This window comes from Gossypium raimondii, chromosome 3, assembly GCF_025698545.1.
Source record: "Gossypium raimondii isolate GPD5lz chromosome 3, ASM2569854v1, whole genome shotgun sequence".
Classification (NCBI taxonomy): domain Eukaryota; kingdom Viridiplantae; phylum Streptophyta; class Magnoliopsida; order Malvales; family Malvaceae; genus Gossypium; species Gossypium raimondii.
The window spans coordinates 33589505-33661593 of NC_068567.1; the positions used below are offsets into that span (position 1 = coordinate 33589505).

General features: G+C 33.3%; 2 protein-coding genes across 2 annotated transcripts; one reads left to right on the forward strand and one right to left on the reverse strand.

Annotated features, from left to right (window-relative positions):
• Positions 1 to 16333: 16333 nt before the first annotated feature.
• On the reverse strand, positions 16334 to 18841 carry LOC105794110 (uncharacterized). Its single transcript, XM_012623104.2, has 4 exons — positions 18535 to 18841; positions 18373 to 18455; positions 16694 to 16749; positions 16334 to 16602 (listed from the first exon to the last, which is right to left on the reverse strand). The coding sequence occupies exons 1-4, from the start codon at positions 18704 to 18706 to the stop codon at positions 16524 to 16526; spliced, it is 390 nt and encodes a 129-aa protein (XP_012478558.1). The 5' UTR covers positions 18707 to 18841; the 3' UTR covers positions 16334 to 16523.
• Positions 18842 to 63506: 44665 nt separating this feature from the next.
• Positions 63507 to 64703, forward strand: LOC128039936 (secreted RxLR effector protein 161-like). Its single transcript, XM_052628876.1, has 2 exons — positions 63507 to 63891; positions 64645 to 64703. The coding sequence occupies exons 1-2, from the start codon at positions 63507 to 63509 to the stop codon at positions 64701 to 64703; spliced, it is 444 nt and encodes a 147-aa protein (XP_052484836.1).
• Positions 64704 to 72089: the final 7386 nt, after the last annotated feature.

A 72089-nucleotide genomic window follows, 5' to 3' on the forward strand; every position in this document is an offset into this window, starting at 1 on the left:
CAAATTTCTCTTTCTTCTTCCACAAACATGTGAAGGGAGTTGCTAACATTGTGAACCCTTTCACAAACCTTCTATAATAGCTTGCTAAACCCAAGAAACTGCAAACTTCAGTAACATTCTTGGGCAGATTCCATTCCAACACTATTTTGACCTTGTCAGGATCCACCATAATACCTTCTACAAAAATAAAATCACCTAGAAAATAAACTTCTCTTAGCCAAAATTCACATTTTTTTGAATTTGGCATGTAATTGATTTTCGGGCAATGTTCTCTACACAGTCTTTAACTGTTCCTCATGATCAGCCACATTTTCTGAATAAACCAAAATATCATCAATAAAAACCACCACAAATTGATCTAAATAGGGTTTGAATATTCTATTCATCATATCCATAAAGATTGTAGGTGCATTCGTTAAACTAAAGGCTATCACCAAAAATTCATAATGACTATACCTTGATCGAAACGTAGTCTATGGTATATCATCACCTCTGATTTTCACTTGATAGTATCCAAAACGCAGATCAATCTTAGAGAAAATTGTAGCTTCACTCAGCTGATCAAAAAAGTCTTCGATTCGTGATAGTGAATACTTATTCTTAACAGTTACCTTATTCAATTGGTGATAAACAATACATAGGGGAAATGTCCCATCTTTCTTTTTTACAAACAGAGTTGGCGCACCCCATGGTGAAACACTTGGGCGTATAAATACTTTGTCTAACAACTCTTGCAACTATGTTTTTAACTCTTTTAGTGCTAATGATGCCATTCTATAAGAAGTACAGGAAATGGGTGAGGTACCAAGTTCTATTTCAATTGAGAACTCCGCTTCTCTATCTGGTGGTATCCCGAGTAGTTCTCTTGGAAGCACATATAAAAAATCTCTCACAATAGGAACTTCACTGATATCCTTTCTCAATTCAAATGAGTCCATACTGTATGCCAAATAAGCATTCGTATCTATAGCTAACAACTTTCTAGCGAATACAACAGTAATTATTCTACTCGTCAAACTAGTTTGTACGTTTGGCATTAATACTTCTTTACCTTCTACATTTAACAAACAAACACCCCTAGCACTACAATCCATAATAGCATTATTTCTCATTAACCAATCTAACCCCAGAATAACATCAAATTCATGAAAACTCAATAGTAACAAATCTGCCAAGAAAGTATATTTCCTAAAAATCAATGGGCAGTCCTTAATTACTCTATCCACCATTGTACTTTGACCCAGAGGATTAGCTACTAAAACATTTGTTTCAGAATACACAACCTCAGGACTCAAACCCTCTACAACTTTAGTGTAGATATAAGAATGAGTTGACCCTAGATCAATTAACGCATAAATTATGTTTCCAAGGAAACAAAATTTATCTGTTATGACTTCTGATAATTCAACATCCTCCTTAGCTTTCATCACGTATGCTCTGGCTGATATTCCAGAGCTGGGCTTAGTGTAACTTTTCCTTAGATTCCCCTAAACTGACCTAGCTTTGGTTGTCACACCAGACCTCGCTTCCTGTTGAAATCTCTAGGGTCTACAAACAGACTGCTCTATACTTACCTCAACTTTGGAGGGACAATCTTTAACCTGATGGTCTAAATACTTTCATCCAAAACATGCTTCAGTATGCCTCCAACAATCACCTCTATGGTTTCTTCCACAATGCCCACAAACAAAATCTCTCACTATTTTGGATCCACCTAAACTTGCCATTGAAATAGTCTATCTACTATTTCCATCACGTCTGAAATTCATAGACTATGAATCTCTTCTTGACGATGAAAAATACTTATATCTTGTCTTCTTAAAGATTGATGGAGGTGGAGGACTAAACATTCCACGTTTCATTTTTTCTCAAAACTTCTACTCATATCTCGAACAATCATTTCCATTTTGTGTGCTTTAGCTGTCATATGGTTGCTAAGTTTTTACACTCTGAGGCAGCCACCAAAGCACGAATCTCATCTCTTAAACCCCCATTCAAATTTGTCAGACATTTCTCTCTCAATCTGGAACATGTTCTTTGCATATTTGCTGAGTCTAGCAAACTCACATTCATACTCTATTACAGACATTCTTCCCTATTTAAGATACATAAACTCTTTTTTCATATGTTCCACATCCATTTGATTCACATATCTTTATTTAAATTTATCCAAAAAGAATTCTCAATCAATAAACTCTTCAGAGGTTACACTGATCAATGTCTCCTACCAATGATATGTTTCTCCTTCCAACAAAAAGATTGCACACAAAAGACTATCTTCTAGCTTGCACTTCAATTCTTTAATCACTCTACAAATTCATGATAACCACTGTTCAGCTACAGTGGGATCATAACCTTTATCACCCAAAAATTCCTTAGCACCTCTCTTTCTAATCTCCTGCACAGGCTTTCCCTTGGATGGAGTTATAATTGGTACTGGTGGTGTAGGTGGAATTTGTCGTACCAGTTTTGGTTGTGGTTGTTGAGGTTGTTGAGGTTGGGGTGCTTGAGTAGTCCCCATGAATTAATCAAACATTTGGGTCATCATTGTAAACAAAACAATCCGAAATGCATTACTAGCTGCTCTTAGGCCAACTATAGGAGCATGTTCTTCAATAGAAGGCACAAGACTTTCTATCTCTTCACCAATTTTTTCTCTCGATCTTTAAAATATTTTCGTTAACACTATAGGAAAACTCAAATTAGTTGCAATTGTAAGGACTAAGTCAGAGATGTATCATGCATGATGGGGCGTAACATAGCCTTCATTTTTTTAGAATTGGCTTAAACCTTCGTTGTGATACCAAATTTGTAACACACCTTACCCGACCCAATAATGGGATCCGGGTATGGTATATCACAGCATAAAATCAAAAGAATTTAAATAAAGAATTTTTAAAACAATTTATTCAGCAGAAGCTCTGTAATACTTTACAGGTTTATAAATATAAAATGTGGGTTAACCTATTACTTTACAAGGGTTTCAATGTACATCATTGCTAGTTAAAAAAATAACCAAACCATTTGACGTATAAATTCAAAGAGGTAATCATAGATACAAATATTATAACTTAAATTCAAGCATTGAAGTGTAAAGATTCTTATAGAACAGTATTTTGAAAAAATACTAGATCATTATTCAAGTTGATCTCAAAATATAAATTTTCATGGAATTCCCATAAAATTATGCATGATACAGAATTAATCAGACGGCTCACAATATCAATAGTGCTCTGGCGTAGTCCCTTAACAGAAATCCTTCCTTTAGTCAACAAGCCTGAGAAGGAAGAAATAACAGAGTATGTTAATATGAACTTAGTGAGTTCCAAAACATAAATGAGTACATATAAGTCTTACTCTTAATTCTAGATTCAGTATCAAACCTTTTGGATAAAGTAAAACCATTGTTTAAATTCCACACATATTTTTCATATGTTACTAAGAGAGATTACTTACTTTCATAATTTATAATAATAGAATTTAAAACACGTGGAAGTAAAAAGAAATTCACTAGAAAACTTAGTACAGTGATCTACACAGCATGTCCTTTGCATTTGTCGTTGGGACCCTCATTAGTTTCTTAAACAGTAAACTGGTACTAACGTGGGTGTTATCTAAACTCTACAAGCTCTCTTCGGAGAAGCTCTCTATACTAAGGTATTCTCAAAAAATTACAAAAAAATTTTAGGAAAGAAAAAGATGAAAAAAATCCTTTATTCTAGCCAACTATAACCTTATATACACATGCACAGAGACAAAGTTTAGTGGAAAATCAGATAATTCTACTAACACCATTGATTCCCGTCATTAAATGCACTTAATTAGTTTTAGGTCAAATTATCTACAGTATTCTAGTTCGATTCAGGTCAAATTATCTATAGTATTCTAGTTCGATTCTAACTAAGTTTCAGTTAAATCCCAACATAATTAACTAAGTCATCAAGCACTAAATAAAACAAACTTATCATAACTGCAAACATAACGAGTTCACCCAAAACATCTTGGACTGGTGGATACTTAATAGAAGAGTCTACCAAACCCTAGTGTTCACCAAAACTAGGAATTTTCCAAATGGTGAATCCCAAATAATACTCTACTTAGCCAAAAAAAATACTTCACTTACACAATTCTACCCTTAACTCTACCATCTATACGCTAAACAGTAACAGAATACTGAGTCACTATCGGGCGGGTTGTTACATGTTCACCAAACCTGGGAATTCACATGTTATATGTAACACTCCTAACCCATATCCGTCACTAAATTAGGGTTACAAGGCATTTCTGAATAAAACACAACTCAAAACAGATGTTTATTTGAATTCAAAAATTTTAACATCTATAAGAAAATTTGTTTAACTCAAATTGTACCTGAACTTATCTACTTATTCTTTATAACCTATTAACACTCAATCTAAATGACATTCTACCTAATGAATATTCGGCTATTTGACTAATTTCAAATCTAAATTAACTATTTTAAAACAAAACATCAACATTGCAACGATCTAAACCATAAGGAAATAAGCCATTTTTGCATGGCTAATATTTACATAAATAGTATCTCAAAATACAACATTCAAAAATAATGTCCAGCTATACATGCCATAAGTTAAGTTCTAATATTTAAATACCGAGATAGTAGATAAAGTGATGAACTTTGCTGACGATCCCTGAGCTTGAAGCTTGAATTTTTAAGTCTATAAAACAGAGAGATGTAAACGAACAAAGTAAGCTTAAATAGATTGGTAAGTCTATAGCATAACTAAAATATATATAAAAGTCATATAATTTCCAAATTAAATTCACTGAAATCATAAATAACACAAATAATTATTATATTAGCATTTGTTGTCCTTAAACCATTTTATTTATAATCAAATATATGTACTGTCGAATGCATACATCGAATATATGTATACATATACATCATGTGCATATAACTGATCATATATACTAAATAAACATTATAACCGAATGCATATAGCCATACATGTATATATATACTAAACATATATTATATCCGATTGTATATATATACCCATCTTAAACTTATAACCCAATACATATCTAATGCATATAACCGAATGCAAACATATTCATCAAATACTTATAAACAAATGTATATACACCTCAAATACATAAATAGATACTTCTGAATACATTTGTCGAATATATATATTTATCAACTGCTTACCAAATGCATATACCTAATGCATATATATTTAATATATGCATATACTGAATGCACATATATATATATTTAACAAATGCTTAGACTGAATATATATATGCTCATCAATTAAATATAACCAAAATCATATAACTAAACATTTGTATACTCATCAAATACATGTAACTGAAATCATATACATATCCAATACATGTAATCACATACTTTAAACAGATTCACCAGCACTTAGCCTGCTAGGCTTAAAGCCTGATTCTATACACCGGCACTTAGCCTACTAGACATATAGTCTGAAATGTTTCACCAGCATCAAGCCTGCTAGACGTAAAGTCTAAATATTTCACTGACAATAAACCTGATAGGCACTGAGCCTGAAAATCTCAATTCACAGAAGTTGTAACTCATATTCGAACTATATTTGTATATAATATCCATACATAAAAATTCAACTCAATAATTTATCAACTATATCTTTAAACCACATAGATATATAAAGATCAAATACCAAATTCAGCTAAATAACTTAATTATACATCCGAACACTCACATATATATAACTTAATAAATTAAATTCTACTACTAAAATCTTATCATTTAACTTATATCATACCTTAAGTAATATACATTTACTAATTGAATCACTTAAATACATATATATTTCATAACATTAAAATCAATTCAAAGAAAATATATCATACATTCGAACACCTTATAGATAATCTAAGCTAACAATTTCATACCTTTAATTCAATACAAAACTTATACATGTATATACATACATATTCAAATTACATATACATACATAACATTCATACCTTTAAATATATTCAAGACTTATTCATGTATATACATATATGTTCCAACTCACATATACATATATATGACATTCATACCTTTAACCAAGTCCAAAGGTTTATACATGTATATACTTATATATATTCGGACCTTATGTATACATATATATCTTATATATATATATATATATATATATATATATATACCTTTTATTAAAAACAAGAATTTATACATATATATATATTCAAACATGATATATATATATATACATATCATTCATACTTAAACCAAATTCAATCTATATACTTTCAATTTCAGCTCATTAGAATACAATAGATATACATGCATATATACTGATTTAATAACATCAAATTGCTAATAGACTTACCTCGGACAGTGTAAAATCAAAACCAGACGATTAGTCGACGACTTTAGCTTTTCCCCGATCCAACTTCGATTTCTTTGGTTCTTGATCTAAATATATTCAAAATAAACTAGTTTAAATATTATTACATTCAATTTAGTCCAAAAACACATAAATGGGTAAATTACCATTTTGCCCCTAACATTTTACACTTTTTGCAATTTAGTCCCTATTGCATAAAACACAAAATACACAAAATTTGCCCAACCTATGCTAGGTACGAATGTTCATAGGCTTCATACAAGTCCACACATTTCATTTATTTCACATTTTAGTCCTTCAAAAATTTAATTTCACAATTTAGCCCTAATTACTCAATTTCATCAAAAATTCAAAGACAAAACATATTAATCTTTCACCCATCTTTCATATTTCATCATCAACTATCAAAAAGCTCGAACATTCATCAATGGCATATCTCAAAATCACCATCAAATTCCAAAATTAAAGCATGGGTCTTGTAGTACACAAAGCAACGATCTCAAAAACGTAAAAATTATCAAAAACTGAAACAAAACTAACCTTAATCAAGCTATGAAAGTTCCAAACTTTAGAAAGCCATAGTTGGGTTCTTCATGCTTAACATTTGGCTAAGAAAAGATGAAAACATTCATCTTTTCATCATTTATGTTTAATTATAATGTTTAATTTAACAATTGACTAAATTAACCTTATTATAATAAATATATATAACATATATATTAAGGTCAATTATGTCATATGCCACCCACTATCTACTTTATGGTCTTATTGCATCATAAATCCTCCCATTTAAAAAGACAACAACAATTAAGTGCTTTTATATTTAACCCCTAAATTTTCATTTTACACGATTAAGCCCTTTTATTAAATCGAACACTTAAACGATGAAATTAAAACACGAAAATTTCACACAATAAAATTCACACATAATAAACACTCAAAATAATATTAGAATATTTTTCTAAATCAGATTTGTGGTCCCGAAACCACTATGTCTGATTAGGGTCAATATTGGGTTGTTACATTATATCGATGCCATATATGATTCGAATGGATGTTCTAAAATAATTCATTGATTGCAATAAGTTCATTGTTTGTATTGAGTTAATGATACATGGTGGCTGGCCTTCTGATAGCTGTCAAAGCCAATCTAAGAATCCATATGTATATCATTCTGAGAAATATATCCAACTTCTATCTTCAAAGAGATTGTGAAAAAACATCCACAATGAGATGTGAAGTCTATGACCCGCCAATCGGAAAAATGTGTATAAGGGGGTCAAGTGCAGAGGTTGGCGTGTAATTATTCGCCAGGAATAAAAAATGTATCTGCCAAGGTCTGAAAGGAAGCTCAAAATCCTTGAGTTGAGGAATTCAACGACATCATTTAAAGGTAATATTGGTTGAGACTCACTAAGTTCCATTGAACTTACAGGCGTCTATTTGTTATACAGATTCTAGGAATTGAACTAGTGCGTCAGGAGGGATCAAGCTAGGAATGTGCCAAGGTGACTGTAACAGCCTGAATTTTTAGTGGTAACAAAAACGGTGATTTGAAGTCACCAATTCCAATGAGTAAGCTTGTAAATTTTATTATTTAGTATTTATGAGTTAAATGTGATTTTAGAAAGATTTGTGAAATAGTGATTTGAGTTTAGAAGGAATTATTAGGTTAATTGGTTTTAAAAATAGGGTATCGAGACCTCGATTTTATAAACCAAGTCGTAAATATTTTTATAAATATTTACGGAGTTTCATTAAGGTAGTATTAAAATTCCGTTAGAAAATTTTATCATTTCGATAGTTAATTAATTAAAAGGACTAAATTAAAAAGGTACAAAACTTGCTAAAGTGATTAAATAGCATAAATGGTAAACAAAGGAGGACTTAAGGAGAAATTATGCCTAAAATAAAGGCATGAGGTGGCATAAGCAGAAAAGAAAACAAAAATCATGGTATAATATATTATTCATATTTTGTTGTTAAAATTAAGATTATTGTAAAAGTATGAAAATTGAATTGAATGTTTAAAACGAGCAGAACACAGGATTGAGTACAATCGTTCCGTGGCAAAGAATGAATTGACGGATAAGACCATGGTTGGACCATGGCAATGTTTAAATGTAAGACCATAGCTGGGCTATGGCATTTTAATGAAAAGACCATAATTGAGTTATGGCACCTTGAATGTAAGACCATGGTTGGACCATGGTAGTATAGATACATGTGTAATACCATAGCTGGGTTATGGCATTCTGATGATAAGACCATCACTGGGTTATGGCACTACAAATGTAAGACCATGGCAGGGCCATGGCAATGCATGTGTAAGACCATAGTTGGACTATGGCACAAAAAAGAACGAAGTACTCATATCTGTAAGTCATTATTCGATTCAGTAAGAAATGGTAAGAGACTTATGTGATTGGATTGAAAGATTTATAAATTATTATTGATATTGATCTGAAGGAAGTGTGTTTATTGATTATATTGTATTTGACAAGGAAAAATGTATGATTTGTTTATAATTTAATTTAATTTATTATATTAAGTTCGGTAAGATCAATGTTTAACCTATTGAACTTACTAAGCTTCATTAAGCTTACTCGTGTTGTTTAATGTTCTTGTAGATTAACGTGTAGTAAGAAGATCGAATCAACACATCAAGCTACACTATCCAGTTTATTCTGGTAGTTTTTGCAATGTAAATTTTGGTTTATATGGCATGTATAGGGTTGGTTTGGCAATGAAATAGTTTGAATTGTGGTTGTGAATATTAAATATTTGTATGCATGTAATTAGTAGTAGAATTTGATAAACCAATGAAATGAGTTAAATAGGTAGGTATAAGTAAATGAAATATTTGTGATGTTATGTCATGTGAGAACATGTTTTAGCTTGTATTGATTGATTGGTTGGGATATATTGGTGTATGTGAATGTTGAGTGCAGGTTAATGTCAAAATAGGTAAGAAAAGTGGCCTTAAAATGGCCTATTTTCGTCCACACGGGTAGAGACACGGGCATGTGTCCCCTGCTTCTAAGAAAATTTTTGAAATTTTGGAAAAAATTTCCTGAATACCCGGTTTAGTCCCGATTCACTGTTAAGGTGAATATTGGGCCTCGAAGGTTCATTTAAGGGACAATATGAGTATTATATGAATGATTCTTAATATGTGTAACAAAAGTTGGTAAATATTCGTATTTAATTTATAAAGTTCGATAATGCTCCGTAACCCTGTTCCTGTAAAGATAAGGGTTAGGGGTGTTACAGTGACAGTTCGAAGAGTGATATTATGCCTAAAGAAGGGGATTTTTTGATATATGGAGACAATACTTTATGCCTGGGTTTTAACAAAGTTTTATGTTATAATATATTAAACTACTTCAAGAATAGGTTGTACTTAGAAAACGCCTCTTTTAAAATCATTTGACTTAGAAGGAATATAAATATATATATATATATATAATATGTATGTTCAGTATGATTTTCGCCATTGTAAAATTTTTGTTACGTATTTTTGTATTGTGACATCCCATAACTGAGTATGATAAATCGGGTTGGGTATAGGGTGTTATAGTAATCATTGTCAGGACTTAGCAAAAAACTTCATTTATCTTATTTAATTTTCGTAAAACTAATCATTTGTACCTCCTTAGCTTTATATTTTATCCAACTATTATTTCTCTCCCCTAATGTTGGGAAATTATCAAATCAAATAGTAATCACAAATCATATTATAATTGAATCTCCAATTTATTCAACACATTCAATAATATAATGAGACTCATAACTAATGTATATTCTCAACTTTCTTTGAATACCCATTTTGTGCATTGTGATGGAGCAACTTAAACATATATTACGCATTCAAAAATTTTAAAATGGGTTATATTTGACTATTGACCAAAAGCTAATTGTAATGGGGAGTATTTATCACAACTTATTAGCATGATGCGTACAAGTGTTGATACATATAAAAGATCATATCCTTATACATATTCAAAAATTGTGTTCTAAAAAATACATAGTTTAGCTACTAATTAGAGACATTTACAACATGTTTGGTTCAATATAATGAACCATACATTCAACCCAAATTTGGGCCCACATCAAAGCAAATGTTTGGTATAGTATAATTGTCTATTGCAAGTGTTGTTGTTTAGCTCTCTATTCCCACTAATCACTGAATAGAGGTTGAATACAATTCTTTGCCCCACCCTCTGAATTGTCCATTCAGAGCATGATAGGAATGTTGAAATATTTTTGTTTCATTTTTACCATCATTTTTTCATCATAATCCTTTTTGTACTTTCAATTATAGCCCTCACATTCACTCCCTTCTTCATTTCCAAAGCCCTAAACACCATTGCTCCTCACCAACTTCTTCAATCTTTCCCAACAACCAAATCCCTAACCCTTCCAACTCTATTTCAATATCATCAGTTTTTTGTTTTATAACTTCCCTTGTAGGCTTCAATTTTCTGTTACTAAAAAATTATAGGTATTTATTCAAAATTTGTTGGTTTTCTTTTTATTTCTTATCTCGATTCCGTTGCTTGTATGTGGCTTTGTCCTGTAGGATCTCTGTATGATTTTTTTTTTCTAATTCTATAGTTTTGTTTCTTTTAAAAAAAAGAGTGAGAAAAATAGGAAAACTATAAAAATTGTAATAGTGAAAAGATAACCGGTTTCTATTTTGCTTCTGATTCAATGCTAGCGATATCAACCGTTTCATAATTTCGGTATATCAAAGCAATATCTTTTTTTCTAAAAAGAAAGAAAAAAAAATCTAACAACGATATGATAAGAGATTACAAAAAATAAAAACCCTAATTTTGTGCCCCAAATCAAGCAGCCTTCACCTAAGAGGGTTTTGAAAATAAATAATTTTAAAATTAAAAAAATATTTGAGCCTTTAAATATGAATACCTAGAGAATTACCCAAATTATGTTGTTGATGTATTGAATTGTTGAGGATATTGAGAATGTTGTTTTTGTTGTATTGGTTGGTTATGTTGATGTGATTTTATTGGTTTTGGGCATTTTGTCTCTATAGCTTGTTTTTCCTTTTTGAAGTCCCTCTTTTAGTATTTGTCTGCTCCTTTGCTCTAGTTGTTTTGATCTTGCTAGTGATGTTTATTATGTTGTTTCCATTGAGGTGATTTGGTTGTTTTTATTGCTTGAATTATATTAGTAATAGCTAATTTGATTGTAGACTATCTCCTTATTAATGAGAATTTTATCTTTAGTGTGAACGGTCCTTTTTCATCTCTTTAAATCATTCCTCATGTTTCATACTTTAGGATTTTTGTCATGACTTTATAGATAACTTTTTACAACATTTTGAACAGAAAAAGCCCATGACCATCTAATGAGATGTCAACAACATATGATTTTGCTTGTATTTTATTTCTTGTGTCTTAATGTCATGGGTTTGAGGGGTTTTTTAATTGCTCTCTCAAAATTGGTATTTATATATTATATATATGTATACAACTTTAACCCACTTAATTGCATAGATGATAGACTCATATATTGAACTAAATATTCTCTAAGTTAATTTAATTGAAAATTTTAAAATACAACTATTATTTTTGAAAAGGTTATAATTAGTTTAAACCATGTTATATAAATTATAAAGTTGTTTAAACAGATGCTTAAAAAGTATTCCTAGTAGATGTACGTTCTCCAAAACTATATATTATAAATTAACTATTTTAATTTTTGGTATGATAATGCTGATTGAAAACAATTTTAATGTTTCAACTATATTTTAATTTCACCTTTCAATGTATTAAATTATTTATGAGTTTAAGATGTTATTCCACTTGTCATCATCTTAAATATGTCACTTAACATTATTTCTAAAACCTTGTAATACTAGTTTCCTAAACACTTTGCATAAATAAAAACTTATATAAGTTCAAATGTATTACATTACAACAATTAGTTGTTATTATTTATTCAATTTATAAGCAACTTTTAGTTAACGACTTTTTTTTATTTTAAATCAAATTTCAGGTTGATACAAAAAAATTATATTTAAAATATAATCATTTACGTTTCATTACCTTTCAATTTTAAATTTTAACAAATTTAGTTAGTGCATTTTTTTTTGGTAAATAGTAAAGTTAGGAAAATTCTAAAAGAAAATAAAAAATAAAAGTATTCTATCTGTGACCAACAAAGACTGTCGAATAGTCTCTCGCATTACTCGGGGGATCTTCAAAGATAATCAATTCATCCATCACGCCACTACCTACCTTACCAATGCAGTCCACAACTTTATTGGCATCCCTCTGAATATGTTTAAACTTAACTTCCTAAGATTTCAAACACCAGTCATATATGCATCTAATTTCATCAACATTACTTACTGATGCCCAACCATTCCGAATGAATTCAATTAACATTGCATTATCACTTTCCAATTCAACTTGCCTGAATCATCGATTCCAAGCCAATTTAATAGAAAATTAATAATTGAATATTTTATTAACATATTTGCATTGCCTAGATTCATTTTCATATTTTATTTTAAATATGCGGAGCTTTGTACTTTTTATCTCCCACAAGCCTATCATTTTCCTAACCGAAGTAATGATTTTCCATGAACATGTATCGTCTTGCACTGCACACTTGGCCTCGAACTTCTTGAATTTGGATTTAACCACGTGGTAGTTAACCCCGTTCATGATGCTATGTTATTTCAATGCACCAAGAAAACTATCCTTACTGGAAAACTCCTTACCAACTTCCAATTCACCCGAATCCAATGACGAACTTGTACGGTCATGCCTTCTGTGTGGTAGATCTGGAAACTCCAAAGCATCATCTGTCAATAGATCGACATTATGCATGTGGGCTGGAGGCAAGTACACCTTGAATCGCGGATCTTATTCTGCTTCATCTGAACCCCCTTCACCGTCTTTAGGTTCTGATGGAACAGGCTCCGGTTCAAAAAATAATGCAACTTCTGCACTATCGGGGTCGGGCTCTCGAGGTGGATCCACATCGGACTCATCATCCAACCCACCATCATCTACAATGTATGAGGTCCCCTCGCCGGTGGACGTTGTGGGGAGTACATCATCCCTTCTTGTGGACGTTTTGTAACGTCCCTAATCAAATATGGATTGCCAGCCACTAGAAGTTGATGTCATTCCCTAGTATGTATTTCCAGCATCGAACATCGACCCACCAAGCTACATGCCCCATCCACTAAGCAAGTGTCGTGCAAGAGTTGTGTATTCCATACTGTCACCAAACACGGGCGCTTCCGTGTTCTGCTCCCAGTAACGGAGTGTCGGGTAGGGGTCATGTATTCCTCTCGAACAACAGTAGATATTGAAGTCACAAATGCTTCATTTGGCGATGAAAATTGTACATATAACTCAAGATAGGGTGATCCACTAACGAGATGAGTCTGCACCATCGCCTCCAAGCTACGACCACCTTTGATATCAAATGAGTCATATGTCACGGGATCAACTGAAACACAAAATCGATACTTAATAGACGAAACTCTCATTAGCGTCGTTCTGAAGATTTTGTGCCTAAGTCTTTTATGAAGTTCTGTCAAATCTATGTTCTAGTTAAAAACCAGTCGTGTTCTTCGATAAAAAAACAACGTCATTCTCAGTGTCATGGACCTCACCATCATAGTAAATAACAGCACTAATACGTTCACTCATCTTCAATTTTTATTCTGCTTAGCCTCTCTAATTTTTCTTGCTGTAACTTATGCAACATGAGAATAAAATTTGACTCATTTATAGCCTAAGGCCAAGCAGGAACTACTGTAGAAAAAGAGCGTCCACGTGGGAGCTTTTTTCAGTAATTTTGCTAACAGCACTTCCTGCTTGACGCGTTTTTGACACTATTTTTTCAGAACCGTCTTCTCAAAATTATTTTTTTAGGAACTACTGTAGAAAAAAAGCGTCCACGTGGAAGCTTTTTTCAGTAATTTTACTGACGGTGAATCCTGCTTGAAGCGTTTTTGACACTATTTTTTCAAAATTGTCTTCTCAAAGTGATTTTTTCAGGAACTCTGTAGAAAAAGAGTCTCCACGTGGGAGCTTTTTTTTTAGTAATTTTGCTAACAGTGCATCCTGCTTGAAGCGTTTTTGACACTAGTTTTTCAGAACTGTCTTCTCAAAATTATTTTTTCAGGAACTACTTTAGAAAAAGATTGTCCACATGGGAGCTTTTTTCAATAATTTTGCTGACAGTGCATCCTGCTTGAAGTGTTTTTGACATTATCTTTTCAAAACCGTCTTCTCAAAATTAATTTTTCTGAAACTACTGTAGAAAAAAAAGTAAAATCCTTCTTGTCAATATAATATTTTCTAAACCCTTAACCTAAACCCTTTTACGAAAACCTAAAAGCTAAACACAAAAATTATTTTAAAAAAATTAAACCCTAATTTAATTAATTTTCTTAAAAACTCTAAACCCTAATTTAATTAATATATTTGAAATCCCTAAAACCTAATTTAATTATTTAAAAAACTCTAAACCCTAATTTATTTTTTAAAATTATTAAACCCTAAATAAATAAAACTCTAAATTATTTTAACAAAACACTAACACTACAACCCTAAAACCTTAAACCCACAAAACCCTAGGCACTAAACATGCAAATAGCCCTAACCCTAAAAAACGGATTAAAACGAGTCCCTGAAGGAGCGATTTTGCTAAAATTTCCCCTAAAACGCTCCTACGTGGACGCGTTTTAGTGTTTTCGGCCTATTCCGATAAATAATAAAAAAGTGACCCATTTCCATAAATAAAGTTAGAAATGGGCCTTTATTGGTAAAATGGTCAAATATTTCACTATAATTATTGTTAACAATCTATCCATACACTGAAATTTATATGCCTATAATTATCTATCATAAAATCATTACTATCAATATTATATTTAATTATTATTTTATAAATTCCATTAAACTTTAAAAAACTAATTTGAACTAATTTAATATATTTGGTTAAAGGAGTATATAAATCCCTATACTTTTTTCACTCAATTGAGCTCCTAAACTTCAAAATTACAATTAATTAAGCCCTTTGATCATTAAAATTAAAGACTAATAATCTAACAACTACCATTTTTGGGGCCGTTTTAGTCATGTGGCACGTCAAGATTGTGCTATGTGGCGAAATATGGTGTTCTATACTTAAAAATCATTAAAATTATAAAAAAATTATAGAAACTCATAGAAAATTATAAAAATATTTAAAAATATATAAAAATATATGAAAGTGAAAAAAAATATTATAAATGACTCAAACATTATAAAAATTATTAAAATAATTTTTTTTTAAAATATATGAATTAGAAAAATAAAAATATGGAAAAAGATTATTAAAATTTTTATAGAAATACAGAAATGTGCAAAAGAAACCATAAAAAAAATATAGAAAACTACATAAAATTACAAAAATGATTACAAATTATTTAAAATAATTCAGAAAATAGAAAAATATTAACACTCCTCTGCAGTTAACGTTGGTCAAAGGGGTGTATGCTATGAGAAAATTCGCATTAGATGTGCACAAAAGCTTTGGAAAAGCGGATGTGATAATTCCTCATCCCATTTTAAAATTTAAAAACTCAAGAGCTGCGAACGCGTTTAGCCAATTTATTTTGCTAAATTAAAACTGAAATTCTAAAATTCAAAAATTAACCCAAGTGCACTTGCGCATTAATAAAAATTAACCTACATGATATACACATATTATAAGATTGAGATCAAAATTTTAAAAAGATCATAAAATATTTGGCCATACTTTTGTTTGTTTAAATTAAAATTGTCATGAAGCTTTTTTATTATAATTATTTAGAGTTGTCGAAAAGCCAGTTGTGTGTTGAATTTTCCTAACCAATGCGTGCGTATGGCCTTGGCACTTGCCACTAACGAGACAACCATAACCGCTCAAGTAAACCAGCTAAAATGCAATTGCTAACAAAAGAACATACATGGTTCAAGGAAAGAATTATAGTTTCCGCTGAGAGAGAGACGTGCAGGAGCTTTAGCTGTAATGAAAACATGCCATGGGGGCATCATGTGTAGGCTGTAGAACATAACGTAGTCTCTACAACTAGATGAGCTTTTGTATAGAAAACTACTCATTCTTGTATCTCTTCTCTACTTCCTCCAAACTCTGAATTTCCTTGTGATACTTGCAAATCCGGTAGATACACCTGCACAAGGATCACATGCAACTCGTTTCAACATTTGCAACTCCTACAATATCTTTCTCAACCAAAACCTGTCAAATTGCTACCCACATACCAGTAAAGGAGGCATGCAGTTGTACACAAAATTACATTCCTTTGAGCTTTGAACACCTGCAAAGCATCCCAATGTGAATTTATTTACCTTCATACCAGTAAAGGAGGCATTCTTCATATGTTAAGGAACTCTACTCAACTTCATAAGAAAAAGTAGAATGCTTAAAAACTTAATTAATCAATCATAAACAAGCTCTAAATTATCTGATTATAAAATGTACCAACGCCAAAAACACAGATATGGTTTTAAACAGCAAGGAAGCAGCTATATGTATCCTTGCTCCAAGGACTTCTTTGAATTGAGAAATGCATTATTATTAGCCCCAGTTTTAAACCTTGTTGATGCAAATACAAGTCTTTGAACCTTGTTGACGATGCAATGCTATTTCTCCCATTTTTGGGATTTAAAGCTGCAAGGAAGCTGTCAATTTCTCCACCCCCGAAAGAGTCAAAAACCAAAACAAAGAGAAGAAAGATGGCAAAGGAAACAATGTACATTTGTGCATCGAAAGGATCTCTAGGGTGAGGAATGCTAAATTATATGAAATGCCTTACAACAAAGAAGTTTCCATTGGTTGACCTGTCACCCCCATTACATGGTACAAACCAAAAATGGTACAACTGTTTATTCTATTAAGATGCAGGGGCCTTTATGAAAAACAAGAAAAACCTTTACGCATGACCAAGTCCCAAGATAATGAAGATGATGCTATTGGACCTTTCCACCAATTCCCCATTTCAAAAGCAGCTAACAAAGAAAATAACCAAAACCATGATAGAACATGCTGTCTAGAAATAAGAAAGAAAAAACTACAACCTAAAAATAGCAAGGCAAGGAAAATGACTTAAAGCCTATAGACTGTAAAGCTAAGGTGACCAAAAACCTGAAGGAAGTAATAAATCTGAAAATGATTTGATGTTCTAAGGGGGGAATTGACTCATAGCGCAAAAACTCCTTGTGCTCAACAAACATACAACCTGGACATTCCTTACATGTATATATATTGCAAAAAATATGGCTTGATGCAAAGCTTTTTGCAGTTTCGTGTTTTAAGAAAAAGAGATTACTTCAATAAATTCAAATTAAAATTTATCGAAAGTAATCATTATTGATGCTTTGAAACATGCATCCGATAAATGACTGTCAACAACCTGGAGAGAGAGATTTAATAGGTTTAAGCTAGATTAAAGCAAGACATAAACATGCTTCTTATGAGGCTTGATAAGAAAAAAAAAGTGTCAATAGTCATATCAAAGGTTTAGTAATGAATATAGGTGTTATAAATAGTTTAATGGCAGAGCTTTGAGGTATCAAGAAAGAGGCTTGGTTTTTGCTTTATAGTTAGGATTGAATGTATCATCTTTTTCATCAAATCAAAGCAGTTTAATTCCATAAAATTACCACACCACTTCTCCTTTAAACTAAAGACATAAATAAAATCCCCAAAAGCTAATTGATTCTAGAATCAAAGTTCAGGCAATCATAATCAAACTAAACTATTGTAGCTAACTACAAATACTGGAAACGATATAGAAATATTCCAGCATCAAACATGTAGGAGTTATAACCACTTCAAAAACTTGAAAGACCCGAATAAGAACCGTAATTAAAAGATGATTAACATTCAAATAAGCTTGCTCATGTATGTGATAAAGAAATTCCCAAAATATAATACTTACGGATTTCTCATAACGATCTCTCTCGGCAGCAGTGCAGATATCAGAGGTGCACATCAAGCGATGTTCGTTCTTCCAGTAGATATCTGCACCCAAAAACTGAGAAACCTAAAACCCATTTCATTGAAGATTGAAAAGGCAAAAAAAAAAGAATAGAGATAAAACCTAAGAGCTGGAATCCGGCAAAGGGGACAATAAAGAGGGTAGGCTGAAGAATGAGGGAGATGAGAGAGACGAAACGGTTCTTCAATAACTTAGGAGAGGGGAACGTCAAGAGAAGAGCCAGGGCAGCCTCTGCTGCGACCACGTAGGTTAGGATCATCCACTGCAACGCCATTTCCTTTTGATTTGTTGCTAATTAATTTGGGTTTGATTTTTTTTTTTTTTAATTTCCTTTTCGTAGGCTGCGAAATGCGAAAGACGGAGACTGTTGTCCGCGTCTACTTTGTTCTGCCTCGACTTAACGGTGAAGGAAACCGCTTGGCTTGATATTCATTCTAGAAGTTTCACTTCTCCTTCAGATGACGACTCAATGCGCTGGCGTTGACCATCTTTCCTGACCGTTTGATTTTCACATCATTCATCAGATATTTATATATCCGAACCTAATGGCTTAAGTTACAAGTTGTTCAGTCAGTTAACCCGAAATAATATTAATTGAATTAATTGACCTTTCAAAATTTTTAATCGTTAATCGAACCGAAATTTTTCAAAAAAATTAACCGAATCGAAATTTTTCGGTTAATTCAGTCGGTTAACCAAATTAACTGAAAATTATATATTTTTAATTTTTGGTTAAAAATTAACCGAATTAACCAAATTAATCGAATTAATCGAATTACCTTAATTACCTGAATTAGCCGAATTGAATCACTATATAATTAAAAACATTATATAAGTTTTTGAATCACTAACCTTACATAAGTCTTAAAATTAACACATAATTGAAATTTTATTTTTATTTATCAAATTATTTGTAATTTTTATGATTGGGTTGGGTTGGGTTGGGTTGGGTTGGGTTGGATACTTGGGTTTGGATTGGATTTAGGTGAATAGTGGGTCTATTTATATATTATAATTTTATTTATTAATTTTTTCGGTTAAACCAAAAAAATTCGGTTAACTGACCGGTTTCGAACCGAATTAACCGTTAACCGAAAAATAAAAAAATAATTAACCAACCTTTGACCGAAAAAATTCGGTTAACCGATCGATTAACCGAATTCGGTCGGTTAACCGAATTTTTTCTGTTTTACCCGAATTTTACACACCCCTATTCCAAGGGTTGTGTTTACTTGCCAATAGATTCTTCGATATTTACACACTTGACTTTTATGTCATTCGGGTATTTGAATATAAATTAAAATAGGCTTATATATTAAAAAGTTCCTTAAACTATAATCACTTATTCAAATAAGTCCTTATGGTATTTCTTTTTACTTAAATAAGTCTCTTTTCTTAAATTTATATCCATAAAAACCATAATCTTTAATTACTTGACTTTTTTAATGAGATGAAAATTAAATTAATAAATTACATGGAAATCAATTACTAATTTGGCTGGACACATAAGTAAAAAGTAAGTTTTAATTTTTTTTATCACAAATCTAATGGTGGTAAAAAATTGATGTAAATCTAAAGTTTATTAACATTATTTTTAATGATCGAGTTTTAGCATGATTGATATCAACATTTTTGCCAAAGTAGGTGTGAATTTTGGTTGAGAGAAGTAAATTTCTAGGCCATGCGATTTATCATAAAAGTATTACAGTGAATCTTAATAAGGTGAAAGCAGCACTTGAATGGAATCTGCCCAAAAATGTCACTGAAGTTTGTAGCTTTTTGGGGCTAGCAGTCTACTATAGAAAGTTTGTAGTTTGTGAAAGGATTTTCAATATTGACAACTTCTCTCACTCGATTGTTGAAAAATAAAGAAAAGTTTGAATGGACTGATGAGTATCAACAAAGTTTTGCAAAGTTGAAAGCAGTCTTGACTAAAGCTCCAATTTTAGCACAACCAGAACCTAGCGTATAGTATACTATTTATACCGATGCTTCACTGAATGGGCTTGGATGTGTGCTTATCCGAAGAGGTAAGATTGTGGCTTATGCATCTCACCAAGTCAAACCACATGAGAGGAACTATCCAACCCATGATTCAGAATCGGTAGCAGTAGTTTTGACATTGAAGATATGGAGACATTATCTGTATGGGGAAAAATGTCGTGTGTACTCTGATAACAAAAGCTTGAAGTGTTTAATGACACATAAAGATTTGAATTTACGCCAAAGACGTTGAATAGAACTGCTAAAAGATTATAATCTAGATATAAAGTATCACCCTAGAAAAGCTAATGTTGTGGCTAATGCTTTGAGCAGAAAAACAGTGGCAACATTAATATTTCTTCGAGCAAGAATAAATATGGTTGATAATGGATCTTTATTGGTAGAGCTAACTGTTAGGCCAACTTTTCTCTCTCAAATTCCTGAAGAGCAGATGAAAGATATTGCAGTGTGATATGTATAAGCAGCGTATGATGTCTAATAATGCAGCAAATTTCAGTCTGGGCAAAGATGGTGAACTGCTCTTCATAGGAAGAATGTATGTGCCAGTTGGAAATGACTTAAGGAAAGAACTACTAAGAGAGGCTCATCAGGGACCCTTTTCACTCCATCTAGGAGGTGTCAAGATGTATAGAGACTTAAAAAATTTATACTGGTGGTTTGGAATGAAGAGAGAAATCACAAAATATGTTTCAACTTGTTTGACTTGCCAAAGAATTAAAGCACAGCATCAAATTCCTTCAAGTAATTTGTATCCTTCGGAGATACTGGAGTGGAAATGGGATAAAATTACTATGAATTTTGTATCAAGACTACCTTTCAGTTCTTCAAAGAAGAATTCAGTTTGGGTGATAGTGGATCGGCTCACTAAGTCAACTCATTTTTTGCCAGTACACACCATTTATTCACTAGAAAAGTGTTAGATATAATGCCCTAAGTTTAGTATTTTCGTCAATATACACTTGTAATTTTTTCGAACAGATTAGTTAATAAAACAAATTCATTGATTTTATTAATATACTTTTTATAATTTACCTCATGATTTTTGCACGCAAAGCAAAATGGAAGCAAATGTTGCTCATTGATTGTCTAATGTTTAACTAATACTAAGCGGTATTATGTGGTCGAATCATAGTACTAAAAGACAACTTGTATTAGTAGACAAACCTAAATATATCCTTAGTCTAATTGGAAATATAAAAAATAAGAACCCATTGAAAGACTAATATGTCGCCTATCAAGTCCAATTGGGGAGATGTATTGTCTTAGGCATCGGCGTGGATGACTCCCAAAAGATAGAAACATAGATGTGACTGACTAGACTAACAGTACATCAGATAGGAGCCAAGCAGAATAGATCCTGAATCCGGTTATGGTTTTATTCACTTGTGACGTTTATAGTGTGAGATACCTAAATCCTAAATGGATGGCGGACTATGTATGCGTAACTTGTACACTTTAATGTAAGTAAAAGCCTAAGCTCAAATAGATAAGGAACCGAAGGCTGGTGCGTTGGGTGTATGACTTCTATAGTATGTAGCACCATTCAAAATAGTGGAATTCACTTCCCAAAATATGGGTAAATTATATCCTCTAGTTGACATTACATGGTTGATGAAAAGTAAACGTGGCCACAGGTCGTCCATCTTTGTCATGGATGACTTAATCACTATTTGATAGTGATTGGCTTTTCATGAAGGAAGATGTAATGGTTACCATGAGATAAAATAGGATCAAATTAGGAGAATGTATATTATCCCAAAGAGATCAGGGATATCCTATGAGGGTAACACACTTCTGACAAGGTCATTGGACGAGTACTGGGTAGTTGCTTTCATAATGGTATGTCGTTGAGAAAAACTTATTCATGATATTGTAGTGGAATGACTTCGTGACTAAATGATCTTATAATTAATAGGTGAAAAGTCAAAAATTAATTATAAATCATTTGAGCCTCAACCACATATGTTCAATCGGTCCCTTCGCTAGCTCATTAAAACTAGAAATGAATTGTGTGTTTGAATAAAAATGAACAGAATGAATAGAAAAAATGAAATTAGAAACATTCAGGAATGATTATGGTTTTCTCTAAAATGGAGAAACAGAAACATTTGGAAATGAATGTAGGTTTCCAAAAATAGAAATTAAAATGAAAACTTGCAATCCTACATAATATTACTTAAAAAAATGATAAAATAATAAATTTATATTTTTAGACTGTTTTGAAGCTCGAAAATGAAAATAAACCATTCGGTTATAGTGACCATGTTGAGATGTGACATATTAAACAATTTTTTTCAAAATTTTATCAAGGGGTAAAATTGTCAAAATTTTACTAGAGTAAAATTGAGATGAGAAAATTATTTAATATGTAAATATTAAAGTTTATTTTAGGAAATAGAAAAACTAAATCGAGTTGGATCACATTACAGATTACTGGGTCAAAAAGGCCTAGGAAGAACTCGTAATTGGACCCGATGTGAGAAAGACCTAAAATCCCTCATATAACATGAAGGGGGCGGCAACCCTAGTAGAAATACAAGGGTGAGTCGTTCACCCCTCTGCTACTCTAAGTATGATGTTATTTTTCTATTTAAAATAAACATCTACAACTCTACATGGGTTCTACCTTCTCTTCCTATAAATAGATGGCACTAGTAGAATTATTAACACAAACTTTTGAGAGATTGTTATTCTACCGAAAAATAGAGAGAATTTATTCTCAACTTATAAACATATTTTTTAAAATAACAATTTTATCGGTTTCTATTAAAGAAGAGAAAAATTCTGTTTTCACCTCAAAAAGAAAACTTTTTCTAGTTCTGTGTTTTGATTCAATTGGTTTAAGCCCACACTTGAAGCAGATCGTGGTACGAGAATAATGGAGAAGATCGTTTGGTTGAAAGTTAAAAAACATCAAGGATCCGTTTATCCGAAAACATAGGTACAAATTTGATTAAAGGTTATTGCTATAAATATCACAAACTGGATCGATTTTCAAAAATTTAATTTTTCACTGTGCAAGAAAACCAGTTTCAACCCAAATCTTTTCCAACAAAAAGTTAGCTGAACTCTATGTCTTTGAGATAGTGCACATTCATGGAATTCCATCTTTCATAGTTTTAGGTAGAGATCCAAGGTCTACGTCAAGATTCTAGAAACAATTGCAAGGATGATTGGGAACCAAGTTGCAATTCAGTACTACATTTCACCCTCAAACAGATGGTCAATCTGAAAGAGTTATTCAAGTCCTAGAAGACATGTTAAGAATTTGTGTGATTGACTTTGGGCTGAAATGGGAAAGGCATCTTCCTCTAGTTGAATTTTCGTATAATAACATCCACCATGCCAGTCTGGTATGTTACCATTTGAAACTCTGCATGGAAGAAGGTGTAAAATGCCTACATATTGGATGGAGCTTAGTGAAAGAAAATTGGTAGGTCTTGAGTTAGTACGAGAAATAAAAGAAAAAATCTCTATAATCCGTAGTAATCTGAAAGTTGCTCAAGATCGTCAGAAAGCTTATGTTGATCTAAAAAGGAAAGATATTTTTTTTTGAATTTGGTGGTAAAGTGTTTTTAAAATTCTCTCATTGGAAGAAAATTATAAAATCTGGTCAGAAAAGAAAGTTGAGTCCACGATTTGTAGGGTCATATGAAGTTTTATAGCAAGTTGGACCAGTGGCATATAAATTGGCTTTAACTCCAAAGTTATCAAAGATTCATAATGTATTTCATGTGTCTATGGTGAGTAGATATCGATCAAATCCAGATCATGTTGTGCAGATTGAAGATTTAGAGGTGAAACCAAATTTATCATATGAAGAAGAGCCTATTTGTATATTGGAAAAAGAGGTGAAAGAGCTAAGGAATAAGAGGATTCTATTGATGAAAGTATTATGGTAAAATCATAATATAGAAGAAACTACTTAGGAAAGAGAAAATTTAATGAAAGTGTGGTATCCTTATCCGTATTGGTTACTGTTTGGTGTATAGATGATAAATTAATGATAGATTTGAACAAGTAAAGTATTTGTTCTAGGTAAGTATAGAATTCTATGTAATACGTCATTTGGCGACCTTCTAGTTTTGGAAAGCTCTAAGGTTTGACAGGCTCTTCTGTTTAAGTATCCGCTCAACCTAAATGCTTTAGGCGAATTTCTTAAGTTCACAGTTGTTTAGATTTGTTTATTATTTTAGTATGCTGATTTGGTTGGTCAAGTTGAGGTCTAGTTAGAATAGAACTAGACTACTGTAGATGATAAGACCTAAATTTTGTTAAATGCACTTAAACACGTCAATCAAAAGAGTTAGTGGAATTAACTAATTTTTCCACTAATCTTTGTCTCCATGCTTAAGTATATAAGGATAGCAGCAGTCTTTTTGAACACTTTTACATATTCTTCTTCTTTCTTGATTTCCTTTGAAAGTCTCTGAAAAACTTAAGTTTAAAAAACTTCTTCAAAGTGAAGGTTCGCAATATCTAGCTAACTTATACGTTAGTACCAACTCATTGGTAATTACTGATGAACCCTTAAGTTATCATTGAATTCAATTACGTGTTTTTCGTACTACATGCATAGATGTTAGAATGGTGTGTGAGGAAGGAAACTTCCTGATTCTGGATTAAGTGTTGTTGATTCCCATATGCATGTTCAGATTTGATTGATTGATGATCTGACATGTACAAATATCTTTTTTTTAGCTCAAGAAGCTAACGAAGGTCTAAGTGATAAAGGCAAAGGACCTGCTCTGTAGATTGTGTTCCATGTGTTGTAAATTCCTTATTTATATAACTTGTATAAGGTTAGTAATCCTCCTTTGTAATGGATGAAAGGTGTATACGTGGATAATGATTATCCAAAGTCTTCAGTCTGAGTTTAGTCTGTCTGTGATATGAAGTAAGCGTCATCCTTTATGCTTAAACCACTACCATTTGCTTCTAATATGTATTATATGATTTGATATGTGGTGATAGAGATGATGAGATATGTTTGTGTAGCCTCCAGTAGGGCAACTATATTGCAAACCGGATTGGCCGATCACGATAAAACATACTATTCTGAATGAAAATGATATGAGGAGTTAAAGGGGAGAATGTATGCGAATGAGATTGTATGATATGCTTTTGATTCCAAATTCTGGGTACGTGGTTGGCATGAAGATGGGTTGCCTGAGTTGTGTTAAATTGGCGCAGAGTATACGCCCAAGTGATAAGTAAGCTGGTGTATTGAGTTTGTTTGTGTTCTGTATACGCCAATGGGCATACTATGTTTATAGTGTGTAAGTCCACCTGAAAGGTTCAGTTGTATTATTAGAAGTGATACCAACAAAGAGAATTTATCTGAAAAATTTTTCATTTACAATTTCTTTTTTGTAAATTTTTTGAGACATTTTAGAATCATAAAATAAGATGATAGGGGTGGCACATGTCCAACTCTATAACATAAAAATTCAAGAATTAGAAGAAAAAAACATAACAATAGGGAAAACAAGTTTTGGTAATAATATTGCTTGTAGAATTAAATTGGATGGTAATGAATTAAATATTATATTTTAAATTTTTGAATTTTTATAATATTTTGAATAAATATATTTTAAAATCTAAGCATTTGTAGATGAAGAATATGGTATATTAAGGAGTGTGGAATGTTGGATACAATTAATTAGGTTGAAAATGGGCCTCATCATTTACATTTTCGTGACAATGCCAAATAATGGACCTCGTCTTTAAGTATTATATATTTTATGTTTGATATCAATATGTGTTTTTCTTTTCGGCCTAAAACTAGAAGCAGGTTCGGCCTTGCTAGCATAGGGCTTTGAGTTAAAGGAAACTGTATAATCAAGGAATAAAATTGATTGAACCATTAGCAAAAATTCATGATAGAAGAAGCTTATAAAGTAAAAAATAAATAAGAAAATGAAATAAGTTGCAAATTAATTAAAAAATTAGGTTATAAAATTAAGTTAAAAATGCACAAAATATAAATCCAAACATTTCAATTTAGTTAAAATTTAATTTATATTTCTTTTCAAGAATTCTATTTTGTACCAGTTGAATTTATATGATTGAACCGTCAAATTATGCAATCTATATTATTGGGAAAATGAAATAAAATGAAATACTATGTATATAAAAAAGAATACTAAAAGATTAGAGCTATCCGATGATTTCTTTTATTATTATCAATTAAGTCAGTGTTTGAGTGGAAGTTAAATTCAAAATTTGAATTTAGATTAATGTTGTTTGAATTGGATTAGAGTATTTATCAAAAATTAGCACAAATGCATTTAGGCTGTTAATCCCATAGGTGGGGCAAAAGAAGAGAGTGGTGTATGATTATTGGTCGGAAGCAAGCAGTGTTATATGTGTATGCATTGAGGTGGATTGTTTTTCCTCTAATCTGGAATCTGGGAAGGCAGACGTGAAATGAATTCAAATCCACAACATTGTGAAAATGAAAATTTTATGATTTGGATGTATTTATTTGGTGCATTACATCTTGTTACGTGAAATGAAGGCTACAATGTTGTTGATTCTCTGATAAAGCAAAGGAGTTTGGATTTGATGCTTTGACTTTTGCAATTGCCCACCCATACTTCTCTTTTTGGATTTAAAGTTAAAGTCTCCCCACTCACATGCTTTGTTTCTTCACCCATCACTATACAACTGTGGGGGGAATTTCCAAGCATATAAAAAATATGCTTCAAGCCAAGGGCCCCCGACCCCCAATTCATGATTAGGGTTGGTTGAGGATGCTTTTAATTTTTTTTTATTTGAGTTAAATCTTGTGCTCAAATTGTATGAATGAAATAAATAAACAAAATTCACTCCACTCTCGATTTTATTTTATTTGAGGCTTAAAGTGATTATAGAAGTTCACAATCATAAATAAAAGGCATAGGAATAGCGTGGGGTTTTAGATTCTTCCTTGCAAAGCATGTGTCTATTCATGGAAGCCTTATTGTTGTATCATTAATATTCTTTCTAGGGTTTGACATGTTACCACTTATAGCTTCTTTTTGGTCACTTTTCGTTTGTTTTTCTCCCACGGTGTTTGTTAGCTATACAAGGCAGGCAATCAAATTCTATGATTTCCATCCCAATGAGATGGTGACGTGCCTCTCATAGGCAGGCTCAAGGTTAGGGCGAGGGTAATTAGTTTCCATGTCTCAAATTAATATTTTTATGTTTATTTTACTATAAATAATTAACAAAGCTGCAACTCTTAAATATAAATATTGTCTTATTAACACCAACACAATCCTTAGGAAATGTTATGAGACTTTAAAACAATGTTTACACTTGATTAGATCTGGTAAAATAAGTTCGAGTCCACAATAAATTTGACTCAAAATTTGAAAAAGTTTGACTTTATAATTAAACAGTCATAGTAGACATTAATAATTAATACAATTTGATGATATTACTTAAAACATAAATAAATAATAATTCTTTATTTTTTTTGGAAATGTATTAATAAGCATTGATATTTATATTAAAATTTTATTAATACAAAAATATTTAATAATAATTTTATGTTAAATTATAAACTGAAATAAAATTTTAAAAATATTAATTTAATATAAAATATTTTAATACTATAATTATATATGTATCATAAATATATACAATTAATAATTATTAAAATAAATAAAATTAAACTTAAATGACAATATAACAATATATTATATAACTATTATCAAAACCGATTATCAAACTTGACCTTAAGTCGATATACTAAATTATTATATTACTAATACATAAAATAATAAAATAAAATAAAATAAAATATATATAACTATTACTAATACATAATATAATATAATATAATATAATATAATATAGTATTACATGATATTATATGTTTAATCATCAAGGCATATATATATATATATATAAACTATTCATATATTATATGATATGATATAGCATTATATAATATAGAAAGAGGGTTAACTTTTAAATGTATAAAAAGTATAGGAACTTAGAACATATTTCAACTAGCATAATAATAAATAATGATATATAATAAGTAATATATAATGTATGGTCATTATATATAACTATTAGTATAATATAGAGTGTTACTTGATATTATAATGTTTAATCATTTATGTATATATATAAACTATTAATATATGATTATGATATAGCATTATATAATATAGTAGGAGGGTTAACTTTCAAATTGTATGAAATGTATATGAACTTAGAGCATATTTTAACTAGTATAATAATAAATAATAATATGTAATATATAATATACTTTTATTATATATAACTATTATTATATTATATATTATAATAAAATATATAATATTACATAATATTATAATGTTTAACCATTGATGGATATATATAAACTATTAATATATTGTATACTATATGATATGATATTATATAATATAGTACGAGGCTAACTTTCAAATGTATGAAAAATATAGGGACTTAGAGCATATTTCAACCAATATAATAATATATAATATATAATGTACTACTCTACTACTATTGTATGCGATATAGTATTATATAATGAAATAATATATTCTATGAGTATTAATATAATAACTATTATTATATTATAGATTATAATAAAAGATATAACATTAATAGTTATGTGTAATTTAGTATATTAAAATACATGTTTATGATTATAACTAGCAATACATAAAATAATATTAAAATTTTAATATCTTAATAAAATATTATTTTCAAATTAAATATTGAATTGGGCTTTAACTTTTACAAACTGTAATTGGGTATTGACTTTAATTTCTTTTTATTTTGGACTAGCGGTTTGAGTTATAATTAGTTTATTTTAAATTTGGGTAATAATGAATATATTATTTGATTTTGTGCTTAGTATAATATATTTAATTTTTGAAATAAATATTTTAGAATATGAGTATTAGGTTTTATAAATTTAGTAAGAAAAATAAAAAGTTATTTAATTGTCAATATAATATAATAATTAACAATACAAGATATTTTCGTTAATTCCTATAATATCATAAAATAATAAATTTTACATAAAATTAACATTTTAATTATTTTATATAAAATAAATTTATTAAGTATATATATATTTTATATTTTGTGTAAGACAAATTTGAATTGAATTGTAATCATATAAAAGTAAAATGAATTATTACATTCAAAATTAAAATATTTATAACTTACAAAATTCAAAATTATCTAAATCCATCAAAATCCGTTAGACTCGATTCAAGCCTAAATTCGAAAATATCTGAGTCCGAAAGGGCTTGAGCCCGAGTTCATTCGAACCCAAAAAAATTTGAGTTCTAAATAAACTTGATCCAAACTCACTCATTTGTTAGCTCTACAATTGATTTTCGCTTTCAAATTAAAATTAAATCTTAAGCAAAATATTCTACGCATCTCAAAACATTCCTTTACTTTTTCTTTTTATAATTTTCATTTCTATTGTACCAATAGACACTTTGATATAGTATAAAACATATTGAGTTAGTGTCATGAGTTAATTAGATTCTAATTCAAGTGTGAAAAAAAAAAACTAATATATATACTGTATATGAAGGAATTGATTGAGTAGGTGTCACCCTTAGACGGAATCCCAAATAGGAAATTAATAAAAAACATTTTATTTTACAAATTAACAAATATTATTTTAAGGGCATTTATATCTTTTATATTTTGATAAATTTAGAAAAATATATAAAAGTAATGAGAATCATGAGATTTAAATCCATGACATCGTACTTTTTACTATATCTATTAAATAATTAATTCTGTAATTTTCTCTAAATTATAATTAGTTGTAATCCATTAATTGTAATCCCTAATTCTAGTTGTAATCTCCTAATTATAGGATAGTTTTTATTCATGTGTTGCCCAATTTGTGTATATATATTCTTTCTTAATCAATGAAAAATCAAGCCGTTGTTTCCAATGTTCTACTCTATGGTCTCAACATGGTATCAAGAGCCTAATCTTCTCGGACATATATATATTCAAAAAAAACCACAACCAAAATCCTTCAAAAATATACATATATCATTCTTCAATAGCTACAAACGCAACCTCTCATTCCACCAATGATCCTACCACAATCCAAAACTCCTAGGATCCTCAACATCCCCTCCTTACAATCAATCTCTCCAATATCACCAAATTATCATCAACCAATTATCTCACCTGTAGCCTTCAAATCCAATCTCTTCTTAAAGGTTATGATCTTCGTCACTTCATTGATGGTACTAATACTCCACCACAACCCATTATTATTGTTAATGGTGTTGCATCCCCCAATCTGGCATACATAACCTGGGAACGTCAAGATCGACTTATTTTTAGTGCTTTCTTAGGTGTTATCTCTGTTTCACTGCAACCGCTTATTGCCCGCACCAAGACTTCCCTTGATGCATGGCAAACCTTATCTCATACCTACGCCAAACCATCTCATGGTTATATTAAACAATTAAAGGAACAATTAAAACAGTGTACCAAGGGCTTAAAATCAATTAGTGAATATATGAAGGAGATAAAATCTTGTGCTGATAAACTTGCTCTTTTAGGGAAGCCAACTGATGAGGAGGATCTTATTGATAGGGTTCTTGAAGGACTCAATGATGAGTACAAATCTATTATTGATGTAATTAATGCCCATGACACATCAATCTCTTTTCCTGAACTCCATGAGAAACTTCTCAGCAAAGAAATCTCTCTTCAGACTACATCATGTTCTCTATCACTATCAGTAACAACAAATCCCACAGCCTTTTGGAATCACCCAAATTGATGTCCATAACAACCTTAACAACCACGCACACACCCACCACTACGCTTTCATCTCTTGTTCAACGCTTACCCAAACCTTATTTGTGTAATGACCCAAAAGTCAATGGTGTCAGAATGTGTAGTTTTGGGACCTTGTTTCCGTAAACTGGAACCATGAATATTTTTATTTTAAATATTTATTGAGGTACTTTAGAAGTGAATTGAATTTTGGTTGAGTAATTTTATCGAATTAGAGATTAATTGAGGTATAGGGGCTAAACTATAAAATTGGTAAAAGTTCAATTGCTATAGGATTTATGATTCAAACTTAGGCTAAAGACTAAAGTGGTAAATATACCACTATGTTTATGGAAGTGGATGATAGTGGTATGTTTTATAATGTATATGTATTATAAATTTAAATATATAAATATGTTATGAAAACATAAATGAATAAAATAAAATAAAAGATAGTTAGTGGGAAGACAATAAAAAAGAACTTCATCCTTTCTTCATGCAAGTCGAAACCATTAGGGAGAAGAAGAAAATATTTATCCTAAGGGTTTTAACATTCTAAGCTTCAATTGGTTAGTTAATTTAATTCATTTTCTTGTAATTTTTATGTTTTCGGAATCCCAAGAGCTTAAGCTAGCTGACCCATATAGTATTTTCCAATACTGTTTAAGATTTAGAATGTTGCCATTAATGGATAGTTGAAGATCTAGGGATTAATTTGATAGATTTTAAGTTTAAAGTTGGAAAATGACTAAATTGTAAAGTAAATTGGTGGTTTTGTTCATTAGGGACTAAAGTGAATAAATTTCAAAATTTGTGGTAAAAATAAAAAAATAAGAAGCTTAATTGGGACTAGGGTGAAAATAGTATAAAAATTGGAGGCTAAATTTGATATTTCTGTTAATCCCGATTTTAGGAACTAAATTGAATAAAATAAAAAATTTGATTGATTTAGCAATTGTTTGTGTATTGATATTCTGTATGTTGTTTTAATTCGTAGCTAACGTCGACTTGGATCCCTCAAAAAAGAAAGGAAAAGATAAAGGTGTCGACGAGTAGCTCAGAGTTTACGGTTTGTGTCTCAATAATTTGAACTAATTAATTTTGCTGCATTATGAATTGTTGCATGGTAAAGTATCAAGGTGAGTTAATCGTGAGAAAAATATTTTGAATTGAGTTGAAAAAGATTGATAGATTGGTTATTTGTATTGTGGACTAAATTAAATAGATTCAGAAATATTAGATATTATTTGAAATGTGAAATTGTGCTATTGTGGTTATGAAATATGTTGTCATAATGGGAATTATGATTTTGATATTGAAATCATTAATTGGATGATGAAATTGTGATATGAATTGAAAGATTTGTTACCCTATTAACTGTTTGGGTAGGGCTAGGTATAACTTGCATACCATAGGATAGGAAGAGTTCAAGGTTACACGACTACGTGTCGGGGAGTGCTGGGCAACCCATTTGTCAGTTATATAACTGTGCTGGGCATATTTAATTGTTAGTTTTATCGGCCAGCGTAGGACGCAATTCATTATTACGGATTTATCTATCAGGCATCGGGTGCCAAATTAGTGTGTTGGTTGGATTCGCAAATCCGTTCGAGTCTGAGTCATGTTAATAGGAAAATAAAAATGTGAATCAAAATCACAGTATGTGAAACAAGATGAATTAAAAATGACTATGATCTTTAAATGCATATTATGGGAATTAAAATGGTAATTGAATTTGAAATGACATGTTTATTAGTGAAATGAGTTGAACAATGTTATGTGAAGTGATTTTCCATGAATTCATATAGTAAGATGTGTTAAATTGTATAATGGAATGTGAGAATTAGAATAGATGATATGTAAATTGCATTTCATTGTTCATTTTTAACTTATGCATATGAAATATTTTATTTTATGTTTTAATGTTCATATTATAGAGATTCCATTGAGTTATACTCAACGTATAATTTTGTTTTCCGTGCGCAGGTTAGGTACTTTTTTATTAGATCGTCAACTTCAGTATCCAGTGGCAATCCCGGACTTAAGTGTTGGTAATTATTTTAGTTTGGTCATGGCATGTACCTAGGGAGTCTTATGTTAATGCTATGTTATAAATTTGGATGAGTTTGACACTTTAATCATCACGTGTATATATATTATGTATATGTAAGTGTTGGTAATGATCTTGTTGATGGTGATTTTGTGAGTAACTTAGGCATGTACGTTATTACTCTAGTGGTGAATAAGTAATGTCTTTTGATCTAGGTGTGGAAAAGTGATTTATATGCTTAGGTTGTGCTTGAAATAATTGGCAAGTTTGATACATGCTTGTGTGGGTGAAATTGAGTTATTTTATGATGTTTCATAATGTTAAATGATGTATGCCATGTTGATTGTGAATTTTTAGTAATGTGATGATGTTTGTTATGAATTGGTAAGTCTTGGTTGATGCTTTTCAGGTCTATAATTGTATCTAAGTGGTACGATCTAAATTCAAGTGGGTTGGCATGAAATAGACATCTTAAAGATTAAATTTTAGCATTTTTAAGCTTAAGTATTGATATTTTGGCATTTGTATCGATATTTGGCCATATGACCAGTTTTTAAAACAAACAGAATGCCAAAATGGTATTGATTTTTATACGAGTATCGATACTTTTATTAAAATATCGATACTAGAAAATAAATATTGATACCCTTGTTTTGCATGACGATATTCTACTTATGGATCAAGATGAGCCTATAACTTATCAAGAAGTGGTGGCAAGCCCAGATTCTGAGAAATGGCTTGAGGCCATGAGGTCTGAGATGGATTCCATGTCATACAACTAAGTATGGACCTTGGTTGACCCACCTGAAGGGGTTAAACCCATAGGGTGCAAGTGTGTAACGCTCTAAATTTTGAGCAATTGTTTGTTAAATCCTGTTAATAATTAAGTCTCTGTATCTATGGTTAAGTGTTCTATTTATATGTTTGAGATCGGGGCTTCAAGTCTTCCTTATTGAATTTTTACTGTTTATTTTTGTTTAACATTTATCCTTGAACTCTTGACTTAAGTTTATTTCTATGTTAATCTGTGTCAAGAATGAGCCTGCTGGTTCGATGGTTAAGTTTATATATACCTTCTGGTTCTGTGTTTGAGTCTCTACATATACAATAAGGAAATAATTTTTGTTATTACTCTGTTAAGTGTGGTTGTTTTTTTTTAAAAACAGGCTATGTGTGGCATTGAGATGGGCACACAGGCGTGAGGTAAGCCATGTGGACCACACGGGCCAACCACCCAGGCCGTGTGAATCCACACGGATGTGTGGGCCAAAAATCCAGATTTTTTTCCCTAAGGACATAATCATCGTTCGAAACGAAAGTAGGCCTACCGTAGGGTCCATATAATTTGAATTAGACATAAAAAATATAATCTAACAACCTGTTATTGAATAATCTGTTATTTTGATATAGATATACATTGTTATGAGATATGATAAGTAAGTATGATAGGATTACATGAGCATAATCTGAAATTGTATGACTGTATGCTTATATCTTATATCTGTTAAATTTACATCTGCATCGGTATTGGGACTATATAAGAAGGAAGTGTGGGCAGTTTAATGATCTATCAAATCTAGTGGCTAAGCCACATATATATTCTAATTTTGGCGAGTTATCGCATTCTGGTCTAGCAACTAGGCTGCGAGTGTTCTAAAATGTGACATACAGTCACTATGCAGTGTGTAGGGATGGATGAGTACTTGATACCCTATATGGTGTGTAGGGATGGTCAGAGATGGTGTGTAGCGGTTGGGGGGTAGGAATCTGCATCTGTATCTAAATTATTCTGTAATGGTATATGATATTCTCTGTTTCTGATTCTATATCTGTAACACCCCAAAATTTTAATTTTGGGTATTGTGAATGTATGACACAAAATATCAGTCTGCTTTAATGGTTATGTGTTGTAGGTGTGTTTGGGAGGTCCCAAGTTCAAGCCAGGACTTGGGCAAATTTTGGTATTTTTATGAACCTATCTTTGGTCAGTAGGCTTTTAAGTAAAAGTTGACAAATAATTTACAAAATGGGCCTGCTAGTCTAGTGGATAAGTGAAGTGTTGGTGTGAAGGTGGTCTTGTGTTCAAATCTTGGCATGGGCATTATTTTTTCTTGTGTGTTTAGGAGAGTTTGAGATGGACTAAAAATCTGAGTAGTGGATTTAGTGGGGAGATTGATGGAGAGAAATAAGGGATTGGGGTGGTTATCAAATATTCTGTTTATCTTTTTTTTTCTTTTTTTTACTTTCCCCAAAATCCCTCCACCCTCTTACGGTTTTTCTCTTCATTGCTGCCGAATTTCTACTCTCTTTCACCCTTCATCTTCTTGATTTTTCTTTTCCCACTCTGCCTCGTGTTTCTCCACGTTTGTCTACGATCGTTTGGTAAGTTTTAGATAAGTGATTTGTTTCCATTTGTTAACTTCCTTTTGAAGTGTTTTGTTTATGCCAATTAGGGGAGGATCCAAGGGCTCGTAAATTATTGTTCATCAGTTGAAGGTAATGTTTAGTTTCTTATGGGTTAAAACCTCGATACGAGTTCAATTTGGGATCACGTTACGTGAGATTATAGTAGTGTTATTTGTTCAATTATAGGCTTTGAAGTGCCCGGGGACTGTTTTAGCATCAAATGAAACCAGGTGTGTACCCGAAACGCAGAAAATGAGATTCGGCAAAAAGCCAAAATTGTTTGCTGTTTGGACAGCAGCAATAGACTAACTTTGAAAAATCACCATAAATTGTGGACAACGAATTAAAGGATAAAAAAATATGGATTTAAATCTTATTGAGTCTAGTTTCTTATAGAAGAATCGGTGTAAGTAATGGAATTGTAAAACGTGAAATATAATAAAATTTGTAAGATAAGGTCAAAATAAATTCGGGTTCCCCTGTTTTGACTTTGGAAAAACATCAAAACTTGGAGAAAAATAATTAGGTGTTAAAATTTACATGTTTAAATTATTAATGAGTCTATTTTCAATAGAAACAAATGGAAACATCATCCAAATTTTGAATTGAGAGATAATTAATTTTGTAATAACCCAAATTTGCCCGGCCCAAATCAGAAATAAATAAACAAAAAATATAAAAAAAACAAATAGAAAATAATCCATTTTAAATGTCCATTTACAGACTCTAGGCCCAATACAGATTAACTCAAACCTAATTCAGCCTAAAATACCCAAAACCCTAGGCCCAATACACTATGGCCTGATTTGAAAAAAATTCCAGAAACACCTAGGGTTTCTGAAACCCTTTGCGCCGTAGTCAAGCCAGGCTCTTCTCCGCACGTGTGCCACCGCTACGTGCCACACCTCACACGCGCCTCTGTACACTCCAGCTGGACTCCTCCGTACGCGCACGCCTTCGCCTCCGTACGAGCACGCCTCTCCCCACGTACACCGAGCCGCGCCACGTCACCGTACGGCCTCGCACCTGCTACAACAAACAATAAACAACCAACAATGACAAAAAAAAGCAGAAAACAAAATAGCAAGGAAAGAAAGGAAATAACAGAAATAGCAGAAATGATTTTAGGTTTTTTATTTATTTTTATTTTCTTTTCGATTCGGTTATATAAGACCGATTCCAACATTGTAAAGGGGTTCCTTTTCCTCTACACACACGGGGAGAATCAATACAAAAAAGAAATCAAATTTGAAAAGAAGGTTTTTTTCTCTCTTTTTCATTCTGTTCTTTTTCCGATTCATATTTATTTCTTTTCCTATTTTTTAGATATATATGAGAATAGATATATATAATAACGAAGAGAAAAAGGAGAAGGGGAAGGGAACCCTTACCTTCGCAAAGGCACATCAGCGAAGCTCCGTTCACTCCGTCCGAAATCGGAGATGAATGGGGATTTCGAAATTATGGCGCGGAGTTGAGAGGGGAGTGCTTAGGCTTTTCTTTAAAATGGCATATTAGGTTAGTTTAGGTTTATTTTTTATTTTTTAGGCAGATTATAAAAACGACGCCGTTCAGAAGCCTCTGACCTGCGCGGTGACCTAACCAGGGGAGGATCCGCGCGTTCTCCAACATTTGGGTATATTGCAGAAAAGCCCTTCTACTCTTGCATGGTTTTTAAATCGGCCTTTTTTATTTTTTAATTTTTTTCCTTGCATTTTGATATTGCCTCATTTGGGTCCGCATCACTGCGCTGAGTTTTGGGAAATGGAATAATTTCCAATCTGGCCCCCTTATAATTCGCGACTTGCGGTTTGGACCCTCCATGTTTCTTTAACTATATTTGTGGCCCGCTAATTCTATTTTAACTTTCGATTTAGTCCCCTTTGTGTTTTTTTAAATTACTTAACTATTTTTTTATTATTATTGTTATTATTAATAATGTTACTATAATTATTAGTATTATTATTTGTATTAGTTCATGTGTTTATTTATCTATGTACATATATCATTATTTTGTTATTTATATTATTACTTTAAGTTTTGAATTATTATCATATATTAATATTTAGTTTCATTACGTATTTTTACATAATATTATTTTATATTATAAATAAAATTGTATTACCACTTTGGATTTATTATACATTTGTTTCAAAATTTATTCCGTATTATTGTTTAATCTTCATTATATATTGTTATTATGAATATACGTACATATATATTATTTAATGTACTTTGATTTATTTTTACATAATACTTACTTTAAAATTTATTTGGATACTATTATTTTATGTAGTATTTATCTTTAATCGTAGTTTTAATTTATTTCAAATTTTTATTTATGTATTATTTATTTTAAATTTATTTTAATATATAATTTCCTTTCTTTCATATTTTTTGTGTTATTTCAAACTTGTACATTGGGTTGGTGTTTGTATTAATTCACTTGTTTCTTAGTATTTTTATTGCTATTAGCTTTCAAATGTTAGTGTTGATATTTACATGTGATGTGAAATTATTGTCTTTATGCGTATGGTATTTGTTTATTGGTATTCATTTATTATTAGTGTTTATTAACTTATATTGTGGTTTATGAATTATCGCCTCGCATCGTGCATTGTTATTCCATTGTGCTTTATTCGTTCAAAAGGTCGTGTTTAATAGGGTTTAATATCAAAACCAATTTATTCAAATTTGGAATCTTCGAAAGAATTGTGCCCTAACGTATTGGGTTCCAATTTTCCTCGTTGAATCTAAATAATCGTAAATTTTCTTTAATCAAAACACATAAATAAAAGCTCATTCTCAGGAATTCGATGTGTCGTGTCCTAATGTATTGGACATGACATGTTGATTCCTAGAGATGAGAATTTTTAAAATACTAATAAGGGTAATATTCAATGCTTGGAATTTTGAGAAATTGTGCCCTAACATATTGGGTTTTGATTTTTCATCTGACTTAAAGCAATTGAATATCATTTTTAAACTTCACCACGCAAGTTTTGAAAATCAAAAGACAAACTTATTCTCGAGGACTAAAAATGTCGTGCCCTAATGTATTGGGTGTGCCATTTTATTACTCTGAGACAAGGAGGTCTTTGGTATCCGCATCGATTTATCCACGCATCTTTATAAAATTAACATTAATAAAAAAGGGAAGGATCACATTTTAAAATCTTTTCAAATTCTCAACACTAAGACATTAAACAATCAACTCGGTACCAATTTTGGGCGTTACGAGGGTGCTAACCCTTCCTCGTACGTAAACGACTCCCAAACTCATTTTCTCAAAATTCGTAGACCTAAAATTGTTTTCAAGGTGATCCGATCGCACCTCAATAAAGGTCGGTGGCGACTCCCAATTTTTGTTTTTTAGTCGACAACTAAATTTTTGTTTTTCAATAAAAAAATGGTTTCGATAGCTTGGCGACTCCGCTGGGGACTTTTAGAGAGTCAAGCCGTAAAATTGATTGTCTTTTGTCTTATTGTCAAAAATTGAAAATTTGATTTGAAAATTACGATCCTCTTTGCATTTGTTTGTATGATTATTGTAAATTGAGTTTTAATATCTTCGCATCATATTGCATAAAGGCTATTCTGGTCTTACCCCTTTAAGTGGGAGTGAGAAGCTACTCCTTCGTGAGGTTTTCACCTCCGTGCAGGATAGTGGATCGCTTCTGGGATACATCCGTACCTATGTCTTCGTGATATTTTCATCTCCGTACAGCCATAAGGAAATGTATTCCCCTGAACCGAACTCAATCCGTATAAGCTTATAATGGGTGAGGATCGAGGAATCTGCTGGTTCGGGTACCTCAACTTTAGAACCGAGCTGCATGTAGAAAAACCTAGGAGCCCATCCTTGATCGTACTGCGGAAACCCTAGCGATTGCCCCGATAGGTGTTTGATTCTTTTTTACTTACTTAAAGTTGCGTTTTTTGTTGCACTAACTTATGGTGTTTTTGTTATGTTTGCATGTCATTTCATATTCAAAAGAGTGTCGATTCAAGTTCGATTACTAAATTAGAAAGCTTGGCATGGAGAACGGATTTCTTGATAAAGTAGAGGACAATGCTACTGTCCGTGTGTGGTCAGAGAAAACACAATTAGAGAAAGGAGATAGTCTAGCCAGGGGGTACACGTCGGAGTTATGGGACTACCCCCGTATCAGTGTAACACAAAATAGCCTTCAGGAATTAAAGGTAATATGTGACCATTGGATTGACGAAACTAAGCAATTGTTCAACTCTAGTTATGGGGATTTGCCGTATCTACTCGACATTAAGGTAGACGTACATTTGTTCCGGACCATCGCTCAGTTTTGGAACCCCGCGTATGATTGTTTTGCCTTTGGAAGGGTTGATTTGATGCCCACTATAGAAAAATATACAGCTTTGCTACGTTGTCCAAAGATCCAAGTTGATAAAGTCTACTCTAGAGCCGTTAATGTCCCAACCTTTATAAAGAAGTTGATGAACATCACTGGAATGAGTGAGTAGTGGGTCACAGCACGGATCAAACAGAAGGGGGAAAGCAAATTTATCCCTTGGAAAAGCCTGCAAGAGCTGATTTTGGGGCACTCTGATGCGAGGAAAAGGGTCGATGCCTTTGTCTAAGCATTTATGGGCTAGTAATTTTCCCTAAGGCACTAGGGCACGTAGATGAGGCGACCTTAGATCTCTTTGACCGACTTGATAAGAGGGTTACACCAGTTCCGACAATTTTAGCAGAAACCTTCAGGTCATTGAATGCATGTCGAAGGGCGGGTGAAGGCAGATTCATCGGGTGTGTGCAGCTTCTACTTGCATGGTTCCACAGTCATTTTTGGAAAATTGATAAGGTTTCGTATCGAGTCTTCTCTGAAAATTATTTGCCGTTAAAAGAGATAGCAGCTACACCAAGGAGAGATGACATCTCGGAAGAGAAATGGTTGGTCATTCTTCAAAATCTTCATAAGGAGGACATCGAGTGGAGAGCCCCATGGTTGCTTCCGGATGAGATCTTGTACCGATAAGGTAATTTTGATTGGGCCCCGTTACTTGGAATCTGGTGAGCTGTTGGTTATGCTTCATTGATGGTGCTAAGACAGTACAGGTTAAGGCAGTTTATACCTGCAACCCAAGGCTTAGCTGAGTTCGAATTCTCGTATAAAGACAATGGCTATAAAAAGAAGATTCGAGAGATAACCAGTGCATAGGACCAAACTCGACGGATGAAGAGATTAGCCGTAGGCCCAACGACGACTCCTGAATATAATGAATGGTGGGTTAGAAGAATCAATGATAACATCCCAAGGCCAAGTCAACGAGATAGTCAGTCAATAGAAGAACATTTGCGGGTTGTTCCCTCCGAATTGGAAATTATGAAGCAAGATTTTGAGAAGAGGAATACAGAGCTTGAAAAGAAGATCGAGCAGTTGGTAGAAGAAAAGATGCAATTGGGATTAGATGTGGATGTTTAAAAGTTAGAGACTAAGAAATTAAGAAAAGGAAAGAACAAGGCTGAGGAAGACTTGGACAGTTTGAAGACAGACTACAAGAAGTTGAGGTTATCAATAAGAACTGCTGGGCTAGGGAAAACTCCAGAACAATGGCTTCAAGAGATTCGGGAAGAAAAGATCAAGGCTGATGGATGGGAAAAGAAATTCCGAGAGGTTCAGACGCGAAATGGAGCTTTAGGAAAGAGTTTGTCAAAAAGCCAAAAGGAAATATGTGAACTAAAATATAGAGTGGCTGAGTTAGAAAGATCTCTTCATCAGTATCGAAGTCGAAATTCTGCGATGGAATTGAGGGCGAGCTTGGGCAAGATCGAAGAAATGAAAGGAAGAATAGAAGAGTTGGAATCGACATTGCGAAGTTGTGAGATCCGGACTGAGTACTTGGAAACCAACGAAAGTCGTCAAAGTGAGCAACTCTACCATCTTCAGAATCAAGTTGAAAATAGAGATTGTATCATGGGAGAAGCCGTGGTTCAAATCCAGGAGGTAGCTGATCACCTGCAGCTTTGGCGGTAGAAGCCGATGCACTGAGCGTAAAGTATGAGTTGGAATCTAGTCGAGGACAGGAATTAGCTTCATTACTTAAGAAAATTAAAGTTCTGAGCATTAGGGCAAGAGCATATATGTAACTTGTTTTATGTAAAGAATTTTGTTTTCTAGTAAAAGTTTTCTAAATGAAATTGAATCAGAATCGACGCCTTTTTGCATTCATACATTGCATTACATTGCATCATATGCATTAAGGTCCATCGAAAGACCCTAATTGGTTAAAATCATTACAGTTAATCTGGAAACCAAAAAAAAACTCATCAACCAAGCACCGCTACGGTACCCGTGCAAAGTAAAAAATTATGGATCAAAGATTGGAAAAGTTGGAGGGACTTCAAAAAGAAATGCAGGATCAGTTACAGATGCAAATGAAGAAGCAATTGGAAAAAATTCAACATGATATGACAGAAAGGATGCTCGAGTCTCAAAAGGACATGATGACTGAGCTGACGCAACTGCGGACTAAAGGAATAAATAAGGGGAAATGCCCTATGATTAATGATGAAGAAGAAGACAAGAATGGACCCACCTATCCTCTAGGCTTTACGCCTCCGCATGCGCAGGTTCAGACTGAGGTGCATCCACATAGATCCTCTGTTTCAATAAGGCCTCACGGTTTCAAACCGATATTCCAATACCAATAAACTCCCAAGCTGGATCAGGTTCTAACCTTGGTGAGAACCTGGTTAATCTTGTTGTCCCGGATTTCGATGAAGTAGCTGAGAATGATAAAGAAAAGGAAGAATTGCCGAAACAGTTTGAGGATAAATGGAAATGGATTGAAGAGAAGTTTAAGGCAATAGAAAACATTGAAAGTTATTACGGAATAGATGCAAAAGATCTGAGTCTGGTCCCGGATTTAGTGCTCCCATATAAGTTCAAAATGCCAGAATTTGAGAAGTCTAGTGGGACCAGTTGTCCTGAAGCCCATATTACAATGTTCTGTAGGAGAATGACTGGGTACATTAACAATGGTCAGCTATTAATACATTGTTTTCAGGATAGCCTCATTGGGGTGGCGTCTAAATGATATAACTAGTTGAGCTGAACCAAAATCAGCACTTGGAGGGATTTGGCGCAGGCTTTTATGAGACAGTACAGTCATGTATCTGAAATAATGCCTGATAGAATCACTTTGCAGAACTTGGAAAAGAAATCAAACGAAAGTTTTAGACAGTATGCACAGAGGTGGAGAGAGATTGCAGTTCAAGTTCAGCCACCACTTTTGGAAAAAGAAATGAAGATGCTTTTTATCAACACATTGAAGGCGGAGTTTATCACGCACATGTTAGGAAGTGCCTCAAAGAGTTTCTCGGATATAATCATGAATGGCGAAATGATTGAACATGCTATTAAAAGTGGAAAAATAGATGGTGGGGAGAATAATCAAAGGTCAGCTCCAAAGAAAAGAGAAAGTGAAGTAAACAATGTGAACGCATACAGTAAATCAATTACAGTGAATCAACCAAGGAAGATGGTTGCTAATCAACAATGCTCATCGAAACAAGAATCGGGAATGAGGTAAAATACTGAGAAGCCCTAGTTCACTCCCATTCTAATGACATATAAAGAGCTGTATCAGAATTTATTTAATGCACATGTTACTGCTCCTCGTTACTTGAATCCTCTACAACCCCCGTATCTAAAATGGTATGACACAAACGCACAATGTGACTATCATGCGGGAATTTCAGGGCACTCAATAGAAAATTGTACCACTTTTAAGAAGGTAGCAGAGTGACTTATTAAATTGGGTGTTGTCAAATTTGAAGTCTCACCCAGCACAGAAAGTCCATTGCCCAATCATGATGATAAGGGAGTGAATATGTTGAGCGAAGGTATAGGTGAAGAAGTCAAGACAGACATTGCTGAAGTAAAAACTCTATTGAAATGGGTCTGGAAGAGATGGCAAAAAGAGGGTTAGTTATTTTAGGTTTTGAGGAAGGGTATGAGATGAGAAATTATTGTGAATTCCACCATAAAACAGGGCACGAAATCCAAGAATATGAAGGATTTTGGGCTTTGGTTCAAAGCATGATGGATAACAAGGAGATAAGGATCTATGAAGATGCGGAAGAAATGAGGAGCATATGCGCGACAGAGTCGGGAACATGGACTCCGAAAATAAATCATCTTGTGGTCATTATCTCACGCCCTAAGAGTAATGAGGCTAGGGTTCAGGTAACACCAAAAATTGTAATCACGAAATTGTCAAGTTTCACATATAAGGATGACAAAATGGTCTCGTAGAGTTACGGATGTAATGTGACAATCCCAAGAAAAGAAGTTGAGGGCAATATGGTAAAAGAATATAAGGAAAGGGGTTCTTATACACGTAATGGGAAGCGTTATGACACTCAAGCAGAATTGCCAAGAGAAAAGACTTCGATGGTAGAACAGAGGAAAGGGAAGGCAGCGGAATTTGAGCCATTGGTTAATGAACCAATAAAAGAAGAAGAAACAAAGGAATTCTTGAAGTTCTTGAAATATAGCGAATACAGTGTTGTGGAGCAACTGCACAAACAGCCAGCCCGTATTTCAGTATTAGCTTTGCTCTTAAGCTCAGAAGTACATCGAAATGCACTGATGAAGGTACTAAATGAAACATATGTGGCCAATGACATTTCAGTCAATAAGTTGGATCAATTGATCAATAATATAAGTACTGACAATTTTATTTTCTTCAATGATGATGAAATACCGTCTGGAGGTAGGGGTTCTACTAAAGCTCTACACATTACTACCCGATGTCGGGGGGACACATTACCGGGGGTTTTGATCGATAATGGATCCGCACTGAACGTATTGGCTTTGTCCACTCTTAATCGACTACCTGTGGACAGTTCACATATGAAAGCCTGCTAGAATATAGTAAGGGCATTTGATGGAACGGAAAGAGGGGTTATAGGAAGAGTTGAAATACCTTAAGGATTGGCCCAACTACTTATGAGGTGGACTTTCTAGTAATGGATATTAAGCCTTCCTACAACTGTTTATTGGGGAGACCATGGATACATTCGGCAGGGGCAGTACCTTCATCGTTACATCAAAGGTGAAGCTAATATCAGAGGGTCGATTGGTAACAATAAGTACGGAGGAGGATATCATTACGATGGCAACGGGTGATACACCTTATGTAGAGACCAATGACAAGGCAGTGGAGTGTTCTTTTCGGTCTTTGAAATTTGTGAACGCAATGTTTATCGCTGAAGGAAACAAAATTTTGGTACCAAAGATATCCAAGACTACCGAGATGGGTCTACAGTTGATGGTAGGAAGAGGAGCTTCGCCAGGAAAAGGATTCGGAAAATACCTTTAAGGAAGAATTGAAGCACCCATGTTGAAGGAAAAGTTTGATCGTTTTGGCCTAGGGTACAAGCCAGATATGAAACAAAAGAGGAAAGAAGCAGAGAAAAGACAAGAGAGAAGAAGGGCACGTTTGAGCGGAGAGGAAGTCAAGTGGGAGCCTTTGACTTTTCCCCACATATCTAAATCCTTTGTGTCGGGCGGGTTTATTTACCCTAAGCAAGGGGTGTCTAGAAGGGAAAGCATTGAAGAAATGTTGGAAAATGTTCACATCAATACTATAGAGACAATTGAAAGAAGGACCTTGCTGGATATTCGCCCTTACGAACCTGAGAGTGAGCTAAACAATTGGACTGCGAAAGAAATATCTGTAGTCTTTAGAGCTTATTCAGAGTAATGTTCAAAACATTCTTGTTGTTTTTAGCCTAAGAATGATAAGAAATCCTTTGTGAAATAGGCTTAAGTCTGAATATCATTATTCTAATAAAATACATCTTTGCATTCATTTCGAGCAATTATTCTTTTATTCTTTCCAGGCAAGTAAATATTTTCCATTTGATTGATTGTCTTCCAAATGATTTTTTCATTTATTTATAACCTGATTGTACAAATAATTATTCATAAATTTATATATTTTTGTATATTCTATGGGGTATCCCCATAGGTCCTCAGATATCAATGACATGAGTGATTTTGTTTCAAACACGGAGTCTCTTTTTGAGCAAGACATGTGTTTGGAAGATCTCATGACTTTGAAAATGACGAAGACTGTGGTGTATCTCCGGACTTGTTGAGAGTGGTGGAACAAGAGGATAAACAAATCCTACCTCATAAGGAATCATTAGAAATTGTGAGCCTAGAGGAAGGAAAATAGGTGAAAATCGGAACTGATATCACCGCAAAGACAAAACATGACCTCATTGAGTTACTCCGAGAGTTCAAAAATTTTTTCGCATGGTCATACCAGGATATGCCAAGGCTAAATACTAGCATTGTGGTACATCGTTTACCTATAAAAGAAGATTGTAAACCAGTTCAGTAGAAGCTCAGAAGAATGAGACCTGATATTGTGTTGAAAATAAAATAGGAGGTCAAAAAGCAGTTTGATGCTGGATTCTTACAATAGGTCAAGTATTCAGAATGGGTAGCAAATATCGTCCCTGTTCCCAAAAAGGATGGAAAGGTACGAATGTGCGTGGATTATAGGGACTTGAACAAGGCTAGCCCAAAAGACAATTTTCCGTTGCCACACATTGATACTTTGGTAGATAATACAACTGGCTACTCATTATTTTCTTTCATGGACGGCTTTTCTGGATACAATCAAATAAAGATGCATCCTGAAGATATAGGGAAAACCACATTCATTACCCTATGGGGAACATTTTGTTACAAAGTAATGCCCTTTGGATTAAAGAATGCAGGAGCAACATATCAAAGGGCAATGGTCACCCTGTTTCATGACATGATGCATAAAGAAATTGAGATCTATGTTGATCATATGATTGCAAAATCTAGAACTGAAGAAGATCATCTCCGAGTCTTGAGGAAATTATTCTTAAGATTGAGAAAATTTCAGCTAAAGCTCAACCCAGCAAAATGCATATTTGGAGCCAGATCAGGAAAGTTGTTGGGCTTCATAGTCAGTAGGAAGGGGATTGAGATTGACCCGGATAAAGTTAAAGCAATATGAGATCTGCCTCTTCCAAGCACTCAGAAAGAGGTCTGAGGTTTCCTAGGAAGGTTGAACTACATTGCTCGGTTCATTTCACAATTGACTGAGAAATGCGATCTAGTATTTCATCTTCTGAAGAAACATAATCCGGGAGAATGGGATGAGGAATGCGAGAAAGCTTTTGACAAGATAAAGCAATACATGGCTAATGCTCCAATACTATCACTGCCTAGTCCAAATAGGCCATTGATATTGTATCTAACGGTGTTTGAAAATTCCATGGGAGCGTCTTGGGCCAACATGACGAAATAGGAAAGAAAGAAAGAGTAATATACTACCTCAGCAAGAAATTCACTGACTGTGAAATGAGGTACTCGTCCATTGAAAAGTTGTGTTGTGCTTTAATTTGGACAACTCGAAGACTAAGGCAATACATGTTGTATCATACGACTTGGCTGATTTCAAAGTTGGATCATTTAAAGTACATGATGGAATGAACTGCTTTAAATGGGAGAATGGCTAGATGACAAATTCTGCTCTCTGAATTTGACATAGTATATGTAAGTCAGAAGGCTATAAAAGGAAGTGCAATAGCTGATTTTCTAGCCAGCAGAGCCTTGGAAGACTATGAGTCTTTGAACTTCGATTTTCCAAATGAAGACTTAATGTATGTGGCAAACACTGAAGAAAACCCTCGAATAGACCACATATGGAAGTTCAATTTTGATGGAGCTTCAAATGCTATGGGTAATGGAATTGGGACAGTCTTAGTATCCCCAAGTGGAGATCTTTATCCTGTCGCTAGCAAGTTGGACTTCGATTGCACAAATAATATGGCAGAATATGAAGCATGTATTATGGGTATTCTTGCAGCCATTGAACGTAAAATCAAAGTGCTAAAAGTGTATGGAGATTCCGCATTTATGATATACCAACTCAAAGGAGAATGGGAAACCAGAGACCCTAAGTTAATCAGTTATAAAGAGCTGGTTCTTGAATTGATTGACGAGTTTAATGACATCACTTTCTGTTATCTCCCATGAGACGAAAACCAGATGGCTGACGCACTGACTACTCTAGCCTCGATGATTAAGGTGAACAAATTAGAAATCATGAAGCCTATTCAGATGAGCATATATGAAGTTTCGGCTCATTGCTACAATATTGAAGAGGAGGGAAAAGATGATCACCCTTGGTATCAGAGTATACTACAATATGTGAAAAATCAAAAATACCTTGATCAAGTTACAGAAAATGACAAGAGAACACTGAGAAGAATAGCCATTGAATATGTCTTAGATGGGGAAGTGTTGTACAAGAGAGGGAAAGATCAAGTGCTGTTAAGATGTGTAGATGCTGTGGAGGCTAGAAAGATCCTGGAAGAAGTCCATGAGGGAATTTGCAGAACCCATGCAAATGGTTTTACAATGGCCAGACAGATCATGAGATTTGGATACTATTGGTCTACTATGGAAGGGGATTGCATTAGCTATGCCAAGAAGTGTCATAAATGTCAAATTTATGGAGATAAGATACGTGTACCACCCTTTCCTCTGCACGTTATGACTGCTCCGTGGCCGTTCTCCATGTGAGGCATGGATGTTATTGGGCCAATATCACTGAAGGCTTCGAATGGGCATCGTTTCATCTTTGTGGTCATCGATTACTTTACCAAATGGGTGGAAGCTACTTCATAAGCAAATGTCACGAAATCAGCGGTTAGTAAATTCTTGAAAAATGAGATTATTTGTCGATATGGAATGCCTGAAAGAATCATATCCGACAATACGTTGAATTTGAATAATAGCACAATAGCGGAAGTTTGTAGTCAGTTCAAGATCAGTCACCATAACTCGTCACCATATCGCCCAAAAATGAATGGTGTAGTGGAGGCGGCCAATAAGAATATTAAGAGAATTGCGGGGAAAATGACTGAAACCTACAAGGATTGGCATGAAAAGCTATCATTTGCTCTCCTAGCTTACCGAACATCAGTTAGGACTTCTACTGGGGCAACACCCTTTTCTCTAGTTTATGGGATGGAAGCTATTTTACCCATTGAAGTGGAGATTCCTTCTCTTCAGGTATTAGCTAAATTGAAATTGGATGAAGCAGAATGGGTTCAGTCTCGATACGACCAGTTGAACTTAATAGAAGGGAAAAGGTTAAAAGCCATCCAACATGGTCATATGTATCAAAAACGGATGATGCGAGCCTATAACAAAAAGGTTTGTCCCAGAGAATTCCACGAAGGGGATCTGGTGTTGAAGAAAATTCTTCTTATACAAAAAGACTTTAGAGGAAAATGGATGCTAAATTAGGAGGGTCCTTATGTCGTAAAGAAGGCCTTTTTTGGTGGAGCTTTGATTCTAAGTGAGATGGATGGAAAAAACTTGCCAAATCCTGTAAACTCAGACTCAGTCAAGAAATACTTCACTTGAAGGAAAGGGACCAAAGTGAAAACCCGCAAAGGGCGCTTTGATTCCTAAAAAAAAATGAAAAATGAAAAAAAGTAAAAATGGAGAGGCTAAAGAGAAAACTCGCAAAGGGCACATTAGGCGAAAGGGGATTTGAGTTAAAAACCCAAAAAGGGCTGCTCAAATATTGATCAGAATGGGACATGAAGCGATCAGAGCAACACGAATCTTCAGGCATGTGGTAATCTTGTTATACTTGAATCAACAGGGAAGGGTAGGCGACATCTTGGGGCATCGACAAAGCACTGTAGATCTCCTAAACACATGTCAAACTCAAAATGGTCTTCAGAAAGTTTGTTCAGAGAAGTTCAAGCTGCGATAGCCGGGGCACCCGATTCTCCTATTATTTATATTGAATTTGTTGTTCTTGGAATACTTTTTTCTTTTCCAAGATATACATTCCCAATCAATTTCTTTATTATCCTTCTTTACTATTTGTGATAATTTATTCATTTTGAGCTATGCCCAGAACCAACTTTATTCTTATCCATTGTTATGACCATTTTTGCAAGCATGTTGCATTGGAATAATGATTAAGGGACTAATAAAACTTTCACAAAGGAAGTTTTGCTTATTACTCTGAAAAGTTTCTAAATAATATAGGAACCTGAAACAAGACTATTGTTTAGAACAAACCAAATTTAAAGGTTGGAAATTTGAGAAAGAAGAGTCTAAATTTTGATTTTCTCTTTGGATTTTGTTGTCAAAAGCATTGATTGAACAAAATGATAGGATGTCGGGTTAATGACAAAGCTTAAATAAACAAGCAAACAATAATCATCAGGCAAGAGAAAGAGGTTACCTCGGAGAAGAGAGCCTTCATTTGCACATAAGTCTTTGGTACGACACCCTGGGAATGGTGTAGGGAAGCAAAACAATTTTAGATCCTATATCCTTGATTTGTGATAAGAGAGGATTGTGATAAAAACCACATATATTTCTACCCTCGGGTTGCAGTGGGAGAATGATGGTATAATTTTTGCGCCCCAATGGATTAAACTTTGAGATTTATAGTGGGGGGCAACCTGGCTAGATGTTTCTTCAGAAAATTCGGTTAAGCAAGAAGGTGTTGTAAGCACGTCAGTGTTAAAGTCTTAATAAACTTCGAGTAATGACAAAGCGGAATCATTCTCGAAAAAATAAAATTCTGCATTCATGCAAACACCATTCACACATGTCTAGTTAGGAGCATTTGATTCATTTTGATCATGCCATCCTAATCATTAGGCATAATTATGTTCATTATACAGGTCAGTGAATATAACAGATCTTGTCTCCCTGAGCAATAGCGGAGCAGATCGAAGATGGTGAATCTTATCTCCCTGAGATTACGGCAGAGCAGATTGAAGCCAGTAATCCTATTTCCCTGATATTATAGTGGAGCGGATTAAAATAAAGGATCTTATCTCCCTGAGATTACAGCGGAGCAGATTGAAGCCAGTAATCCTATTTCCCTGAGATTACAGTGGAGCGGATTAAAATAAAGGATCTTATCTCTCTGAATTTACAGTAGAGTAGATCGCATCAGGTCTTATCTCCCTGAGATTACACTGGAATAGACCAAAGAATTCCAGATCTTATCTCCCTAAGCAATAGTGGAGCTAATCGAAAATGGTGAATCTTATCTCCTTGAGATTATAGCGGAGCAGATTGAAGCCAGTAATCTTATTTTCCTGAGATTACAGTGGAACGGATTAAAATAAAGGATCTTACCTCTCTGAAGATACAGTAGTGTAGATCGCATCAGGTCTTATCTCCCTGAGATTATAGTGGAATAGACCGAAGAATTACAGATCTTATTTCCCTGACGGTGCAGTGGAACAGATAAAGCCACAACGGCGAGTCTTTCTTCCCCGACATTATAGTTAAAAAGATTGAAGCTACAATGGAGAATCTTACTTTCCAAAATTTACGAGTTACAAATCCTATCTCTCTGATATTGCAGTGGAACGGATCAAAGCACCAATTCTTATACCTCTGAAGATGCAGTAGGAAAGAATGAGGCAACTTGAAGAAGAAGAGCACCAAGGTCCAACACGACCAGGCAAAATTGGCCATTTTTAGAGTCTTTGCTCCGTTCTCGTTACACGACAACGAGCAAAGAGGGGCAGTGTAATAACCCAAATTTGCCCGGCCCAAATCAGAAATAAATAAATAAAAAAATAGAAAAAAACAAATAGAAAATAGTCCATTTTAAATGTCCATTTACAGACTCTAGGCCCAATACAGATTAACCCAAACCTAATTCAGCCTAAAATACCCAAAACCCCAGGCCCAATACACTATGGCCTGATTTGAAGAAAATTCCAGAAACACCTGGGGTTTTTGAAACCCTTTGTGCTGCAGTCAAGCTAGGCTCTTCTCCGCACGTGCGCCACCACTACGTGCCACTCCTCACACGCGCCTCTGTACACTCCAGCTGGACTCCTCCGTACGCACACGCCTTCGCCTCCATACGAGCACGCCTCTCCCCATGTACACCGAGCCGCGCCACGTCACCATACGGCCTCGCACCTACAAAAACAAACAACAAACAACCAGCAATGACAAAAAAAAGCAGAAAACAAAATAGCAAGGAAAGAAAGGAAATAACAGAAATAGCAGAAGAGATTTTGGGTTTTTTTATTTATTTTTATTTTCTTATCGATTTGGTTATATAAGACTGATTCCAACACTGTAAAGGGGTTCCTTTTCCTCTATACACACGGGGAGAATCAATACAAAAAAGAAATCAAATTTGAATAGAAAGGTTTTTTTTCTCTCTTTTTCATTCTGTTCTTTTTTCGATTCATATTTCTTTCTTTTCCTATTTTTTAGATATATATGAGAATAGATATATAGAATAACGAAGAGAAAAAGGAGAGGGGGAAGGGAACCCTTACCTTCGCAAAGGCACATCAGCGGAGCTCCGTGCACTCTGTCCGAAATCGGAGATGAATGGGGATTTCGAGATTGCGGCGCGGAGTTGAGAGGGGAGTGCTTAGGCTTTTCTTTAAAATGGCAGATTAGGTTAGTTTAGGTTTTTTATTTTATTTTTTAGGCAGATTATAAAAACGATACCGTTCAGAAGCCTCCGACTCGCGCAGTGACCCGACCCGGGGAGGATCTGCGCGTTCTCCAACATTTGGGTATATTGCGAAAAAGGCCCTTCTACTCTTGCATGGTTTTTAAATCGGCCTTTTTTATTTTTTTATTTTTTTCCTTGCATTTTGATATTGCCTCATTTGGGTCCGCATCACTGCGCTGTGTTTTGGGGAATAGAATAATTTCCAATCTGGCCCCCTTGTAATTCGCGACTTGCAGTTTGGACCCTCCATGTTTCTTTAACTATATTTGTGACCCGCTAATTCTATTTTAACTTTCGATTTAGTCCCCTTTGTATTTTTTTAAATTACTTAACTATTTTTTTATTATTATTGTTATTATTATTAATGTTACTATAATTATTAGTATTATTATTTGTATTAGTTCATGTGTTTATTTATCTATGTACTGATATCATTATTTTGTTATTTATATTATTACTTTAAGTTTTGAATTATTATCATATATTAATAGTTAGTCTCATTACGTATTTTTTACGTAATATTATTTTATATTATAAATAAAATTGTATTACCACTTTGGATTTATTATACATTTGTTTCAAAATTTATTATGTATTATTGTTTAATCTTCATTATATATTGTTATTATGAATATACGTATATATATATATTATTTAATGTACTTTGATTTATTTTACATAATACTTTCTTTAAAATTTATTTGGATACTATTATTTTATGTAGTATTTATCTTTAACCGTAGTTTTAATATATTTCAAATTTTTATTTATGTATTACTTATTTTAAATTTATTTTAATATATAATTTCCTTTCTTTCATTTTTTTGTGTTATTTCAAACTTGTACATTGGGTTGGTGTTTGTATTAATTCACTTGTTTCTTAGTATTTTTATTGCTATTAGCTTTCAAATGTTAGTGTTGATATTTACATGTTATATGAAATAATTATCTTTATGTGTATGGTATTTGTTTATTGGTATTCATTTATTATTAGTGTTTATTAACTTATATTGTGGTTTATGAATTATCACCTCGCGTCGTGCATTGTTGTTCCATTGTGCTTTATTCGTTCAAAAAGTCGTGTTTAATATGGTTTAATATCAAAACCAATTTATTCAAAAACTTTCAAGATAACGCAACGTTCAGTATTTGGAATCTTCGAAAGAATTGAGCCCTAACGTATTGGGTTCCAATTTTCCTCGTTGAATCTAAATAATCGTACATTTCCTTTAATCAAAACACATAAATAAAAGCTCATTCTTGGGAATTCGATGCGTCGTGTCCTAATGTATTGGACATGACATGTTGATTCCTAGAGATGAGAATTTTTAAAATACTAATAAGGGCAATATTCAATGCTCGGAATTTTGAGAAATCGTGCCCTAACGTATTGGGTTTCGATTTTTCTTCTGACTTAAAGCAATTGAATATCATTTTTAAACTTCACCACGCAAGTTTTGAAAATCAAAAGACAAACTTATTCTCGAGGACTAAAAATGTCGTGCCCTAATGTATTGGGTGTGCCATTTTATTACTCTGAGACAAGGAGGTCTTTGGTATCCGCATTGATTTATCCATGCATCTTTATAAAATTAACATTAATAAAAAAGGGAAGGATCGCATTTTAAAATCTTTTCAAATTCTCAACACTAAGACATTAAACAATCAACTCGGCACCAATTTTGGGCGTTACGAGGGTGCTAACCCTTCCTCGTACGTAAACGACTCCCAAACTCATTTTCTCAAAATTCGTAGACCTAAAATTGTTTTCAAGGTGATCCGATCGCACCTCAATAAAGGTCGGTGGTGACTCCCAATTTTTGTTTTTTAGTCGACAACTAAATTTTTGTTTTTCAATAAAAAAAATGGTTTTGACATACATGTTTAAATTATTAATGAGTCTATTTTCAATAGAAACAAATGGAAACATCATCCAAATTTTGTATTGAGAGATAATTAATTTTTAGCAAAGAAAGGTCGAAGCCGTCAGACAGCAAAACAGGGGTAACTTTGAATATTTTACTGTACTTATTGGCTGAACCAAAAATTCTAAAAATTTTATGGTAAAAAGTTATTTGAGTTAAGCGGATCTTAATTTGGAATTCTGTAGCTCAAGATATAAATAATTTAGTAACAGTGACTCAAGTAGACAGTTTTGAAGGAACATATAAGTAAATAGTAAAAACATATATGAATATTTAGCTAGCACGGGTTACATTAATTGGACCACGTGGCCAAGGCCAATTTAGGCCGAGTGGGCCACACGGGCGTGTGGGCCCACACGGGCAAACCACATGGGCGTGTGAGCCCATTTTCACTGAATTGATTTCCAAGGTTGTACGGGTTGCCCAAGTCGACTGTGAACCTACTGTAGGGTCGATAAGCATCACTTAGACCCCTAATTGTACGAATTGGCTGTTTGATTTATATATGTGTTGAGCATGATGATAGTATGCTTGTATACTGAACTGGTTATATGTACTGATGTCCTGAGATAGCATGTCATGACTTTTATGTTGCATTGCATGGGGTTGGGTTGATTATATTTGGAGGAACTGTACTAAAAGGCTCTTAAGCCTAACATACTTGCAGCTTAGCTACAAATTACTGTTTTGTGCCGCATTCGGTACTATCTGGAGTGTAGGGATGGGTGGGTTGATTTGATCCCCATATGGAGTGTAGGGTTGGACGAAGATGGTGTGTAGAGGCTGGTTGGGTAGGACTTTGTTACTGAATACTGCATGACTGCTACTGATACTGTGATGGGCTAAGGCCCTACTACATATACTGTACTGAGATAGACTAAGGCCCAAACTATTACTGATACTGAAAAAGGGCTTAGGTCTAGGATTGCTTTAACTGTGCACTATGATTTGCTATTGTTTGTTTTCTGTGGGATTACACACTGAGTTTTCGTAAACTCACCCTTTTTTTTTAAATGTGCACAGGTAATCCCCAGATCTAGACGGATCGGTGCGAAGGAGGACTCGGCGGTGACCACAGTTTTGGACTTTCATGGTTTTTAACCCATATTTACAATAATTGGTTTTATTTTTATTCTATTTTTGCTAGCTAAGTTTTTTAGTTGTAATTGGACTTTTGGACTTTGGTTTTGGGTTTTAATTATCTTTATCTTATGGATTACAACTGCTAGTAGTAGGAAACCTCGATTTTCAAAAGATACAAATGTTTTTCCTAAATGCACGATTGTTTAATCTGTTTTAAAAGCTTTCGCAAACAAATAACGTTTTGAAACTGTCAAAACCATTTTTTTGAAAACAAAAATTAGTTGTCGACTTAAAAACGAAAGTTGGAGTCGCCACCAATCTTTTATTGAGGTGTGATCGGATCACCTTGAAAGCAATTTTGGTCTACGAATTTTAGAAAAAAAAAGTTCGGGAGTCAGTTACATATGAGGAAGGGTTAGCACCCTCGTAATGCCCAAGATTGGTATCTAATTGATTATTTAACGTCTTGAGGTCAAATGTCGAAAAAGGTTAAAAAAGCGATGCCCCATTTAAAATCTTTATTGAAATTTATTACTTTGGAAACCTAAAAATTTGGTCACCTTGTTTCAATGAAGAAATTGAAAACCCTATAAGTTAGGGTACAATTATTTGAAGTTCCGATGACAACACACGAATTTGCTTTTATAAAAAACCTCGTCTCGAGATTACAAAATGTCGGACCCAATGAGTTAGGATATAACATTTCGAATTCTCAAGATAAGCTTTGATTTGAAATTTTTACTTTTGGACTGAAAAAAGGATGCCCGAGTACTTAAATTCAACGAAGAAAATTGAAGCCCAGTAAGTTAGGGCACAATTCTCTTTGAAAATCTAAGATACCAAGTATTGCTTTATTTTGAAAAATATTGAATAAGCGATTTTAATATTTGAATGAAATGTAATTCTTTCGATAAATAAGACGCAATGGGATGATGACGTATAACGCGAAAGAACCATTCTAAGCCTAAAATACGTGCAAGTGAACACAAATAACCAATCAATACAAACAAGCAATACAATGTACACAATAACAATAATCATATAATAAGTTATTCTAATATCTGCATTAATACCAAAATGAGATGAATAGCGGGAAAATCTAAATAATAAAAAACAACATCAAGCAAATCGTGCAAAATAAATTTTTTTAAAATATCATAAGAACAATTTTAAAAAAACTATAAAGCGAAACCCTTTTTCTAAAAAACAACAAGTATGCCAATTAATTCAAAATAAAACAATATATATAGAACAAATTTAAATAAAAATCATTTAAAAAATGTTACCCATACATACATAATATATATATAAAGGTATTTAAAATGTGGTATATATATTATAGAAAATATAAAATAAGTAATAATAGTTTTAGGAGAAAATATATAGCTTATAATAAATAATATATAGATGAAATTTAAAATAAAACTAGAATTAAAACCAATAATATATGAATATATAAAATGGATAATAGTTTAATATAGTTTGAAATGCATAATATATGCAAAACTTAAAATAAATAATAATAGAACAATTTAAAATAAATAATATAAGTTCAAAATAAATAAATAAATAATCGACAAAAATAAATTGAAGTCTAACAGGTTTGGGATTAAATTGGGACAAAAAATAAAATTAAAGGGTGAAAATCATAAATAAATAAATAAAGAGGACTAAAGTCAAATGGCGCGCAAGGGTCGAGGAATAAATGAGAAAATAGCCCTATCCCCTGGACACGTGTCCCTTTTAGCGAGCCAGGGACTAAATTGGGACACGCAAAAGTTCGGTGTCTAAATCAATAAAATAAAAAAATACAATAAAGGACTAAATTAAAATAAACCAAAAAAATGGAAGGACCGAAAGGGTGAATAACCCAAATTCCAAAAACACGCAGATCCTCTAGAGCGGGTCGGGTCAACGTGCGGGTCAAGGGTGAAACGATGTCGTTTTGGGCATTAGAAGCCAAGCCCAAAACGACGTCGTTCTGGGGTGTTTATATAAGTAAAAAAAAACCTAAAAATCATTTGTAGCCTCCTTTTAGAAAAAACTCTTTTCTCCCAACTCTCTTTTAGCCCTCCCCCTCCGGCCAACGTCCGGTCATCGGCGACGCCGCCTACGGTGGCCGGAAAATGAAAAGTCACCATTTTTTTTGTTTTTCCAGTCCCCGAACCCATGGAACACAGATTTTCATCGGAATCGGCACCTCCTCCGCAATAAAGGTACGATTTTTATCCTTTTTATTTTCGTTTTCTTTGAAATAAATAAAATAAATAAATAAATAAATGAAAAAATAAATAAGCCAAAAGAACTACCTTTGTAACAGATTGTTATTCAACTTGACTTTTACTGTTTTTCCTTTTTATTTCTCCTTAAAAATAATACATAGAATCGGAGCTTTTTATAACCCGAAATTTTCCTATTTTCTCTATTTTTACACTGTGTTTGTGTTGGTATTGGACTCTCCTAGTCCGTTTTGCAGGCAGACGTGGCAGAGGGCTAGTTCCGAGTCGTGCGATAACTCATGTGCGAGGGAAGAGGTGAAGTCAAGCATTTGAAGCGATATCTTGTTGTTGGGCGATATCTTGACTAGGGTTTCTGCTTCTAAGAATTTTGTTTTGGGCCACATTGAAATTGGGCTAGGGTTTAGATTGGGTCTTGATGTAATTTGGGTTTGTAATTGGGCTTGGGCTGGTACGTTGGGTTTAGTATTTTTTGTAATTTGGACTGTTATGGACTTGGTTTTAATATTAAAATTTGATTTTGGTATTTATTTGGCCGGGCAATAATTGGGTATTACAGAAACTATCGATTAAATGAGCAACACAATTTTGAAACTAATAAGATATTAAAATAAGGAATTCAATGGAAATGGTTTAACGCAACGACACAGTTTTCAAACACCTTATCATGTGACATCGCTAGATCCAGCCATAACGTTTGGGCCGAGTTTGGGGTGTTACATTTAGTGGTATCAGAGCTAGGTTACAAAACTCAGCTGTGGATTATGGGTTTTATAAAAATTGGGCTTTCGAAAAATTGATTGATTTCCAAATTATTTAAAATGTTTTTACTAAGTAAATGATACACCGAGTCTTTGGCATCGATCCTGTAAGTATTCTGAACTGTGATTTGTTTTCAACTAAAACTGTTATGGATAGTATATTCTGAAACTACTATAGGTAGTAAACTGCACTGAAAACACTTTAGTTAGTGTATATTGAAAATTGTAGAGAAACTGGAAACTGTAGTGAGACTGCGATTTACGAAAGCGAACTCTGAATAACCGATACTATTTTACATAAAACATTTGTTAATAAACACTGGAACTGTAACTGATACATAAAACTTATAATACCAGATAAATCTGATTAGATATTAGCACACGAGGTATCCACAGACGGGGTACGAGAGGCCAAGATAAAGGCCGTAGAGGGGCTCGAGTTGAGTCCTCGTCATCGAGTAGCCTGCCAAATTTTGATACGAGTGAGACGCCAGTGTTGCTCGTTACTGAGACTAGGTATCAAGATCGCATGGCTGGAGACGATGTATTGTCCTAGGCTATGCTAAGGATTTTGGAGAAGGTCACTGGGCCCAATACGGGATTTGGGGGCCGAGGGTCGGTTACGGAATGACTCCGATCCAATGGAGCTGAGCTCTTTAGGGGTGTCACTGGGGTTGTCCCTAATATGGTCGAGTACTGGATTGAGGCCACGGAGAGAATCATGGATGATCTAGATTGCACCCCTAAGCAGAAATTAAAGGTTGCAGTCTTGCTGCTGTGGGACGAGGCTTATCAGTGGTGGTTGACTGTTAAGGAGGGCACTTAGCCCGAACGTCTGACCTGGGAGTTCTTTAAGACTGCCTTCTAGGGGAAATATGTCAGAGCTAGTTATGTGGATACATGTAGGAGGGAGTTTCTGAATCTTACACAGGGGGATCGATCAGTGGTCGAGTATAAGGCCGAGTTTCTAAGACTGAGCCGCTATGCACGAGGTATGGTGGCATCCGAGTATGAGCGATGTGTCCACTTTAAGGATGGCCTCAGAGATTATTTGAGAGTTCTGATAGCCCCGCAAAAGGAGTGAGATCTTTCTGCCCTAGTCGAGAAGGCGAAAATCACCGAGGAGGATATGGAGGTAGTCATGATCGGAGAACGCTGAAACTACTTATCTAATGTGATCTCTGCACTGGTGGGGAGAAGTTGGTTCGTAAGGGATGTGAGGCATTCTTGACCTATGTAGGTGTTTTGGATTCTAGGGACTCTACAGTTAAGGATATCAGAACGATAAAGGATGTTCCGGATGTCTTTCTTGAGGAGCTACCGGGTTTACCCCCGAATCGTGGAGTGGAGTTTGGGATAGAGCTCCTTCCTGGTATAGCTTCGGTGTCTATCGTCCCATATCGAATGGCACCGAAGGAGCTTATGGAGTTTAAGGCTCAAGTTTAGGAGTGATTGGATCGTGAGTTCATTCGCCCTAGTATGTCTCCGTGGGGAGCACCAGTACTGTTTATAAAGAAGAAGGATGGATCCATGCGGATATGCATCGACAACCGGCAGCTGGACAAGATGACCATTAAGAACAAGTACCGTGGGAAGCACCGGTACTGTTTTGTCTATTGATTAAATCTACCCACTTTTTTCCGGTTATGACTGATTATTCGCTTCAGAAATTGGCTAAGTTGTATGTCTCCAAAATTGTAAGATTGCACAGAGTTCAATTTCGACCATTTTTTATAGAGATCCATATTTTACTTCTCGATTCTGAAAGAAGCTTCACGAGGCTTTGGGTACCCGATTGGATTTCAATACTGTATATCATCCTCAAACCAATATACAGTCTGAGTGAGTTATTCAAATTCTAGAGGATATGCTGCGAAGTTGTGTAATCGATTCCCGGAATAGTTGAAAGGTGTATCTGCCGCTGGTTGAGTTTGCGTATAATATCAACTTTCAAGCTAGCATTCAAATGGCACCTTATGAGGCTTTGTATGGCTGTAAGTGCCATACCCTTCTATGTTGGACTGAGTTAGGTGAACGTCGGGTTTTAGGTCCTAAGTTAGTATCTGAAACTGAGAATATGGTTAGACAAATTCGTGAACATCTCAAAGCAGCTTCTGACCGACATAAATCGTATGCAGATTTGAAGAGATGAGATATTGAGTATTCTTTGGGTGATCAAATATTTTTAAAAGTTTTTCCATAGAGAAAGGTTCCTTGGTTCGGACAAAAGGGCAAGTTGAGCCTGAGGTTCATTGGACCTTACCGTATTCTGAAACGTATCAGACCTGTCGCTTATCAGTTAGAGCTACCTCTTGAATTAGATCGGATTCACAATGTGTTCCGTGTCTCTATGTTGAGACGGTATCGGTCTGATCCGTCTCACATAGTTCCTGTTAAAGAAATTAAGGTACAACAGGATCTGAATTTTGAGGAGGAGCCCGTTTAGATTCTGGATCTTGACGTGAAAGTTTTGCAGAGGAAAACCATTCCTCTGGTTAAGGTTCTGTGGCAGAATCATGGCATCGAAGAAGCCACTTCGGAATCCTAGGATTCGATTCGTCAACAATACCCCTTTTTGTTTGTATCTGGTAAATTTCAGGGACGAAATTTCTTTTAGGGGAAGCGAGTTGTAGTGCCCCAAATTTTAAGCAATTATTTTTTAAGTCCAATTAATAATTAAGCCTTTGTATCTGTTGTTAAGTTCTTTATTTATGTGTTTGAGATCGGGGGTTTGAGTCTTCCTTCTCGAATGTTTACTATTTATTTTAGTTTAACCTTTATCTTTGAACTATTGACTGAAGTTTATTTTTGCATTAATCTATGTCAAAAATGACCCTGCTAGTTCGATGGTTAAGTTTCTGCATACCTTTTGGTTTTGTGTTCCAGTCTCTGCATATACAATAAGGAAATAATATTTGTTACTATTTCGTTAAGTGTGGTTGTTTTGTTAAAACAAACTAACTGAAAATTTCCCTCTTTATATTACATTTCCCCCCTCTTCTCTTCCTCTTATTTTTCTTTCTTTGCTTCTTTCCCTTCCCATCGTGTTCTTCTTTTAGGGTCTTATTTCTTTTTAAATTTGTGTCATTTTTGCTGCTGTTACGACGAGAAAACTTTGTACTTTGTTTTCTTCGATTGTCGGGATAATTGCGTAAGTTTGATATGAATTTTCGTTAGTATTTGTTTGTTCATTTGTCAAAGTGGGTTTTGCTTACTTACTTGAATTCCTTGTTTAAGTTTTTGTTTGGTCTTCTCTTTGGCGAAGATCGTGAGAACAACGTTTCCCAAACTTTGTAGTTCTGTAGATTGCGGTATTGTGTGAAGGTAAGGGGTTGAATCCTTGAGTTGGTGTTTCATCAAACTTTTCGATGCAACTCAGGTCTTTTACTATGATTCTAGCCTTTTTTATGATTAATTGTGTAATCGGCCTTTGGATTGTCACTTTTAGGCTTTGGATTCACCCTAGTTGCTTCTACAACGAAACCGTGTTAGGTGTGTAATGAAAACTTGATTTTCTGCAAGTTTTGAACGTAAAAAAACATGGCTATTGACGTCACACGACCGTATGGGTCACATGGTCGTATGTTAGGCTGTGTAACTCACTGTTTTAGATTTAGGGACACACGGGCTAGAGACACGAGCATGTGCTCAAATCATGTGAGGTAAATTGTAGATCATGAGTCAAACGAGTGTGCGTTGAGTCGTGTGTTTGACTGTGTAACTCACTATTTTTAGTCACATGGCCGTGTGTGGTATTGAAATGGGCACACGGGCATGTCCTAGGCTGTGTGAACCACACAGGCCAGCCACCTAGGCCGTGTGAATCTACACGAGCGTGTGGGCCAAATATCAAGATTTTTCCCTTAGGGTTGTTATTTTCGTTCGACACAAATTTAGACCTACTCTAGGGTCCATGTGATCTAAATTAGACATAGAAACTATAAGTTGACATGCTATTGAATAATCTGTTATTCTGATACAGATATGTATTGTTATGAGATCTGATAAGCAAGTGTGATAACATTACATGAGCACGATTTGAAAATATATGATTGTATGCTTATATTCGATATCTGTTAAATATGCATCTGCATCGGGATTGAGACTATATAAAGAAAGAAGTTTGGGTAGTTTACTGATCTACCAAATTTAGTGGCTAAGCCACATATATATTTTGATTCTGGCGAGTTATTGCATTTTGGTCTGGCAACTAGGTTGCGAGTGTTTTAAAATGTGACATACAATTATTATGTGGTATGTAGGGATAGATGGGTATTTGATACCCTATATGGTGTGTAGGGATGATCGGAGATGGTGTGTAGCGGGTGGGGGGTAGGAATCTGCATCTGTATCTGAATTATTCTACAATGGTATATGATATTCTCTGTTTCTGATTTTGTATCTGAGTTTGAGAAATGACTGATTTATGAGAAAATTAAAAACATATCTGTGATACTACCATTTATTATAGAATGTATGTTACACATTGAGTGAAAACTCATTTGGTATGTTTGTTTGGATTTCAGGTGACCCACAGACTTAGGTAGAGTAGCATGGTAGGAGCTCGGTTAGTATATTTAATTATCTTACTATTTTATAAACTTATGCTACTATGTGTTTATTTCGGATTACGCTTCGAAAGTATGAATTTTTATGTGTGGTTTAACTAATTAAATGATTTCTAAATGTTAAATTTCAAATAGTGAAAGATTGGTTGTTTTGATAAATTGATGTAGCCTTCAGACTTGGCATTAACTACTAAGCTGGGTATGTGGTGCTACAAAGTGGGTTTTCAAAAAGGAAATCGACATGGATGGTAATTTACAAACACACGAAGGGCGATTAGTCGTTAAAGGTTTTTAACAAGTTCATGGTGTAGAATATGACGAAACTTTTTCTCATGTTTCTATGTTTAAATCCATCAGAATATTATTTGTAATAGTTGCATTCCATGATTATTAAATCTGGCAGATGGATGTCAAAACATCTTTCCTTAATGGGAAACTAAAAGAGGGTGTGTACATGACACAAGCTGAAGGTTTTGTCGATCTAAAAGATGCTAGAAAGATATGCAAGCTACAAAGATCCATTTATGGAATAAAGCAAGCTTCTTAAAGTTGGAATATTTGTTTTAATGATGCAATCAAAGAGTTTGGTTTTATAAAAAATGAATATGAGCCTTGTGTTTACAAGAAAATTAGTTGGAGCACTATTGTATTCTTGGTATTGTATGTAGATAACATACTTATCATAGGAAATGACATACCTACCTTGGGTCTATCGTGTATGCCATGTTATGTACTGTCCAGATGTATTGTACGCTTTAAGCCTGACAAGTTGGTACCAAGTTGATCGCGGTGAAAGTCATTGGATCGCAGTTAAAGATATCCTTAAGTACTTCAGAAGGACTAAGAATACATTCCTTATATATGGAGGTGAGGAAGAGCTGAGTGTAAAAGGTTACATTAATGCTAGCTTCCAAACTGATAAGGATGATTCATTATCGCAATCGAGTTTTGTGTTTGGCCCTAATGGTGGCGCTGTGAGTTGGAAAAGTTCAAAGGAAGATACAGTAGTTGATTATACAACTAAGGCCAAGTACATTACAACTAGTAAGGCTGCAAAGGAGGTTGTTTGGATCAGTAGGTTCATATCTGAACTAGGGTTATGCCTAACATATTAGATGTTGTACAACTTTGTTGTGACAACAACGGAGCTATTGCGTAGGAAAAGGAACCTAGATCTCACCAATGATCCAAACATATACTTAGGCGCTTTCATCTCATTTGAGAAATCATTGATTGAGGAGATGTGGAAATATACAGAGTACCAACATATGACAACATTATTGATCCACTGACGAAGCCTTTGACACAACAGAAGCATGATTGTCACGCTAAGTCACTTGGTTTTAAATATATGATTGATTGGTCTTAGTGCTAGTGGGAGATTTTTAGAGTTTGCCCAAAGACCAATCATGAGATGATTGTAATCACATACTCATTTTACCTTGTTTGTTAATATAAGGCATTGCCATTATTATTTTAGTTTCTTTTTCTGTGTGTATAAATAAACTGGTTAATAATAAAGTCTTGAGAATAATATGATTATTCTTAAAGGTCCTTAGTCAAGTATTATCGTAGGCTTGGACAATGATAATGCATTAAGACTAATATGTAGTTGATTGATGAGAAAGTGTTGTCATTGACATAGATTTTTCAAAACCGATACATAAGTATGTGTTAGAGAACAACATACTGGGTTGACACGCTATGATTATGTTTCTTGGATTATTATGTAATAGTCACAACATTACTCATAGTGATAACTATGTATATAATCCTCATACTTGAGATCGTCATTGTCCCAACATCGTGAGTTGTATATTTTTACAGGTTATACTATGAAGACTGATGTTGGGTATGCCACAATGTATGTAGTGGAAGATGATTGATCAAGATAGGTTATGTCGAATCACGACTTCTTGTAACTTGGGTAGCAATGATGCATTGCTAGATGCCACTCATTGCTTGTTATATTAGAAACGTTCTAGCTTTACTACTAATGTTACAAGAGCCTATAGGGTCACACCCTATAGTTGAAGCGAACAAAATCCAAATAGGTTTGGTATTGTATTTAGCTGTCACGTGAATTAAATTAATTATTGCATTAAATTTAATTTGATGGTTAACTATTGAACACATTATACGTACAAACTTGTTGAACACAAATAAAGAACATAGTTAAAATTAACATATATGAATTTGATTTATATGAAATATTAATTGCATATAGTTTATGAAATTATTAATATAAACAGTTATAATAATTTTAGTCAAAGTAGAAAAGACATGGAAGGTAGTATTCTTTTGGAAAGAATATAATTTTTTTTTCTTAACTTTCCATTTGTTTCTCTAATAATAAAGGAATAATCTCATTTTTTTAATATATGATATCAAAGAAAATATAAGGTAAACAATCCCTTAATATGTTAGGGTTACCAAGAGAAAATATAAAACAAAAGGTCTAGCAGCCGTTTTAAAATAATACTCTCTGAAAAGTTCAAGATGTTGTTGTTGTTGTTCGTTCTTTGACTGGGTGGATTACTTAAAAGCTGAGACGTTACTACTGCAACTTGAATTCGACATCTTCGAATGGGATCCTATCAACAACGTTATTCGTCGCTTTTCAGTTTTGAAAGGTATATTTTTCAACCCTTGTTTGAACCCAATTCGTTAATCGTACATGGATCTTGTAACGACCCAAAATCTGTGGGCACCGAAAAAGTGTATTATCGAGCCTTCATCTTAGTAAATCGAGTTAGTAAATAAATATTAAGAGTAATTAAAATTATGAGTCTGATAGTGTGTTTAATTAGATTTTTTTTTATTTAGTGAATTTAGTTTAATTTAAAGTAATTAGGAAAAAGGATCAAATTGAATAAAGAGTGAAAGTCTAATTATAGATTAAAAGAAAGTAAAAGGGCTAAAATGGCAATTAAGCCATTTAGCATATTTGAGGACATAAAGGGAATAAAATCTAAGATTTTATTTTTTAATTATATAATTAATGATAATTAAATTATAATCATATTGTATTATTAAATAAATATAAATATGCCAATTGTATGGATATGATAAAATACATGTGTAATATATGTATTTGTACATTTGTAATATAGTTGTATATTTTCTTAAATTTTCAGTAAAAGATATTTATTAATTAAATTATTATATTAAAAGATTTTATTTATTTGATAAATTAGTTAGATTAAGACAAATGTAAGGTTATGATATAGCACAAATGTATTAATTATATTTGTTATTAAAATAGATATTTTATAATTATTAATTAACTTAAATATAAAATAAAGCAAATGAAATAAAAGAAAGAAAGAAACATAACATTAAGCAGGAACGAAACAGAGAAAGGAGAGAAGAAAAAAGGAAAGAAAGAAGAAAGGTAAAATTAGGGTTTTAAAGCTTGAAATTTAATTGGAAAGTTTAATCAAGTCTTTTCTTATAAATTTGATGTTTTTGGAATCTTAGAGTGAAATACTCTTGGATTTAAGTTGAAATTTTAAAAGTTAATAGATTTTTAGTAGGGTTTATGTTGAAAAAATGATTGAATTGAGGGTTTATTTGATAGAAATTTTGATTAGAATTGAATAAAGGATTGAATTGTAAACTAAGCTATAAGTTTTGAGTTTTGGGATTAAATTGAATTAAATTCGAAATTATGAAAATATGATAAAAATTAGATAGTTAAATGTGAGTTTGGCAAGAAATTGAGTAGCAAAAGGGTATGAATTAAGAAAGAAAAATATATAGGTTTAGTTAGGATTCAAATTGGAATTAAAGTAAAAGTTAGATAAAAATTTCAGCAATTAAATTGTGTTGTGCTAATGATTGTGAAATTACTTTAATTGTTCGTAGCCAATATCGAGCCTAAAGCATCGGCCCAAAAAGGAAAAGAAAAGATCGTCGAGGATTAAATCTGAAGAGAATTCTGGTTTGTATTACTACAATTCAAACTTTATCATTATTATGTGTTTAATTTACTAATTATGTGTGGTAAGTATTTTAAGGTAAGTGTTTAGTAAAATGAAAATTTATGATTGGGTATTGAAATTGAGACTGATACTGAACTGAATTATGGAATACTGAATATTGTTTTTGAGTACTGAATTGAATTGTGAAGTTACTGAATATTGTTATGTGTACTACATTGAACTATGAAATTACTGAAGTAATGAATTACTGCAATACTGTGAAACTGATTGAAATAAGGAATTATAATTGATACTGAATTAAGATGGAAATTGTACTGAAAAGTGAATTAAATACCCTATTAACTAGTTAGGCTAGTCGGTTATAGTTGGCATGCCATAGGATATGGAAGATTACGGGTTTTTGCCGGCTTATTGATCAGACATTTATATGCCGACTACTGTTACTGTTACCTATTCGCCACTTTGTGTGTTGAATATCGTTATCATTCTCATTATGATTCAACACTTGTATGTTGAATATTTATTCTTGTTACTATTATCGCTATCGCTCTCGATTCTCGTTTAGGTGCCGAAAATTGTTAAGGCACAATGTGTAGTACTGGTGTGTTGGTTGGAATTCGTGTATCCGCCGATTCCAAGTCAAGTTAATAGGGGCAAATGAAATAAATTTACTGATAAAACTAAATTTGAATGATATGACATATGTGAAAGGTGAGAATTGAAATAAAGAAATAAGAATGGTATATATATAATCAAATGATAATATAAAAGTCGGAATTGTTCATTAAGTGATGATAATTGTAATGTAAAAGTATGTGTGTGTGTAATTTAATGTATTTAAATATAAATTGAATTATAGTGATACCACTGGGTATATGCATACTTAGCGTACGGTTGTTTCCATGCGCAGGCTGTAGAAGTCAAGTATTGAACCAGCATCCAAAGCCAGACCCGACTTCATCAAACTTTTGGTGTTGTATATTTTCTTTTGGTAATGTGGCATGTACATAGGATGTATATAAATGTTATTATGTTTTGAATATAAATGGTTAAAAATGTTAGTAGTACAAGTCTAATAATTATAATGAAAGAAGTTTATCCGTTTCAATTTAATTAGTACATTGATAAATTTAAATTGATATTATATTGAATTGGTTGAATTGGTTATGTTCGGAAATGGATACGGTTTTTTTTGCAGGGGTTTTATGTGAAAATAAGCAAAGGTGCTGTCGAAAAAAAAATTTCCGGAGTACTTGAACGAGTCCCATTTCACTTTTAATTCATGTTTTAGACTTCGAGAGTTCATCATAAGGACTTAGTTATTTAATTATACTATGAATGTTATTTTATTAATGAATTATTCTTAAGTTGTCTGATATGTTCGGTAATGCCTCGTAACCCTATTCTAGCGACGGTTTGGGGTTAGGGGGTGTTACAAATTTGTGGCTGAAGATCACTGGAATAATTTTTTCGCTGTGCCACAAGGCGTACTGGTGATCCAACACTTGGATGTTAAGCTTGAAATATGACCTATTTTATGCATGGTTTTGGTTATGTTTAATTCTATGTGGAGTGATGATCTTGAATTGCATAAGTTGGAATGATAAATATTGCAAATGAAGTAGTTGGATAAAATAAGTTGATAAATTGTTTGAAAATGGTATGTTTGAATGTTAGGCATGAAACATAGTTAGTTTATGCTTTATGACAATTCATGTTAAGATCATATTATTTCTTGATTTTCAATTTGCATAGCTAAAATGCACGTGAACTTGAAATGGAGTAGTTTGGCATGGCTAGAATGATAAATGACTTGAATGAGCTTAAGTGATGATCATGTGGTGTATGCCTTATTAAATGCTTGGTTACAAATGTTCATATGCTTGAATTGGTATAGATTGGTATGGAATGATGTTGTTTTGGTAGTGGAAAAATCTTATGAAAAGATATAGGTGTTTGAATGATAACATGAAAAGTGTAAAAATGGTTTTTGTCAAAGCAGGGGCAATGTCGCGACCTCAAGTCCACAACGTCATGACATAGATAGAAAGTGAGTAGCGTTTCGATGTCGAGATGTCTAAATTTGTGATGTAACTCACTGATTTATGATGTCATGACGTGGAGATCATGATTTAGCGATGTTGACCCAAAAGTTTGAAAACTTTACAGTTTGGTCTCAATTCAACCTCGGGTTAACAAAAGAGCTTTCATAAGCTCGTATAAGACCCATAAATTCTTATGTAGCATAGTTTGAATGCGTAATATAGTTGTTTGTATGTGTAAATTGATGTATAGAGTATAATTGAATATAGTTGCTCCGATAATAGATTTGGCATCCCGTAGCTTAAACCTAGTAATCGGGTCGAGTATGGGGTGTTTCATTAATAGTGTTCTATTAAATGCTAAGTTGCCTTATAATCTATAAGGTGAAACATTTTTAAGTACATGTCATCTTACTAATAGAGTTCCATTGAAAAAGCTACATGCTTCACCTTATCAATTGTGGAACAATGGCAAAAAACAAAGTTTGAATTATTTAAAAGCGTGGGGGTGTGTAGCATATTATAAAGTTCCTGATCCTCATAAAACAAATTTAGGACCTGGAGGTATTTAAGTATTTTAGTTGGTTATGCTAAAAATTCTAAAGCACATAGATTACTTGATTTAAGTTCCAATATTATTGTTGAATTCATACATGTTGAATATTTTCAAAATAAGTTTATTTTTTAATGCAATTGCTTCAAGAAAATAATGAGAAAAAATATGAACTACAATTGGTAAGAAAAAGAAAGAAGATATTATTCCAATTGAGCCAAGAAGAAGTCGGAGAATGAGAAAAGAGATACATTTACACTCTGATTTTGTTTCTCCATGTTATATTATCTTTCTATTTGAAGGAAATAGAACCAAAGTGTTAAATAAAACACTAGTGCTTCTAAATGTAGAATAAGATCTTATGACTTTTAAAGAAATAATGATTTCTAGAGATGTAACTTTCTGGAAAAAAGCTGTAAATGATGAAATGGACTCAATAATGTCTAACAACACATGGATCTTAGTTTATTTACCTAAAGGTTCTAAACCTACCGATTGTAAATGGGAGTTCAGAAGAAAATATAACTACAAAGGTTCTATGCAAACCTTTAAAGAAAGAGTAGTTGCTCAATGATATAAGCAAAAGGAAGGTATAAACTATTTTGACACATATGTGCCAATAGCCAAAATAATATCCATTAGAGTTCTTATGGCACTAACTTCTATCTACATGTTGCATGTGAATCAAATGGATATTAAAACAATTTTTTTAAATGGTGACTTAAATGAAGAAGTATATATGGAACAACAAGTGGGTTTTATACTTCATGGAAATGAGAAAAAGGTTTGAAAATTAACTAAGTCACTATAAGGATTACAGGTAACACCCTATACCTGACCTGATCGTCGGGTTTGAGTACCAGACATCACAATTAACCTGAGTTACTCAAGAACATACTTCTAATTTATTTAATTCTCTGCCAGATTTGATGCTACGTTCACATAAAAATTTAATCCAATTAATTAACTAACCAAACATTTCCATACATGCACAACATATGAAATCTTTTATTTTTCAAATGACTAAGTAGAAAGAAAATGTCCTTTACAATATACCATCTACTATATGTTCCTATACACAAAATTTTTACAAGTTGAAATCTGCTTAATTACATTTTCAATTCCTGAGGCGTAGCCTCTAAGGGGACCCCTCTATATGCACAATACCACTTTGGGGAAACCTACATGGATTCCACGAGGTTTGGCTTGGTCCCTTCCTATTGTTCCCATAACAGCTTTTGATCTTGCATTTAAGGAAAACCACTCATAAGTTTGAATGAACTTAGTGAGAGTCCATAAAATAATAATATTTTGTTGTTACAAGAAATAATGATTAATGCATGTAAATAACTCCCTGAATCTCATATAAGCTATCGCAATTTGGCTGGCGTGGTCGACACCCATATGCTCTTTTTGAACAAATTGTTATAGGATATATCTGTGGCAGGATCGCTCTAAGTTGTTTTCATCCCAATGAATCTTACAAGAGACTTAAACTTCATATCATAATTAGAGCCTTTTTCTCCTGATAAACTTGTTAGATATCTTGTCCCGTATCATTGGTTAACTCTGGTGGGCTAGTACACACTTTATCACAATAGCAGGTTTCTTCTATTACTCATTATTCTTTAAAACTTTCTAGTAAACACATAGTACCATTTGGAACACCTCGTGTATAAAACGTATCTAACTCTGATACTTATCTGAAGGAAAATCCCCTATGTACTTAACCTTGACATGAAGCTTTTAAATCAACCGTTTGGCAGATTGTAATATGAATAAACCCCTTTCTTATAGGACCATATAAGATAAGTCCAAATGGACTTTTCCTTAAACCAAGGAGTCCTTATGGATATTATTGTCTTCAAGATAGCCCTTGGCGAACTTCCCATGTAAGAGAGTCCTTGGAAGACTTCCCTTTCCTAGCAACTTTTTTTCCAAGAAACACTTAGAAATAAAGTCCCGAGAATTGTCTCACTTTCTCATGGCCAATATCAACTTGATCATTACCTCTAGCGGACCCTCAATGGCAGATACATTTTTGCAAAGGTTTTGAAGGAATGCCCTTTTTCCACATATATCTGTGTATAAGACGCTTTCACCTATTCCTCTTGCCCTCGTGACTAGACAGGACTTCTTATTAGCACGCTTGCATGCATTCGCATATGACCATAATCGCTATGTTAGGCTATTCGTCACTTAAGTCATACTGTAGTTTCTCGATATATGACTTGGCAGGCTTCCTTATTTACTGTCTTGGCAGACTTCATTTTTTCCATAAGGCTAACCTGTCCTCCACTAGTTCATGCCATGACTAGCTGTGGACTTTCAACTCCAACGAGTTAATAACCATTTTCATGGTGTCACTCTGTAGAGCCAGTAGACTATTTTCATGATGCTGTTCTGTAGAGCCAGTAGACTATTCATTCAATCGATCCTCTTCAACTCCTCTTGTTAATTCAAACACTCAAGTGCTAACCTGCAAGGCTGGGCCATTTCATTATTTTAGAAAATCTAATTCTCATTCAATCCGTCTATTCCTCCATTACACCAATTTTTTTATCTTCAACTAACCCACCAAATAATTCCCTCTACACTCCACATTTTAAACAAAACATATATTACACGTACGTCATTACAACCAAATCTACTTATTCATACTACATTATAAAGCATGCTGCATACAATTTCTATCATGCAATTCATGAACATACTTGCAAACATTCATGTAAT

What these genes read in the sequence shown, in the direction of transcription:
- LOC105794110 (XM_012623104.2), bottom strand. Translation starts at nt 18,706, where the DNA reads ATGGCGTTGCAGTGGATGATCCTAACCTACGTGGTCGCAGCAGAGGCT. An exon ending in TGCCGGATTCCAGCTCTTAG is followed by an intron (nt 18,456 to 18,534) that starts GTTTTATCTCTA and finishes TTTTGGGTGCAG; the next exon opens with ATATCTACTGGAAGAACGAA. An exon ending in GAGATCGTTATGAGAAATCC is followed by an intron (nt 16,750 to 18,372) that starts GTAAGTATTATA and finishes GATGCTTTGCAG; the next exon opens with GTGTTCAAAGCTCAAAGGAA.
- LOC128039936 (XM_052628876.1), top strand. Translation starts at nt 63,507, where the DNA reads ATGACATACCTACCTTGGGTCTATCGTGTATGCCATGTTATGTACTGT. An exon ending in AAAGGAGGTTGTTTGGATCA is followed by an intron (nt 63,892 to 64,644) that starts GTAGGTTCATAT and finishes ATATTTTTACAG; the next exon opens with GTTATACTATGAAGACTGAT.